This window comes from Pseudophryne corroboree, chromosome 11, assembly GCF_028390025.1.
Source record: "Pseudophryne corroboree isolate aPseCor3 chromosome 11, aPseCor3.hap2, whole genome shotgun sequence".
In the NCBI taxonomy this organism is placed as follows: domain Eukaryota; kingdom Metazoa; phylum Chordata; class Amphibia; order Anura; family Myobatrachidae; genus Pseudophryne; species Pseudophryne corroboree.
In genome coordinates this window covers 351285105-351357193 of record NC_086454.1, presented here as the reverse complement: position 1 = coordinate 351357193, position 72089 = coordinate 351285105, and the positions used below count along the sequence as shown (strand labels likewise).

The 72089-nt window shown below is 45.9% G+C and overlaps 3 pseudogenes; 2 read left to right on the top strand and 1 right to left on the bottom strand.

Moving 5' to 3' along the window:
* Window positions 1-50881: 50881 nt before the first annotated feature.
* On the bottom strand, window positions 50882-51000 carry LOC134971340 (5S ribosomal RNA; annotated as a pseudogene).
* Window positions 51001-58649: 7649 nt separating this feature from the next.
* LOC134971495 (5S ribosomal RNA) lies at window positions 58650-58768 on the top strand (annotated as a pseudogene).
* Window positions 58769-68728: 9960 nt separating this feature from the next.
* LOC134971409 (5S ribosomal RNA) lies at window positions 68729-68847 on the top strand (annotated as a pseudogene).
* The last annotated feature ends 3242 nt before the right edge of the window (window positions 68848-72089 follow it).

Genomic DNA, 72089 nt, shown 5'->3' with positions numbered 1-72089 from the left:
TACACATTTGCTGCACATTATTAGTGCCCCTATACACATTATGACACACATACAGTAGTACCCTGTTACACATATGCCGGACATTATTAATGCCCTTATACACATAATGACACACATAGTGCCCCTTACACATATGTTGCACATTATTAATGCATTTTTACATGACACACATAATGCTCCTTACACATATTCTGAACACTACTGCACAACCAACCCACTCACATGCACACAGCACTCACACTGCCACTAACACTGTGACCTCTGCCTCTGCTTGGATACAGATGTGTCCTCACAAATCTTGCATCAATACTAACGTCGGGCACCTTTTTTGTAAATGAAAATGCATCTTATTTGCATTGCTATGTGGCTAGGATGCACAAGCAGCTTCTGCTGATTAAACTGATATGCAGCATGCCTATATACTGTGTGAGACTGTGGCTGTATCTGCATATGAAATGCTACACACAGAATATAGGCATGCCGCATATCATTTTAATCAGCAGAAGCTGGTGATGCCCCTAGGCATATCAAATGCCCTAGGCAATTGCCTAGTTTGCCTATGCCTATGGCCGGCTCTTCCCACACTATACGTTAAGATGGACCCGCACTATACGTAAAGATGGACCTGCACTGTACGTTAAGATGGACCCGCACTATACATGAAGATGGACCCGCACTATACATGAAGATGGACCTGCACTATACATGAAGATGGACCCGCACTATACATAAAGATGGACCTGCACTATATATGAAGATGGACCTGCACTATACGTAAAGATGGACCCGCACTATACATAAAGATGGACCTGCACTATACATAAAGATGGACCTGCACTATACGTAAAGATGGACCCGCACTATACATGAAGATGGACCTGCACTATACGTAAAGATGGACCTGCACTATACATGAAGATGGACCTGCACTATACGTAAAGATGGACCCGCACTATACATGAAGATGGACCTGCACTTTACATGAAGATGGACCTGCACTATACATGAAGATGGACCTGCACTATGCATGAAGATGGACCTGCACTATACGTAAAGATGGACCTGCACTATACGTAAAGATGGACCTGCACTATGCATGAAGATGGACCTACACTTTACATGAAGATGGACCTGCACTATACGTAAAGATGGACCCGCACTATACATGAAGATGGACCTGCACTATACGTAAAGATGGACCTGCACTATGCATGAAGATGGACCTGCACTATACGTAAAGATGGACCTGCACTATGCATGAAGATGGACCTGCACTATACGTGAAGATGGACCTGCACTATGCATGAAGATGGACCTGCACTATGCATGAAGATGGACCTGCACTATACGTAAAGATGGACCCGCACTATACATGAAGATGGACCTGCACTATACGTAAAGATGGACCTGCACTATACATGAAGATGGACCTGCACTATGCATGAAGATGGACCTGCACTATACGTAAAGATGGACCAGCACTATACATGAAGATGGACCTGCACTATACGTAAAGATGGACCTGCACTATGCATGAAGATGGACCTGCACTATGCATGAAGATGGACCTGCACTATACGTAAAGATGGACCCGCACTATACATGAAGATGGACCTGCACTATACATAAAGATGGACCTGCACTATACATAAAGATGGACCTGCACTATACGTAAAGATGGACCTGCACTATACATGAAGATGGACCTGCACTATACATGAAGATGGACCTGCACTATATATGAAGATGGACCTGCACTATACATGAAGATGGACCTGCACTATACATGAAGATGGACCCGCAGTATACATGAAGATGGACCTGCACTATACATGAAGATGGACCTGCACTATACATGAAGATGGACCTGCACTATACATGAAGATGGACCTGCACTATATGTAAAGATGGACCTGCACTATACATGAAGATGGACCTGCACTATACATGAAGATGGACCCGCACTATACATGAAGATGGACCTGCACTATACGTAAAGATGGACCTGCACTATACATGAAGATGGACCTGCACTATACGTAAAGATGGACCTGCACTATACATGAAGATAGACCCGCACTATACATGAAGATGGACCTGCACTATACGTAAAGATGGACCTGCACTATACATGAAGATGGACCTGCACTATACGTAAAGATGGACCCGCACTATACATGAAGATGGACCTGCACTGTACATAAAGATGAACCCACACTATACATGAAGATGGACCTGCACTATACGTAAAGATGGACCTGCACTATACGTAAAGATGGACCTGCACTATACGTAAAGATGGACCTGCACTATACGTAAAGATGGACTTGCACTAGACATGAAGATGGATCCGCACTATACGTAAAGATGGACCTGCACTATACATGAAGATGGACCCGCAGTATACATGAAGATGGACCTGCACTATACGTAAAGATGGACCTGCACTATACTTAAAGATGGACCCGCACTATACGTAAAGATGGACCTGCACTATACATGAAGATAGACCCGCACTATACATGAAGATGGACCTGCACTGTACGTAAAGATGGACCTGCACTATGGGGGTTATTCCGAGTTGATCGCTAGCTGCCGTTGTCCGCTGCGTAGCGATCAGTGAAAAAAACGGCTAATCTGCGCATGTTTATGCACCGCAATGCGCACGCGCCTCGTTTGGATACGAAGTCCATTGTGGTTTTGCACTGGATCTAGCGACGATTCCAATCGCACAGCTGAACGCAAGGAGATTGACAGGAAGTGGGAGTTTCTGGGTGTCAACTGACCATTTTCTGGGAGTGTTCGGAAAAACGCAGGCGTGTCCGGGCGTTTGCTGGGCGGGTATCTGACGTCATTACCGTGTCACTCGTTGCAGCAATCATCGCACAGGATAAGTAACTACAGGGCTGGTCATGTTTTGCACAAAATGTGTTGCACAGGCGTTCGCACTCCTGCGAAACGAAAATACACTCCCCCGAGGGCGGCGACTATGCATTTGCACAGCTGCTAAAAACTGCTAGCGAGCGATCAACTCGGAATGACCCCCTATACGTGAAAATCGAGCTGCTTTCATCTGTAAAGCTATCTGACGAAGCCGCATCGGGGCCCCCATGTGCTGACTCTATCTAGTATTCTCTGGTTAGCCATTAATGTTCCTGGGGAAGAGTTTCATTTCCACTTTATATTATGCAACAAGCATCTTCTGAGCACCAGACTTTTCAATAGTAAATGGGAAATATGTCCCTCTCTCACATTAGTAACATTAGAGGAATCTTCCACCAAGACCTCTGGTTACATCGTTACAATTCTCTTTCCTTATCGTTTACAGGAATCTGAAGGAAGAATCCCTCTGCTGTGAAAGTGATAGGCGATAATTACCCCTGAGGCAGAATGCGCTCTCTGTCTATCTATTCAGTGTCCTGGACGCGAATGGTAATGAAAAGTATTGAATAGTCCTCTTGATTAGCCAAACAAGGTCAGGGGAAAGAAATCCTGCGCGTTTCATATATCTATTGGCCCGCAGTCACAGCCAGCGGTAATTGGAGAAACCGTGTGTAGTGATAATGGCTGTGCCTCCCTTTAGCCGAGTAACAACCTCAACTGTCTCCAGTATTTATGGTCAGATTTATCAAAGGGCAAAAAGCCCTATTGCTGGGGAAAATCTCTCTTGTACTGCCGCATCACTTCTTCTGTTGTCCTGATATGGAGAAACCAGATCCCAATCATTTAAATTAAAGCTTAATTCTATGGCTGAAGCAATTTTTATCATGTTTCATTTTTTTGTTTTTGTTTTATATCATTGAAACTTTTTGTATTTTTTTTTTTTTAAAGCACATATAGTACCTGGGCTTTTAGTTTAATTGCGCATACGTAGACGAGAGATTTATTCAGAAATGTTTTGAAGGGTGGAAATCTCTTTTAGAAGCTGCCATTGAGGGAGTTTTTTCCCTAAGAGATCCCTTGGTCAGCGACTAAGGGCCAAATTCAGACCTGATTGCTCCTCTGCGTTTTTGCAGCGGTCTGCGATCAGATAGCCGCCGCACATAGAGAGTGAAAACCCGCCCCGTGCAATGTGCGAATGCACGCGTACGCCGTGCGAAAACTTCGTCAGACAGCGGATATCTGCAAATCCGTTCGCAACTCACCATCGAACTATTTTTCCAATCTGTGCAGTGTGTACGTAGCCCAGGACTTACTCCTACAGTGCGATAGAATCTGACCGGGGCCGGAGCTGACGTCATACACCCTCCCTGAAAACCCTTGGGAACGCCTGCGTTTTCCCAGACACTCCCAGAAAACGGGTAGTTACCAACTCCCCCCCCCCCCCAAAAACATCCGCTTCCTGTCAATCAGCCTGCGTATGCCTAGCGATAAAAAAAGGTGCCGGGATTACGGCACACCAGGGTAGCCGAAACTATTGGCGCACTGCCTGTGCTGTTATGCAAACAAAACGTCACTGTATGATGTATTACCATTAGTACTCTTACATCCAGGGTGGTATTGGGAATTTGGGACTTTGGCCCAGCCTTGTATACATTGTATCTGTGTGTGCGCCACAATAAGTCAATAAAATTATTTACATATGACGGTGTCATACGGGGCTCATTCGCTGAGTGTCTCACATCCGTGTCCCTTGCTTCTTGGTGGCTGGTAACAAACAATTATTTGTAACATGTTTATGAACAGTCATTTCCCCCCAGATTCTCTCAGGAACTCCAGCATAAGTGGCAAACGCAGGAACGCACAGCCTGGACCTGTACTGTACCGCACAGTATCGCACACTGTCTGAGAGATCATCATGGCAGGCTCCAATCAGCAACTGGCGTGGGTAAGATTTATTACCTTCCCATGTATGACTTATTACATCTAACATCGTATTTAAATGTCTTTCTATATTTTCAGTGTCTGATGTCACAGAGAGGTCGGGCTTAAGTCTAGCAGGGGGTGGAGTCTAAATCCGGGAAGGGGCTTAAGTCCGGATCTGCCAGTTGGGCCAGGCTAGCTTCTCGGACCTGCATCGGCTGCAGCCCCTGGAAGCCAATAGGGCTAATGTACTATCAGGGGAGTGGCTTAACATGGGAAGCGCACTCTCTGCTATCGCTGTATAGACTGGCAGCCTCCTGGTACTGTATGTCTGACTGTTATAAGCAAGGAGTGCTTCCAGTGGGAATTCTGATGCGTCTCTGTGCAAGATTTTTGCACACGCACAGATGCAAAAGATCACTCAACTCTCTGAACATTGTGATTGCTTACGACAGAGAATCAGGCCTTGTAAAGATTGTAGGTGGCGAAGTACAAGCCAAAACAGTATGGAGTGATGTGAAAGTGAAACTCATTTTAATGAGCTCAGGTCCTCAGCAGCAGTTTCCATTACAATGGTGGAACTGAACAAGTACACGCAGGTGTAACCCATTGGAAATGCACAGAATATGGTATTTTTTATTGCACTAAACTTCATAATGTTTAATAATTGCACGTCTGCTCCGGAGACCGGTCTGTATTGCACACAGGACGCATACAGCAGCAAAGGCCGTGATATCATCTTGTATAAAACAAAACATAACCAGACCAGACATACGTGTTGTAGCAACATCTCCTTAGGCGGACGCAAATCATTCTGAAGTCACACAATACAGCCCTAAAAAATATTTCACTCCAAGGGCCTAATTACAATGCGCAGAAATGGCTGCTTGAGTTATTAGCCATGTAAGCATTGATTCACTGGTAGCACTTGGAGTTTATTTATTGCTCTCAGGATTACAATGCTGGGATAAAACAAGAGAGACGGGTACAGAGATGCGCCCGCCACTTCAAGCAACGGATATAAAACTCTAAGGGGGGATTTACATCATGCTCAATAAAATATAAATAAATATGTTAAGGCATGCAGCTTTAATGCATCAAAGGGTTTGCCACCAGTTGGCGGTACCTTATTGCATTGAGACACAGAGACATTTATTACACAATCAAAGGAATTGGGGGACGGAATGCACATTGCAGTTTATTAATGCAACAATTCATGTATTCCTCAGATATCTTCTCTTCCCACCAGTAAACGGCTGTGCCCAAGTCTTGTCTCAGATGAGCGCCTCCAGCCTTAGATATTGATTGTGGATCTGCATAGGACCTCTGCCGGATACATATACCCCCCATGGGACCCATCCTCACAATCCCCTTTAAATCCGTAGTGTTATTTTAAGATTTAAGGAATTATTTATTACAGTGAGACAAAGAGTGATGTAATTCTTCTAACCCTTACCAGGTTCTGGCTGAGCAGTCTGTAAGCCAGTCTGACACGGCTCCATCATTTTTATCTATGGGTCAAAAGACTGAGTTTAAAATGTTAAGCTCAAAGTCTAGGAAACATCTTTCATATTTGGTCTTTGATGTAGGTTCACAGGGAAGTATGTGCTTGTGAATTGTCAATATTAGAAACTGGAAAAAGCAGATGCTATATATTTATCCGACATCAAGCTGCTATGATGTCCGGAATAGGTTGGCGTTCAACCACTAGGCAAACCGGGCATCTGCCTAGGACTGCATTGTCCACGGGGCCACCGAGAAACTGTTTCTTTTATATTAAGTTTTTTTTCTAGTAAGATTTTTATTTTGATTTATGCATCATGGGGTTTGCCTGTTACCTGTAATTCCCAGTAAAAATAATAGGGAGCGGAGTGTTTGGACGAGGGAGTGTCAGCAGGCATGGACATATGGGGCCTGTGGACATATGGGGCCTGGCATTCTTCATTTAAGGCCTATTCAAACAGTCCTGTTCATTCTCGCAGGAATAATAAATGAAGTACCACCTGGATGCATTAATGATGCGCTGGCAGGGGTCAACCTTAATTCAATGCGTCCGTAATTAAATTGCGGACGCATCGTGAGGTGGCGTAACACATGCTGGCTGGTCTTGCCCTGTGCTGGCCGGCCCCCAGCATGTGAGCAGATGGACGCAGATCTTACTGCTTATGCAGCGGTCTGCGTCCATCTCTGAATAACCCCCATAGTGCACAGACGCAAAACCATAGGCGAAGAAATGTTATTCTGTGTGGCGTGGTAAGGACACGACGCTGGCTGATGAGAAGTGGCACGGCCTTAAACAGGACTTTTTTGTTACCCTATCGAAATTTATTTATTGCATAAAGCACCACAAATATACATTATACAGTGCGCACAAAGATAATACATATATATTTTTAATATAAAAAGATTATTTCTCTGCTCTATTAATATCTTCTGAATATATTGCTTCCTAGCATTAAAATAATAAAGAATTAATTTTATTGCAGTACTGTTTGAATTATTTTACCTGTTTTCTAAAAATGGAAGATATACAGATGGAGCCATCTTTATCTTGGCCTTTAATGGGATTAATTGAGCCAGGGCAGTCAGACTTAATCCCCTGCTGTAATGACTTAATCCCCTGCTGTATTGTTCTCTGTATTGTATTGCAGCTGAGAACAAAAGATGAAGGTTTTATGCTAATAAACCATGGTGCACCTAGGCGCAGCAGAGAGGCCAAGATAAGCGTGGCTCCATCTGTATGATAATTGTACAGGGACCACTGTATCTCATCAGCATCCCTTCTTCCTGTTGAACCAATGTTTAAATACTACCTTAATGCAAAGTATTGAGGAAAATCTGAGGACCTTTGGGTGACCATGGAAACAGTGGAGAAGGAGATTCTGCTGAGGTGATCTACAGACCACCAGGCCTGGGGGAGGAACCAGACAGGAACCTATTGCAGGACATCACTGATACCACTTTCAGACATAATTATCCGGAACGGACCAGGGACACAGAGCACGGGATAAAGCCGGGGGTTACACCTTTCACACATGGGTGAGTACCCGGGTTATTCCTGGGACATCACCCTTCACACCAGACCCAGTATTATTGAGTATTAAGGAGCATGAGACTGGGTACATGAAGTTTTCCTGGCTGCATTCCAGTTACATTGAGGTAGCCCAAAACTGAGAGGCACTGGATGACGTGAATGGGGTTTTTGAGACGGCCATGTCTGTTTTATACATGATGCATACTACACCCAAAGTAACCCCCCCCCCCTCCACCATAAAATAAGCCCCTCCCCCTGCCTGAAATTATACTATAAGTAAGTAGGACTACCGGGTCATAAATCCGGAAATCCTCACTGTGCGGAGTGCAGCTCTTATTGGAATGCATGCAATAAATGACGGGATGTAACGCATGCAATATGCAATGCATTATACACCCACCCTGCCACCGTGAAAAAAAACCTTGTGCCACTGTGTACTATAACCCCTGGGAACACCCACATTACCTGAAGCCGCCCACTTGACCTGTGTATTTACCATATAAATGGGGGGAGGAAGGGGGGTGGAGATACTCTGTACTCTGTAAATTGGGGAACCCTTGTGGCGCCATATAAATAAAGGATAATAATAATAATAATATTATTCCAATGGTGAAATCATACATCCCAAAAAATTCTAATGCAAAAATTGTTGCCCTTTTGACTATTTCCTAATCCATTCAGAACATGGCACCGACCCATCCAACCATTGCCCCAGTTGGGTGCACCCTGTCACCTCCCCCAGATGTTCCCTGGCTGTCATCGCTTTGCACAGTTATATCTCTGACCAATCTAACAAACGCAAACCGCATCTGCCTGACCGCTTCCACATTCTAACAAAAACACACCCACTTTCCCAAGAGGCCACACCCCTTTCTCAGATCAGACTCTGGGCAGACCCACCAAAATAGGGACTATTGTGTATCTGGCATGATATTGATGGGACTTGTAGTGCTTTCAAAAGTATCTTGATAGTAACTTGCTTTAAAGATGAAACAAAAACTGCCGTACAGCAGCCAAATGTCCCTCTAATGTACTTAAAAGAAAAAAAAAAAGCAATATTAAAATATATATTTATTTTTCCCATTTCATTCTTGTTTTTATTTTCCCCTTACCTGCAAAGGCCAATTAAGGACAGAAAGAAAAACTTCTGCTCTCTCCAATTAACACAGAGACCTCGTGATCCGTCAATCCCATCCGCGCAAAACTCGATGGAAATACAATTACAATGATAGACGATCTGCAAACACTACTTGCATGAATTATACAACACTCATGCTATAAGAAGCTTATACATCATAAAGCTGAAGTATTGTACTGTACATTTCCATGCTTCGCCAGCGTTATATTTACTATGGTGACAACGTTGCTAATTACCAAACGCCCCGTTACTCATTCTCTGTCTCACAACATTACTGATTATGTCATTCAATTAACATTGGGATATGGAAAAACAAGCATTTGTTGCTTTAATAGGTTGTTGCGTTCAATAATGATCCAAGACTCGACCATAATTTATCTGCCGCCTGTCAGTGAGAGCAAGGCCGATCGTGTCACTCAGTCAGTTCTGCGCTATGGCGGATACGTAAAACCGCACTGTTTACTTCTAATTGGCTTTTTGTCCCTAGTGGTGGAGAGGGGGCCTTTGTTGTTTGATGTAAGTAAGCGTGACGGAACACAAGAGTAATTCTGACATCTAGCAGCTTTTATTTAGCCTGTTTTCCTGTGCAGAAGCAGCTGTTGTAGAATGTAGACGGGCAGGTCCTATGGTATAATGCCATACAACCTTCCGGGGATAAAACACTCTTAAGCCGCGAAAAGTTGTAAAGAGCGTAAACGTCCTCTACAGTTATTAATACAGAAAAAGTATTGGAAACGCTATCTAGACGTTATAGCGGGAGATTTATCAACGTTTGGAAAGATAAAGGGGGGCATGTACTAAGCAGTGATAAACGTGGAGAAGAGAGCCAGTTGAGCAGTTGTCCATGGCCACCAATCAGCTGCTCTGTATACTTTTATAGTATGCAAATTATAAATGTTACGTCAATGCTGATTGGTTGCCATGGGCAACTTCTCCACTGGCTCACTTCTCTTCTTTTATCACTGCTTAGTAAATGTCCCCCAAAAGTACCAACCAATCAGCTCTTAAATTCCATTTTTCAAACACAGCCTGTGACATGGTAGTTAGGAGCTGTACTTTATCTCCGTCCAAGACTTAGTAAATAGACCCCAGAGGCTCTATTTGAAAAATGACAATAGCTGATTGGTTGGTTCTTTATCTCTCATCAAAGGCTTAAGTGTCTATTCATGAAGCAGTGAAAACTGTGGAGAAGTGAGCCTGTGGAGAAGAACCAATCAGCATTGAAGTAACATTTATAATTTGCATACTATAAAATCATACAGAGCAGCTGATTGGTTGCCAAGGGATCAGCCCAGAGCCGGATTAAGCCTTGGGGGTGCCCGCGGCACTTAAGACAGGATGGCCCCAGTGGAAGGTGGGGGGTGTATATTAGATTGTGCACACCTCCCAACATGTCCCATTTCAGGAGGGACAAAATGCTCTCTATCTGGGCTTCCCACTTAATATATGATCGGCGTCACCTGTGTTGAACTATTTAATTGATAAGAAAGGTATTTCATCACAGGTGAAGCCATCATAAATTAAGAAGTAAGTTCAGGTAGAGAGCATTTTGTTCCTCCTAGAATGGGTCATGGTGGGAGGTAAAGATTGTGTATATTAAATTTAAACCAATGGTGTGTATTGGTTTTAAACCAGGGCCGGTTCTAGCCCTTGTGGCGCCCAAAAAGGGCGTGGCTTCATACAGGGGCATGGTCAGTTTTTGTGCCCCCTGTAGAGCTGTGCCCCCATTTGTGCCCCCTGTAGAGTTGTGCCCCTATGTGTGCCCCTTGTAGAGTAGCGCCACTTAAAAAAAACATAAAATAATAAAAAAAAATTTTAATACTTACTATCCCCGCTCCTGATTCCCGACCGCTGCTGACCTCCGCTGCGCCGCTTCTTGGATCTATGGGAGAGACGTCATGACGTCTCTCCCATAGCACAACATAGACACTAAAGGTCAATTATGACCCCTAGCGTCTGTGTGCCAGTCCCATAATGCTGTGCGGTGCGCGATGATGTCATCGTGCACCGCACAGCAAAGGTCCTCTACATGAAGGGAAACTAGACGGGTAGCGTCTTCCCATCTAGCTTCCTTCACAACGCCGCACAGCACCGGGGGGCACTGACCAACAGTAGCAGATCTTGCCATGGCGTGGCGCCCTACGGACGGCGACGGCACCCTCCGGAAGGCGGCACCCCGGGCAAAAATCCCATATGCCCATAGCAAGATCCGCTACTGTTTTAAACTAATAGTTTAAAAATGCCTGGGTACTGTTTATGCAGTAGCTCCACCTAATTGAAAGACAATTATTTTATAAACTTTTCTTGTAGTGGAATAAAGAAAACTTAAATGACCTTAAAATACACATAGAAAATTTTTATAATTTATCTTGTCACATGCAAGAATAGCAGTAGCCTCTGTACTACTTACACACTGGGAAAGGACTCAGGAGGACTCTGTGTGTCACTATCTCTAGACCCAAATGGTTTAGTTGCATAACAGTTTAGACAGGACTCAGACACCCAGGTGGTAGGAAGAGAAGCTGGGATTCTTGTGTCACTTACAGCTCTCAACCCCCCTCCTATCTCTCCTCTGGTCAGAATGCTCTATCAGTAGCTCATGATACCTCTGATACTCCTGGCTCTCGCATTTAGAGGGAAAGCTAGTGATATCAGTGTGCTTTGGCCGGGGGGCCCCTGACACAGGGGGGCCTGGGGTACAGTATGCCCTGCATTCCCCACCCCCCCCAACCTAGCTATGGATCAGCCAATGGTATATCACTTTATCATAGGTTACTGAAACAGATGTAGACACCCCTCTTCCCAAGTGACCCCAACATTGTCCACCAGGTGGCACAGCTGACATTAAACAGAATAGGGGAAGATGGACAAGAGACCAGGCAATACAGTAGGATAAAATACCTAAATAAATACCTTTTACTGTAAGGGTGGCACTAAAGGGGCTGTGATGCAGCCAATATACAGAATGAATGGGAAAACGCTAGGGTCCATTTTTAAGTTGAAAATTGCGCCACACACGAGACGGGAATCCTTCAGCTTTATCAAGTCTAATGTATGGCACTAGAAGTATGGTGGGGTAAATATGTCAAATAGCAAAATAGGAACCATATTGGGAAAATGGGGATACAGGTAAAATGATGGTACATGGAGGACCTAAAATTTTCTTAAACTGGCTACTGTTATTTATTAACAGTGATGTATATAGTGCACACATATTCCGCAGTGCTGTACAGAGAGTATTTCGGTCATCCACATCAGTCCCTGCCCCAGTGGAGTTTACAATCTATGGTGGTGATTTGATTAGTTTAGCAGGGATGTAACTTCTGTGCTAAGTGGCCGGAGTTATTCAATTGCTCCTGCGGTAAGATCGCGACTAGCGGAGTTCTGCTCATACCCTCCTGACGGTGCGAGCAGAAATCCGCAACAAGTGCCTCGGGGCTTGTCGTTGGATTCCCCTGTGCGGTAACAGCATAGCGTCCGGCACTTAACTCAGGAGACGCACTTTACCGTGACTCCCGGGAATTAGCCGTGGTAAGTTGCACATACCGGGATATGTGCCAGGCACGACTGAACAGCTCCGGGCCCTTCCTCCGGGAGCTATATTCCTGCAATGCTCACTGAATCGCCCCCTATATTCCCCAACACATACACACCAGAGCTAATTATTTGTCAGAAGCCAAATAATCTCCCAGCATGCTACTGGAGTGTAGGTGGAAACTGAAGCCCCCAGAGAAAACCCACACAAGCACATGGATAACATACAAACTCCACACAGATGCTGTCTTGGCCAGGGATTGAACTCATGACCTAGGCATTGTGAGACAGCAATGCTAACCACTGTTATCAGTTTGTGCAGTCATCTGACCTCACTATCGGGCCGGAGGACACCCTGCTGCTTGGCTCATGCTGACTTCCAATATGGCCACTTACATGCATGACCAAATTAGAGACTGATCCTGTTGCACGGTACACGTGAGATCACGCACAGACCGTATGTATGTATGTATGTATGTATGTATGATGCTGCATTCTATAACACATACACTAAGAGGAAAGGGATCAGCCCCATAAGCCCTCCAGCTGCTGTGGAACTACACATCCCAGCATGCCCTGCCTCAGTGTTAGCATACCTTAGTAACAAAACTGTGGCAGGGCATGCTGGGATGTGTAGTTTCACAGCAGCTGGAGGGCCACAGGTTGGAGACCCATGATATACCGTACTGTATGTGGTGCATCCCCCACACCAGATGATAATTGGCTACATATGAGGGTAGAGAATGCATCTGAGTGGATTAGATGGTCTCTGTCATCACTATGCCTGTCAGGCGCCGCTGTTATTCCCGCCATACACTGCAGTGGCCTCGGGCAACGTCAGTATATGGCGTGTGATTGCTGCTGCTGGACCTGACTGGACACGAGTGATGCGACTGTCACACTCACACTAGACAGCTGGGAGATGTCCCTGAGACGGGTGCTGACACCACCTATGGCTGCGAGAGGACAACATGGCCCAGAGCTGGTCCCCGGAGACCAGGGTGGTCTGACACACACAGTATATAGCAGTCACCGTGGCTACTGGGAGAGATCTCACCTCCAGGTCAGGAGAGACAGCGCATGACTCACATTAGGGGGAGAGAGAGCTTAGCAATAGGAGAGACAGACATGGATATAATGTATAGATGTTACATCAGACAGAGGAAGAGATCGCACCGAGACCAGAAGAGACAGACATGGATACACTCCATGGCTGTCCATTAGACAGAGGGAAAGACTGCCCTAGACCAGTAGAGACAGATATGGACACCCTGTATGGCTGTCACATTAGACAGAGGGAGAGATCATCCTGAGACCAGGAGAGACAGACATGGATGCACTGTATGGCTGTCACATTAGACAGAGGGACAGATCGTCCTGAGACCATGAGAAACAGACATGGATGCACTGTATGGCTGTCACAGTAGACAGAGGGAGAGATCGTCCTGAGACCAGGAGAGACAGACATGGATACATTGTATGGCTATCACATTAGACAGAGGGAGAGATCCCCGGAGACCAGGAGAGACAGACATGGATGCACTGTATGGTTGTCACATTAGACAGAGGGAGAGATCACCCCGAGACCAAAAGAGACAGACATGGATACACTGTACGGCTGTCACATTAGACAGAGGGAAAGATCGCACTGAGATCACAAGAGACAGACTTGAATATACTATACAGCTATCATTTTAGACAGAGGGGGAGACCACCCAAGACCAGGAGAGACAGACATGATTATACTGTACGGCTGTCACATTAGACAGAGGGGGATATCGCCTTGAGATCACGAGAAACAGATATGGATATACTGTACGACTGTCACATTAGACAGAGATCGCCCTAAGAGCATCAGAGACAGACATGAATTTACTGTACGGCTGTCACATTAGACAGAGGGAGAGATCACCCAGAGGTCAGGATAGTCTGACACTAATACAGTACTCTATATGGCAGTCACCTTAGTTACTGGAGAGATCTCACCTTGAGATAAGTGTCAGTATAGATGTCACATTTAATAGAGTGAGAAGGACACAATTCATATGAGACAGACACGGATACAATGTATAGCTGTCACATTAGTGGGAGAGAGACACCCGGAGATCATATGAGACAGACACAGATACAATGTATAGCTGTCACATTAGTGGCAGAGAGACACCCGGAAATCATATGAGACAGACACGGATACAATGAATAGGTGTAATGGGAGAGAGACACCCGGATATCATATGAGACAGACACGGATACAATGTATAGCTATCACATTAGTGGGAGACAGACACCCGGAGATCATATGAGACAGACACGGATACAATGAATAGGTGTAATGGGAGAGAGACACCTGGAGATCATATGAGACAGACACGGATACAATGTATAGCTGTCACATTAGTGGGAGAGAGACATTCTGAGATCAGGAGAGACAGACACCGGATATAATGTATAGCTGTAGTGGGAGAGAGACACCCGGAGATCAGGAGAGACAGGCAAGGATACAATGTATAGCTGTCACATTAGTGGAAGAGAGACACCCGCAGATCAGGAGAGACAGCCACGGATACAAAGTATAGCTGTAGTGGAAGAGAGACACCCGGAGATCAGGAGAGACAGACACGGATACAATGTATAGCTGTCACATTAGTGGAAGAGAGACACCCACAGATCGGGAGAGACAGCCACGGATACAATGTATAGCTGTAGTAGGAGAGAGACACCCGGAGATCAGGAGAGACAGACAAGGATACAATGTATAGCTGTCACATTAGTGGAAGAGAGACACCTGCAGATCGGGAGAGACAGCCACGGATACAATGTATAGCTGTAGTAGGAGAGAAACACCCGGAGATCAGGAGAGACAGACAAGCATACAATGTATAGCTGTCACATTAGTGGAAGAGAGACACCCGCAGATCAGGAGAGACAGCCACGGATACAATGTATAGCTGTAGTAGGAGAGAGACACCCGGAGATCAGGAGAGACAGACAAGGATACAATGTATAGCTGTCACATTAGTGGAAGAGAGACACCCGCAGATCAGGAGAGACAGCCACGGATACAATGTATAGCTGTAGTAGGAGAGAGACACCCGGAGATCAGGAGAGACAGACAAGGATACAATGTATAGCTGTCACATTAGTGGAAGAGAGACACCCGCAGATCGGAAGAGACAGCCACGGATACAATGTATAGCTGTAGTAGGAGAGAAACACCCGGAGATCAGGAGAGACAGACAAGGATACAATGTATAGCTGTCACATAGTGGAAGAGAGACACCTGCAGATCGGGAGAGACAGCCACAGATACAATGTATAGCTGTAGTAGGAGAGAGACACCCGGAGATCAGGAGAGACAGACAAGGATACAATGTATAGCTGTCACATTAGTGGAAGAGAGACACCCGCAGATCGGGAGAGACAGCCACGGATACAATGTATAGCTGTAGTGGAAGAGAGACACCTGGAGATCGGGAGAGACAGCCACAGTATACTGCAGCCTGAGATGATGTACAGTATATTAATAAGCTGTCTCCATTCTCACAATGTGACTGCAGGGTTAAGTCTCCGCTCAGGAAGGAAGAAGTGAGTCTCGCTCTGTCTGCAGGGGGTTAATTAGGACCGGCAGGCACAGGGATAATCAATTATAAAGCTGATATCTGACGTTGAGCTCAATATTTCACAATGATAAGTTAAATAGAGAAAATAAGAATTATGTTTGTAATTTGCTGTAACAGAGATTAGTCATCATGAACAATGCACTTTTGTTGCAGCTCACTTATAAAAAGATTCTGAATAATGAAAGAGATTTGAAAGGTACTAATTATTTTTATTCTCTCCTGTTATTTGGGGATTTATAAATTATGTTCTACTATTTTTTTTTTTTATGGATTTTTGAAGATTAACATAAACCCCCTTATTTAGTCCTCTGTATTATTTTATTCCGTTCAATTCATTTCATTCAGTGCAACGTACAATAAAACGTCTTTAAGGCAGCCCCGCCGCTGTCTGCCGCGCGTCTCAGACATACACGCTAATTCTACGGCATGATAACAGACACTATTGTGCAGCGGAGAAAGGCTACTGTAGTTATTACACGTCTCCCGAGCAGGATAATTCAGTAATAGAGTTGTCATAATATTTTGCCCCAGATTTGGTAGGCTGACGTGTTAGGAAATGAGGCCTATCATTTCACCAGGCACTCGCCAATAATGGTGAAAGACACAAGGAGTTTTGTTTTCACATTTTCTCTCTGCATATGTGTAATATAACTTCTATAAAGTCTTATTTACTTGACTAAGAGTATCTCCCTTCACAATGTAGCTGACAGGCCCCAGGACCGGGGCATGCGCACGAGTGGTGGCGGGACTGCACTTGCGCAAAATCCCAGCCTTTATGGACTGCATTGGCTACAGCCCATAGAATCTGGCTAGGGCTGCCCTAAAGGCAGGGAGTGGCTTCCTACTGGAAGGCAGATCTCTGCTAATTACAGCCTGGTCTGGCAGTCCCGGAGGGAGAACACACCTCCCGTTCGAACTGGCTGTGCTCTGGGTGACTGGAGATCCAGTAGGAAGTCACTGCCAGTCACAGTGAAGCGGACTGCATCTGGCTCACTGACACTGAGCTGGGTGGCGTATTTTACCTGGGGATGGGGCTGCAGTCCTGCAGTCCGCCACTGCGTGTGAGTATTCTCACCTGGGCTAGATTAAGGGCCACGTGGACCTGTGGTGGGAAAAAATGGGAAGCTCAGGACCTGTGGCCAGTGCTGTGCGGGTGTGACAGGTGTGTGTTGGTGTGGCTTGTGCCACCTGGATATGTAGACACCCCCCCCCCCCCCAACACACACACACACACACACACACACACACACACACACACACATGCACACACACACACACACACACACACACACACACACACACACACACACACACACACACACACACACTATTTGGCACAATGTTTCCCTAAATGCATAAAAGTAGAAGTATTGCATCATTTTGTGAGAATTGTGATATTGTGTGTTAATGTACCAGGACGTGTGGTGAGGTAAATGGCTGAGGAGGCACTGGCTAGCACCAGAGCTGTGGTATGATGTCACTGTTGGTATAGGAGAGCGCTACTGCGCATACACCAGCATGGTTCCTCCCAGGGCCGTCTTAACAGCAGTGTAGGCCCCTGGGCACAGCAATGCACTGGGCCCCCTACCCATCCTCCAGCGGTAGGGGAGAGGGGGCGCTATCAGCGGCAGCTTTGATGTCCCGTGGGCGGTAGGGGGGTGATCTATCTTCCGCTCAGCATGTAGGACCTGGAACAGTAATTTTTGATAATTACTCCTTTACTGCACAGATGGGGCTAAACTGTAGAAGGGGGTATTAGGCTGAATGAAGAAGCCCTGGTACATGACTTCCAGGGTGGTAGGGGATGTTTAATACGTAGGGGAGGAGTGGATTGTGGAGTGGGCTTAATATTTATAATTTTCTGGTGGGAGGGCAGCTTGCTTGACTGCAGATATCTCAAGTTCCGGAAAATATATTTCTTAGCTTTGAATGGGATAAAAAAACTAGAGTGTCCACCTTTCAGGAGGTACTGGGGACTTAGGGATCAGAGTTCAGGAGCCAGATCAATCCACCAATGAAAATCTAAAACTGCATATTAGGCGTGTGGAGCTGGAGCAGGGACCAGCTGCTGGAAGGCTGATATCTCTGGTTCTGGGCATAGTAGAGACAAGCTGCCAGTGTCCACCGAAAGGGGAGAGTCCCAGCTTTTGGAGTATATCCTCAGAAAAACTCTAAGTCAGACAGAATCAAAGCTATCTGGCTGGGAAGAGCAATTAACAGGCTTGGATGGGGACCACTGCTTTCAAGTCAGATATCTCCGGTTCCCCAGGGCCGATTTTTAAAAATCTGGTACCCCTGGAAAGAGGAGACCCTCTGCTATCAGCCTAGGGCCCTTATACTCCTGGGGCCCTTGGGCAAGAGCCCATTGAGCCCATACGAAAAGACAGCCCTGGTTCCTCCAGGGATGCTTCATTTCCTAACCAAGATGGCTGTCAGAGACAGTACTGCGCATGGGCGGTGCCAATACATTTAAATATAAATAATTCCATTTCCATATAAAACATGATTACAAACACAATCACAAAATTAAAAAATATAATAAACTACAAACATCAGGTGTTTTCACCTTGGAAATCCAATGAGAATCTAATTTTCTACAGTAAATCAAATAGAAATGGCAATGAAATAATATGATGTCATTGCCAATAAATAAAGACTCATCAGTGGGAGGGATCAGTGTACAATCTTAGCCAATCAGAAATGGATGCTGATTTGCATAATCATTAATGCGTGTCCCTATCCCCGCCTCCAGCCCCTGGCTCCACCTCACAAGTTTATCTTCACATTAGAGACAATGTTTGGTCGGATTAGAGTCATTAAATTATTCTTTGTACAAATTTACATCAGACCTAAAAGGTAGATTTTATTATTTTTTAATGTCTCACGTCATCATCATTTTCGTTGTTCTTTTTTTACCCCATTTAATCAGTCTGCTTTTACCCCTGTTGTTTTATTATATTTTTAGGCCATCGTGATAAACTATACCCTGCCCCCTGTCTACTGCTTCTACCGAAAGGCATCGTTATCATCGCAAGGGCAGTTAGAAGTTAGAGGCTGATCTCTGAGGTGCATCGTGGGACAAGATAATATTTCTGTATTACTAGTGTCCCTGAGGAAACTGGGGATTAAATAACTAATTGCACGCAGCATGGGATTTTTTTTTAAATATTATGATTTAATGTCTTGAATGGAACTCGCCCCGTTCGCCACTCTCCAGCACCGTCCCTGTAACTGGAGCCTTTTTGTCTTTGCAAGACAGATGTTTCCCAAGTGAGTGCAGATAAATCTAAAGATTGTTGTACTGCAGAACTTAATGAAGCTGATCCACGTTATACCTAATAATAGCTGAACATGGGTAAGTCGTGTTCCTGATTTTTTTTTAAATAAAGGTAATGAATGAGAGAACTTGTAAGTGCCGGGTACTTCGATGGGAAATATCCTCTCGTACTGGAAATAGTTTGAGCATGCCTGTATACAAAGGCTTAGACGCTAGTACACCAGGGGCCTGTAAATCCAATTGTTATGTAACTGACTACATTTATCTACAATCACAGTAATATACAATGGAAGCCCACGTGCTACAATTTGTCATCTTTTAATCCAATCAGTTTTAATAAGATTGTAAATCAGAACATGAGAGATTGATTCAGACGCTTAATAGTTTTCATATGACAGAGCAAAAAGTAATGTTCAATACATGCGTAATATAGGAGCATTACATGTAACACCCTCCACGTATCAGGATAAGAAAGCTGCGGCTCAGAACAGGCTGTCTGAAGAGTGGTGTTACACGTCGGGGTCCCTACTGGCCGCCGTCAGCTTCCCTAAGACTTGTGGTCACTCATCTGTAATATGCAATTCCTGCTGTTTTGCATCATGGGCGCTGCCATTTTGTATAGTATCACATGATCTGCTCTGGACACATGATCCATCCAGCCTATCGGATCTAAGGGTGTCCAATTTAAACCAGGAACTGCTGACTGCTCATCGTCGCTGTGTCTGAAATGCCGGTACGACACAAAATTGAACGCTAAAGATTGTACGCTATTCTTCCCAGAGCGGCTGTCGCGCTGGTTATCTTGCGCAGTATGGCGGATGAATGCTTAATGTAGGAGCACATACCTGTAACGCATGTACATGACAAAATAAAACAAATGTAACTACTCCCAGATTATTGTCTCAAATAATTTACTCCAAATTTCAGTGTTCGTTGTCTAAAATAGCAGATAATATAAATCGCTCTTAGCTCATTTTATAATGTGATTTACTACACTTGTGCATCCTAGCTTCTAGCTGTCTCTGGGTCTCGGGGCTTGTCTTAATGTCTAGGTGCTGGAATATGTACAAAGTAATAGTGAACCTACACAGAAGTGTCGTTTGTACTTACAGACGCAAATCCCCAAAGTTATTAGCCCTATCTCACATTTCTGCAGGTAACTCTGCCCGCACACACATCACCCATGCCGATTGCACAGAAATCCATATATTATTGCTCTGTGTGCTCCGGTAGCCTGATATTTAGTTTTTGCCTCGGGCCCCACTTCTGTGCAGACTTTCCTGCCCAGCAGACTGAGCTACATGCATACATAATGTGAACATATGCTGACAACTGCAACCAGCATATAGAACTACAAAAGCTGTAGCAGAATAAGACCTAGAGGGTCATTCCGAGTTGTTCGCTCGGTAAAAATCTTCGCATCGCAGCGATTTTCCGCTTAATGCGCATACGCAATGTCCGCACTGTGACTGCGCCAAGTAAATTTGCTATGCAGTTAGGAATTTTACTCACAGCTTTTTCATCGTTCTGGCGATCGTAATGTGATTGACAGGAAATGGGTGTTACTGGGCGGAAACAGGCCGTTTTATGGGTGTGCGGGAAAAAACGCTACCGTTTCCGGAAAAAACGCAGGAGTGGCCGGGGAAACGGGGGAGTGTCTGGGCGAACGCTGGGTGTGTTTGTGACGTCAAACCAGGAACGACAAGCACTGAAATGATCGCAGATGCCGAGTAAGTCTGGAGCTACTCAGAAACTGCTAAGAGGTGTGTAATCGCAATATTGCGAATACATCGTTCGCAATTTTAAGATGCTAAGATTCACTCCCAGTAGGCGGCGGCTTAGCATGAGCAAATCTGCTAAAATCCGCTTGCGAGCGAACAACTCGGAATGACCTCCCTAGTGTAGAGAATTACAGGAAACCCAGCATACCAGAGAGAACTGGTGCTGTGCTGCTGTTGATATATACAAGTGTCCCTTCACTGTTAAGGACAAGTCGGACTCATCCTAAGTGGTATCCGGACTCCAGGTCGACAGCACAAAGGTCGACACACCTTAGGTCGACGCCAATTGGTCGACACACCTTAAGTCGACATGGACAAAAGGTCGACATGGACAAAAGGTCGACAGGAACAAGGTCGACGTGGAAAAAGGTCGACATGAGTTTTTCACGAATTTTTTTTCTTTTTTTGAACCTTTTCATACTTAACGAGCGAAGCGAGCCATGCGAGGGGACGCGGTGCACTAATTGGGGTTCCCGGTCACTCTACGAAGAAGACGACACCAAAAAAACATAAAAAACTCATGTCGACCTTTTTCCATGTCGACCTTGTTCCTGTCGACCTCAGGTGTGTCGACCAAGTGGCGTCGACCTAAGGTGTGTCGACCTTTGTGCCTTCGACCCTCAGTCCCAGACCCATCCTAAGCAGGGTTACAGTTTGGGGGATTTACTTCTAAAAGTCCAACTTTGTTCTTGCTGTCAGTACGTGTGTGTGTGTGTGTGTGTGGGGGGGGGGGGGGGGGGGGTAGGGGTGGTGATATCATTGCACAAAGCACATAACACTGTGGTGCTCAAGCACAGTGGCAAGATGGTGCCACACAGTGCCAGATTACCAAATAGACAGAGTAGGCACCGGCCTAGGTGCCCCGCAACAAAATAATATTGATTTACTCTTGGAAGGAAATTGCAATCAATCTTTCTTTAATTGTTTCCAAAAGACATAAAAAATGAATCAACTCAAAGAAACAAAAATCTTACATTAAAGAATTCTATACAGAGAATACTGCATTAATGTAATGTATCCATTAACAAAATAAAGTACATAAACCATAGACATCAGATTCACATTACAGTTTCCAGATCATAGAGTGCTGGTGTTATGAACCACAAGTAGTGGTTCATTCCTGTTTGCTTTCCGTTTATGTATTTTGTACTGTAGTTCTGTTCGCATGCCAGGATTTCCATTACACTGGTTTAGAAGACTCTTGTTGGCCGCCGGTGGTGAGTCTGTGTAATTGCAGCCTGTTTCTATGTGTTTAGTCTCACCTGTCTGATAGTTGATCATTGGGGGTCATTCCGAGTTGTTCGCAACGGAGCGATTAAGGCGAAAATGCGCATGTGCATGGTACGCAGTGCACATGCGCTAAGTATTTTAGCTCAAAACTTAGTAGATTTACTCACGTCCGAACGAAGAATTTTCATTGTTGAAGTGATCGGAGTGTGATTGACAGGAAGTGGGTATTTCTGGGCGGAAACTGACCGTTTTCTGGGAGTGTGCGGAAAAACGCAGGCATGCCAGGATAAAACGCGGGAGTGTCTGGAGAAACGGGGGAGTGGCTGGCCGAACGCAGGGCATGTTTGTGACGTCAAACCAGGAACGAAACTGACTGAGCTGATCGCAGTGTAGGAGTAAGTCTCGAGCTACTCAGAAACTGCTAAGAATTTTCTATTCGCAATTCTGCTAAGCTAAGATACACTCCCAGAGGGCGGCGGCCTAGCGTGTGCAATGCTGCTAAAATCTGCTAGCCAGCGAACAACTCGGAATGAGGGCCATTATGTGGTGAGTCTCTGTACTGCAATCTGGCTCTTGTCGGTTACTCTCACCTGTAGCTATTCTGGTTATTATCTTGTTCCTGGCTTCCAGCCATCCTGATTGGGGCGTGTTCCCTTATTACCCAGATAGCTCTGCAGTTCTGAGCTGGTGATAGATGTTCTGTTAAGATACCTGTATGTTCCTGAATAGAGTCTTGTCCAGTATAGCATCTGTGTCCAGACCCTGTCTGATACACCCTTTCACGGAAAGGGTAGTGGACAAGTGGAATAGCCTCCCATCAGAGGTGGTATAGGCTAAGACTGTAGAGCAATGTAAACATGCTTGGGATAGGCATATGAATATCCTTACAAAGAATTAAGGTTCAAAAAGGGTTGAGATTACCTAAAGGATAAAAAAGGGGCAGACTAGATGGGCCAAGCGGTTCTTATCAGCCGTCACATTGTATGTTTCTATGTTTCTATGATACTGGAATCCTGTGTACTCAAGCTCTGTCAGAATCCAGAGCTTCTTGTGAGCTGCTTCCTGCCCTGGAGCGTTCCTGTCCTGGAATCCTGAGTTACAGTCTACCTTTGATCCTGGAATCCTGAGTCCTGGTGTTTGGTGGCCTGCTGTTGGAATCCTTCCAGCTTTCCATTCCTGTGAGCCTGTGTCTGCGGCCTCGGGGTTCCCGTTCACCTGTCTGTATTAGCACCGGTGTTGTGAGTAGCGGCTTTGCAGCACCTTACGGCCTTGGCTGTATCTGTCCGTTATATTTGCATTGGATTTTCTGCAGAGGGTTCTGCGTATGCTGTCATCGCCGGTACACAGTAGTATTGTGCCGGCATGTGGACAGCATTTACTTTGTTGTTGTTTGTCTTGGCGGCTGAGCCGCACATACTTTTGTTTGAGTTCTGTAGTTGCCCCTAATTCGGGTTTCTGTTTAGTTAGAGGTTCCCCTTGTTCTCGCCCCGTCTCAGTTTACGCCTTGTCTCCAACTAAGACCGGGGGGCATCGGAGTTGGGCAGACATAATCCGCCCTTCAAACGCGGCTGCCGTGGGCCCAAGCAAACATAGTCTCGCAGGCGTAGACTGACCACGCGGGTGGAACAACGGACTCAGGGGTTCTGTAGGGGTTGCTGCTGAACTCAATTCCCACTCCCGCATTACGTTCCTGTACTTGGGGCTCATCCGCCAAGTTCCAGGAGTACCAAGTACAGTGAACGTAACAGCTGGTTGGTAAAATTAAAACATATTAGGTGATAATAGGCGAGGGATGGACCAAAGATTTAGACTGCCTAGGGGCCTCCACAGGGTTTAGACTAAAGAACGGCGGCCATCTTGGTAATAGATCAGATGCTTCAGTTATGGAACATCTTGGAGGAACTGCAGTAGCGTGCTCCACATACCAACAGGATAGAGTATTAAAAGTGCCATGACTTTTCTAATCTGGGCACCCACAGACTCAGAGGTATCCTCATTTTAAAGACAACTTGAACTGTAAGTAGGGGTTAGTAGGGGTTTAAGGCATCAAAGTTGGTAGCCTACATACAACAGCAGAGTTCCGGAACTCTATGAAAGCACTAGGATGACTGCCTCTATGCAGCTCACAAAAACTGACTTCTACTAATGCACAGCAAGGGGTACTTTATTACTTAAATATTCGCCCCCTCTGTTTTAAAACAAACAGCTTTTATTATACTTGGCCGATGAGAAACAATGAAGACTTCATTCCCAGTTTTAAGTGCAAAATTTTGGCAGTAAAACTCATGTTTTTAGTTAATACACTGAATAAAACAATCCAGGATTCTGAACATGCAACACTAGACTTGTTACTTCTTTGTTGGGTTGTCCCGGTGGACTCTAACATTCGGCTAAGACCTCCAGACCCTAAAGATTGGACAATGCAAACATTTGTTAGATACAGGCCGACCCTTGTTGGGTGGTGGTTGGGTGTTTCTAACCACAAAACAGAGAGAGGTGAGACCTACGCCCACCCCCCACCAGCTAGTCCAAGACCTCCAAACAGCTGGAACATTTTAACGAAGCAGTTATCATGAGTCAGGAGAATGAAGGAACGAACATGGAGGCTTTCTCAATGAGTTAATTAACAAGTCACCAAAAGCAATTACCTAAATTAAGTGTGAAAGGTCTATAGCAGTAATAAATTATCCAATACATTAATCTAAAAAGATCAATACAATAGTTATAGATCACGGCATCATCTAGTCCAAACAATCAATAGGATGTTAATATATTACCCTATAAATTAGGCAGACTTTTGGTCAAGAGAAAAATAAGACTGATTGCTGATATCTCAACAATTCTGGAAATCGCAATGAGTCATTTTATTACCCTTCCAAGTAAATATTTGAATACTGAATATTTAATTAGTCACTAGGATGAAATATACTACTTCTTATTTAAACCCGGCCCACTTTTAGTACAAAGCTAGTTTGCGCATTCCACGGTTCCTTTCCAGCAATGTTGTGAAGTAGCTTTAAAGGTAATAACCCTAACTCCATAGGTTAGCATCTAGATGTATTTAATGGTCTGTTACTCTATATCACTCTGGGCCCTGCCTAGCTTTTCACTTGAAAATGAATTAGTGAGCCATTTATCACTCGAAACAGCACTTGCTAAGGGCGGCAAAGCAGCCTGCCACCAATCCCAACCCCCATTGGTGCAAGTAGAATTTTTTTCGTAGTGGTACTGATAGTAAAAATGGGCGAGGTCAAGTGTCATGAGGGTGCGTGGTCACACGAAACTAGGGGAGTGGCTACATGACAATAAATACATGGCCACATTATGCCACACACCGTAATGCCCCTTACACAAGATGCCAAACGTTGTAATGCCCATTACACATTATGCCACAAACCGAATGCTTATTACACATTTTGCCACACACTGTAATGCCCATTACACATTATGCCACACACCATAATGCTTATTACACATTATGCCACACACCGCAATTCCTATTACACATTATGCCACACACTGTAATGCTTATTACACATTATGCCACACACCATAATGTTTATTACACATTATGCCACACACCGTAATGCCCATTACACATTATGCCACACACCGTAATTCCCATTACACATTATGCCACACACCGTAATGCTTATTACACATTATAACACACACCGTAATGTTTATTACACATTATGCCACACACCGTAATGCCCATTACACATTTTGCCACACACTGTAATGCCCATTACACATTATGCCAAACACTGTAACACCCATTACACATTATGCCACACACCGTAATGTTTATTACACATTATGCCACACACCATAATGCCCATTACACATTATGTCACACACTGTAGTGCCCCTTACACATTATGCCACACACTGTAATGCCTATTACATATTATGACACACACAGTTATGCCACTGACACCATTTTATGTCCCACACACAAAAATGCCCCTTATAAATTGTGGCCCAGCTGAGTACCACCATCATATTTCTTAATGGTACTCCGTACCACCCTACTTTCAGCACTGCCAATCCCCCTTTCCCCACATCAGAGCAGCTGGCCCCTTATCTTATTTAGCATTGCTGGGAGGTGGGGGGCCGTGGACGGAGATTTGCAATGTGGGGAGTGGGGTTGCAATATGCTTTGCATTACCAATATTAGGAAATCTGGCAGCATCACATTCCCCATAGAAACCTATGGGGAACAGAGGCGGAACTACCGCCAGTGCAACCAGTGCGTTGCACTGGGGCCCGCCTCTGTCCAGGGGCCCAAAGCATGTAATGAGTCAAACTGACTCTGTCACGCACCTCGGGCAGCGGCGACCGCGCTTGTCCCTGCGGGTGGCCTGGTCTGCCCGGCGCCTCTCTTCTCCTGGCGGTCTCGGGCTTCGGCGGCGGGTCGGCGCGTCCCTCCGGCGGCTTCCCGGAAGCAAGGACGCCGCCATCATAAGCGAGGGCAAGGAGGCGGAGCAGGTCTGACGTCACCTGCCTGCTCCGCCAATCAGGCTAGGGCGGGGGATTTAAAACCAGACACCAGGCAGAGATCCGGTGCCTGAGTATCTTCGTTTCTCCTGCGGAAGCTGTGATTCCAGAGCTCCCTCGTCCCTGTGATCTCCTGTGCCTACAAGCATCCTGTGCCTCCAAGCATCCCGTGCCTCCAAGCTTCCTGTGCCTCCAAGCATCCTGTACCTCCAAGCATTCCGTGCCTCCAAGCACCTCGTGCCTCCAAGTACCTCCGTGCCTCCAAGCACCCCCGTGCCTCCAAGCACCTCCGTGCCTCCAATTACCTCGTGCCTCCAAGTACCTCCGTGCCTCCAAGCACCCTCGTGCCTCCGAGTGCCTCCCAGTACTCCCTGTACTTCCAGCACCTCAGTGCCTCCAACACCACAGTGTCTCCAACACCACAGTGCCTTCAATATCTCAGTACCTCAGCCTTCAGTATTTCTACAAGTCTTGTCTTTCAGGAGACCTTCAAGAATTCCTCTGTGCTTCCTGCCTGCCGTCTTAATCCTGCATGAGGAAGACCTACATCCGGCCATCTCTACTGCGACCCAGTAGCGGGTCCTCTTCCCGGTCATCGGAAGAAGCCCAGAGTCCACAACACTCCCAAACCAGGTCAGTGATAGTATACTCAGGCACCAATGGACCCGGGGAATCGGAACACGGACTCAAGTGCCATCCAGAACCTGGCTTCTCGAGTACAAAGTCAGGAAGCGGCACAAGGCCAGGTGATGCAGTACCTCCAGCAGTTGTCCGGGCGTCTGGATCAGATTCAGGCGTCTCTAGCCTCAGTAATTCCGGCACCTGTTCCAGTAGTCGCACCAGTCGCCGTTGCCAGCAATGTTCAACCATCGGCCGGTATCACTCCACGCCTTCAGCTGCCTACTCCGTCCCGCTATAATGGGAATCCTAAAAATTGTCGTGGTTTCTTGAACCAATGCGAGGTACATTTCGAGCTACTTGCACACAACTTTCCTACAGACCGGTCCAAGGTAGCATATATTATTTCTCTGTTGGAAGGTTCTGCTTTGGATTGGGTGTCTCCATTATGGGAACGATCTGATCCCATGGTTTCCAACTATACCAACTTCATCTCGTCCTTTCAAAGGATTTTCGACGAACCCGGCAGAATGACCACTGCTTCTTCCGACTTGCTCCGTGTTCGACAGGGCGCCCGTTCCGTGGGTCAGTACGTGGTTCATTTCCAGACCATTGCTTCCGAACTACGCTGGAATAATGACGCCTTCTGGAACGGTCTTTCCGACCGGCTGAAAGATGAGCTGGTTACCAGAGATCTGCCGGATCCATTAGAAGATCTGATTTCCCTTTGCGTCAAGGTGGATCTTCGGATGCAGGAGCGTGGAAGAGAACGTAGCCGTCCGGATCGTTCCAGGTTCCGGAATCCTACTCCTAGACCGGTGGCCTCACCTAGCTCAGATGAGCCCATGCAAATTAACCGATCCCGACTGTCTCCGGAAGAACGACAGCCTTTACTGTGGAGCCGCGGGAAACGGGCAGGCCTAGCTTGTTCCGGAGGAGTCAAGCTGGGGGTTACGACAAAAGCTTCTCCAACTTCGGACTGTTTGCTTCCAGTAACTCTAGTCTCCGATTCAGTCTCCAAGTCTTGTGAAGCCCTATTGGATTCCGGAGCTGCAGGGAACTTCATTTCTTCCTTCTGTGCCCAAAGCTTGGGTTTAAAGTTACGGCCTATCGAGCGGCCAATTTCACTGACGGCTATCAACGGGACTAGAATTTCCAAAGGTCTTATAATGTGGCGCACGGGGCCAGTTAAGCTGCAGGTCGGGGCTCTACATCAGGAAGATTTGGAACTCTTGGTAATCCCAGAAATGCCCCATGATCTGGTTCTTGGAATGCCTTGGCTAAAAAGTCATAATCCCCACATCGACTGGAAGTCGTCACAAATTCTGTCCTGGAGTTCCTTTTGTCACACTAATTGTCTTACTCCTGTTTGTCCGCTCCGTGTCACCTCCAAAACGGATGAAGAGCACATTCCGGAGGCATATCAAGGGTACAAGGACGTATTTTCGGAACAAGCTGCTGACCTGTTACCACCTCACAGGCCTTGGGACTGCCCTATTGACCTTGTCCCAGGGAAGATGCCACCCCGTGGTCGCACATATCCTCTGTCTCTTCCCGAGACTCAAGCCATGTCGGAGTATATTAAGTCCAATATGCTCAAGGGATTTATTCGCCCCTCTTCCTCCCCTGCTGGTGCAGGCTTCTTTTTCGTGAAGAAAAAGGACGGGAGGTTGAGACCATGCATCGACTACCGCGGCTTAAACGACATTACTATTAAGAATAAATACCCCTTGCCACTAATCACAGAATTATTTGATAGGGTTCGTGGTGCCCGCATTTTTTCCAAACTCGACTTGAGGGGAGCTTATAATCTTATACGCATCCGAGAGGGGGATGAATGGAAGACTGCCTTTAATACCCGAGATGGGCATTACGAATACTTGGTGATGCCGTTTGGTCTTAGTAATGCTCCCGCGGTTTTCCAGGGATTCGTCAATGAAATCTTTCGTGACATGCTGTATCAGAGTGTTGTGGTATATTTGGACGACATACTGATCTTTTCCAAGAATTTTGTCGAACACAGGACTCAAGTCAAAGAGGTGCTCCACCGTTTACGAGAGAATCATCTCTATGCCAAACTTTCCAAATGTACCTTTGAAGTAACATCTATTCCGTTCCTCGGTTATATCATCTCGGGGACGGAGCTTCGCATGGATCCGGAAAAGCTGTCTGCCATTCGTGACTGGACTCAGCCTCTTTCTTTGAAAGCAATACAAAGGTTCCTGGGCTTTGCGAACTACTACAGGAAATTCATTAAGGGTTTCTCCACCATTGTTGCGCCCATTACCGCCCTGACGAGGAAGGGTTCTAATCCAAGTTTGTGGCCTCCGGAAGCCATTGTAGCTTTTTCTCACTTAAAGTTAGCTTTCATGACGGCTCCAGTTCTCCAACAACCAAATTTCGATGAACCCTTCTTCTTAGAAGTTGATGCATCTTCAGTCGGGGTTGGGGCTGTTCTCTCCCAGTACACCTCTGATAAGAAATTACATCCGTGTGGCTTCCATTCTCGTAAATTCTCTCCGGCCGAACGAAATTACACTATTGGAGACCAGGAACTCTTGGCTATCAAATCTGCCTTGGAAGAGTGGAGATATCTTCTGGAAGGGGCTAAACATGTGTTTACCATCTACACGGATCACAAGAATTTGCTGTACATCAAATCCGCACAATGCTTGAATCCTCGCCAGGCGAGATGGGCACTTTTCTTTTCCCGATTCTCGTTCATTATCAAGTACCGGGCCGGGACTCTCAATATTAAAGCAGATGCGCTTTCCCGTTCACAAGTTTCCACAGACGAGGATGAACCTCCTGAGCGGGGTTTAATTCTGAATCCAGTTTCTGTCTCTGCTGCTTTAACTACTCCAGCTCCTCCTCCTGGAAGAATGTCCGTACCAGCTAGATTCCGGCCAGGAATACTACTGTGGGTCCATAACTCCAAGTTTTCGGTCATCCCGGTGCCCAGAAGATGTACAAGTTTCTGCAAAGGTCTTACTGGTGGAACACCATGAGGAAGGATGTACAAGATTGCGTTAATTCTTGTCCCCAATGTACACAACATAAATCTCCTCGTCTGCCTCCTGCAGGGTTACTTCGTCCTCTGCCTATCCCTGTGAGACCCTGGACTCACATTTCCATGGACTTCATCACTGACTTGCCCTGTTCCAAGGGTTGCAACACCGTTTGGGTTATCGTTGACCGTTTTTTCGAAGATGGCACACTTTGTGCCTTTGACTGGTCTCCCGACAGCACCGAAACTGGCTCTACTGTTTATCCGAGAACATTTTCGTTTGCATGGGTTGCCACAAGAGATTGTTTCTGACCGTGGAGTACAGTTCACCGCCAGGTTTTGGAAAGCCCTCTGTTCAACCCTACAAATTAAACTTACGTTTTCGTCCGCTTATCATCCCCAAACAAATGGTCAAACGGAACGAGTCAATCAAGATCTAGAGACTTTTCTTCGTTTGTATCTCTCTCCTTCACAGGACAACTGGGTGGAGTTGTTGCCTTGGGCGGAGTTTGCCCATAACCATTTGTTTCATTCTTCCACTGGGGAATCACCATTCTTCGTCAACTACGGGTTCCATCCCCGTGTTCCAGAATTTCCAAGCCTTCCGATAGTAGAGGTTCCTGCTGTAGCGTCCACTCTACAACACTTTGGACAAATTTGGAGAAAGGTTCATGCTAATCTTAAGAAGGTTTCTGTCCGGTACAAGTTCTTCGCAGATAAGAAACGGCGAGCCGCACCTCAATATAAAGTTGGGGACAGGGTATGGCTGTCCACACGTAATCTCCGGTTGAAGGTGCCCACCATGAAATTCGCTCCAAGGTTCATCGGTCCTTACCCGGTGCTACAAGTCTTAAATCCTGTGGTCTGTAAACTGGGTTTGCCTGCCCATCTTCGAATACCTAACGCCTTTCATGTTTCTCTACTCCGTCCCCTCATTCTGAATCGGTTCCACTCAGCATTCCCTAGGCCAACGTCTGTAGTGGCAGAAGCTGGAGCGGAGTTTGAAATCAAAGCTATTCTTGACTCTCGTTATCTTCATAAAAAATTACAGTACTTGGTGGACTGGAAGGGTTATGGTCCTGAGGAGAGAAGTTGGATTGAGGCTACTGAAGTAACGGCTCCTCGTCTGGTTCGGATCTTCCACTCCAGACATCCGACTAAGCCCGGGAAGTGTCCAGGGGCCACTCCTGGAGGAGGGGGTACTGTCACGCACCTTGGGCAGCGGCGACCGCGCTTGTCCCTGCGGGTGGCCTGGTCTGCCCGGCGCCTCTCTTCTCCTGGCGGTCTCGGGCTTCGGCGGCGGGTCGGCGCGTCCCTCCGGCGGCTTCCCGGAAGCAAGGACGCCGCCATCATAAGCGAGGGCAAGGAGGCGGAGCAGGTCTGACGTCACCTGCCTGCTCCGCCAATCAGGCTAGGGCGGGGGATTTAAAACCAGACACCAGGCAGAGATCCGGTGCCTGAGTATCTTCGTTTCTCCTGCGGAAGCTGTGATTCCAGAGCTCCCTCGTCCCTGTGATCTCCTGTGCCTACAAGCATCCTGTGCCTACAAGCATCCTGTGCCTCCAAGCATCCTGTGCCTCCAAGCATCCCGTGCCTCCAAGCACCTCGTGCCTCCAAGTACCTCCGTGCCTCCAAGCACCTCCGTGCCTCCAAGCACCTCCGTGCCTCCAAGTACCTCCGTGCCTCCAAGCACCTCGTGCCTCCAAACACCTTGGTGTCTCCAAATACCTCCGTGCCTCCAAGCACTTCGTGCCTCCAAACACCTTGGTGCCTCCAAGCACCTCCGTGCCTCCAAGCACCTCGTGCCTCCAAGCACCTCGTGCCTCCAAGCACCTCCGTGCCTCCAATTACCTCGTGCCTCCAAGCACCTCCCTGCCTCCAAGCACCTCGTGCCTCCAAGCACCTCGTGCCTCCAAACACCTCGTGCCTTTAAACACCTCCGTGCCTCCAAGCACCTCGTGCCTCCAAGCACCTCGTGCCTCCAAGCACCCCCGTGCCTCCAAGCACCTCCGTGCCTCCAATTACCTCGTGCCTCCAAGTACCTCCGTGCCTCCAAGCACCCTCGTGCCTCCCAGTACTCCCTGTACTCCCAGCACCTCAGTGCCTCCAACACCACAGTGTCTCCAACACCACAGTGCCTTCAATATCTCAGTACCTCAGCCTTCAGTATTTCTACAAGTCTTGTCTTTCAGGAGACCTTCAAGAATTCCTCTGTGCTTCCTGCCTGCCGTCTTAATCCTGCATGAGGAAGACCTACATCCGGCCATCTCTACTGCGACCCAGTAGCGGTTCCTCTTCCCGGTCATCGGAAGAAGCCCCGAGTCCACAACACTCCCAAACCAGGTCAGTGATAGACTCATTACATGCCGCTGTGTGCTGCGGGCAACCGCTGCTCGCAGCACACAGCCGCCCGGACAGAGAGGAGAGGAGCAGCGGTACGGGGGAGAAGGAGGAGGAGGGAGGTTGAGGAGGGAGCCGCAGCAGCGCTTTGTTACTGGTGGAGGCGCTGCTGCTGCTGTCCCTCTGCTTCACTATAGGCTGTCTTCCGAGAACAGCCTATAGTGAAGCAGAGGGGCAGCAGCAGCAGTGCCTCCACCAATAACACAGCACTGCTGCGGCTCCTTCCTCCACCTCCCTCCTCCTCCTTCTCTCCTGCCCGGGAATCGTCAGAAGCTGCACCGAGGAGCCTGAGCCAGCAGAGAGGGTAAGTATAATTCTTTCTTTCTTTCTTTCTTTCTTTCTTTCTTTCTTTCTTTCTTTCTTTCTTTCTTTCTTTCTTTCTTTCTTTCCGTCTTTCTTGGGACTGTCTGCCGCAATGTGTAAAAAGGGGGAATCTGCCTGCCGCAATGTGTAAAAATGGGGAATCTGCCTGCCGCAATGTGTAAAAAGGGTGAATCTGCCTGCCGCAATGTGTAAAAAAGGGGAATCGGAATCTGCCTGCCGCAATGTGTAAAAAGGGGGACGCTGCCTGCCGCAATGTGTAAAAAGGGGGACGCTGTCTGCCGCAATGTGTAAAAAGGGGGACGCTGTCTGCCGCAATGTGTAAAAAGGGGGAATCTGCCTGCCGCAATGTGTAAAAAGGGGGAATCTGCCTGCCACAATGTGTAAAAATGGGGAATCTGCTTGCCGCAATGTGTAAAAAGGGGGAATCTGCCTGCCGCAATGTGTAAAAAGGGGGAATCGGAATCTGCCTGCCGCAATGTGTAAAAAGGGGGAATCTGCCTGATGTAATGTGTAAAAAGGGGGAATCTGTCTGCCGTAATGTGTAAAAAGGGGGAATCTGCCTGACGTGATGTGTAAAAAGGGGGAATCTGCCTGCCGCAATGTGTAAAAATGGGGAATCTGCCTGCCGTAATGTGTAAAAAGGGGGACGCTGTCTGCCGTAATGTGTAACAAGGGCACGCTGTCTGCCGTAATGTGTAAAAAGGGGACGCTGTCTGCCGTAATGTGTAAAAAGGGGACGCTGTCTGCCGTTATGTGTAAAAAGGGCACGCTGTCTGCCGTTATGTGTAAAAAGTGTACGCTGTCTGCCGCTATGTTTAACAAGGGCACGCCGTCTGCCGTTATGTGTAAAAGGTGTACGCTGTCTGCCGCTATGTGTAAAAAGGGCACGCTGTCTGCCGTTATGTGTAAAAAGGGGACGCTGTCTGCCGTTATGTGTAAAAAGTGCACGCTGTCTGCCGTTATGTGTAAAAAGGGCACGCTGTCTGCCGTTATGTGTAAAAAGGGGGACGCTGTCTGTCGTAATGTGTAAAAAGGGGACGCTGTCTGCCGTAATGTGTAAAAAGAGGAATCTGTCCGCCGTAAGGTGTAAAAGGGTCTCTACCTGGTGTAGTGGTGCTACTGTGCAGCGTAATTTGAATAATGGAGACTACTGTGCACCGTTTTATGAATTGGTATTATTTTTGGCCACACCCCTTCCCCACGAAGCCACGCCACTATGTATTTTTGCGCGCGCCTACGACGCGCACTGCCCCTGTTTTGCATGCAGGGGTGGGGCTCCGATGCCGTTTCTTGCACACAGTGCTAAAATGTCTAGTTATGGCACTGTTGCCAGGTATCCATTTCTCTGGCCCTGAGCAGGTCCCCCTCACCAGATCCTCTCCAGGGGTGAGGGGGTGGACTTGGATGGGATGGGGGGGGGGGGGGGGCAAAGCATTTTGTTGCACCTGGGCCCACCGCTCGCTAGTTCCGCCACTGATGGGGAATGTAGCTGTGGGCGGCAGTGGAGAGATCGCAGCATGTATTAGTTATACCTACTGTAATCCCTCCTTTATACCTTGCAGAGATATATATTGTATTTGTGCTAGTCCCCGAAAACACATAGCAGCAAATACTGTTTGATAAATGGGCTCGTATGCCCTTAGTTTCCCTTATCAGATATGGGGCAGCTGTGTACAGCTTGTCAGACCTGTCTCCCATTGCTCCCCTATTACCCCCAATTGGGACAATCCTACCATTCCTCCAGGGAAATCTCCAACCTGCGTTATTCTCTGGATTAATAAAGGTGTCAGGCAGCTGATGAATGTGTTGGAGAATGGCTTTTGTGTATTATTAAGTGACCTTCAACATAAATTCACATTTCCAGAGGCTAATCCCTTTATGTATCTCCAGCTGAAACATTTTATCACCTCCTTAACGAGACCAGCAACCACTAACAACTTCCATTTCAGTCATTGTGCCGTGGCAGCCTCATCTCTTCTTCAGGAACACCGGGGCGGCTTAGTGCCGCTAATGGGAGGACCCTAAAATGTTCTCTTTTACAATAAAAAAATCTGTTTTATGGCTGATATGAGGTATACAGTATATTGATAAACACAGTATGCCCTCTATTGCCCCCTGGCAAATATCTGTTCCTCCCTATGCCCTCTATTGCCCCCTGGCAAATATCTGTTTTCCCCCTCTGTTTTCTCTCCCTCTGGGTGAGATGTATCAAGCCTTGGAGAGTGAGAAAGGTACCAACCAATCAGCTTCTGTCATTTTCCCAAAACAGCCTGTAACATGACAGGAGTTGATCGGTTAGTACTTTATCTCTCTCCAATGGGTCTATTCATGAAGCAGTGAAAAGTGTGGAGAAGTGAGAGGGTGGAGAAGTTGCCCATGGCGACCAATCAGCTTTGATGTAACATTTATAATTTGCATATTATAAAATCATACAGAGCAGCTGATTGGTTGCCGGGAGCAACTTCTCCACTGATTCACTTCTCCACACTTTTCACTGCTTCATGAATAGACCCCTTGGAGAGAGATAAAGTACTAACCAATCAACTCCTAACTGTCATGTTACAGGCTGTTTTGGGAAAATGACAGAAGCTGATTGGTTGGTACCTTTCTCACTCTCCAAGGCTTGATACATCTCACCCTGGGCCGGATGTATCATTGTACATCGCCGCCCACTGCAGTGATGCTAATCGCATATATACTAATATATGCAATTAACATTGCAATGTGGTGACGGAGGCCCCCGCGATACCTGTGAGGTGGTGTGCCGGGGGTCTCCGTCACCTCCCTGGCTGTCCCCGGTGCCTCTTCCTCCTCTCTGCAGCCGGAAGGATCTCCAGCTGTGTTGCTAGGGGTAGCAGGAGTTTAGCTTCTGGGACCAGGGCTGCCTGGAAGAAGGTGTGCTGGGGGGGGAGGTGGGGGGGGGGGCGGTGTCTGCGGTGGGATGCGGCGGCCGGCAATAAGAAGCCCGTAGGCTTCTATAAGGTATCGCCAACCAAAGATACCCTCAGGGGCAAAAGCGCGGTGGCCGGGGGCAAATACATATAAAAATGCGATAAAACCCCCAAAATGGGGGTTTTATCGCATTTTCCTTTTAGTACATCTCACCCCCTCTGTTCTGTCTCCTCCCTGCTGGTCTCAGTTTCTCCCCTCTGTGCTCCTTTATCAGCCCTCTGCTCCTTCTCTCTCTCTTTCTCTCTCTCCCTCTCTCTCTCCCTCTCTCTCTCTCTCCCTCTCCCTCTCTCTCTCTCTCTCTCCTTTTAACTCTCTCCAGTTAGCTCAGACTCCCCCCCCCCCCCCCCCCCCCATCTTCCTCTCTGCATCTCTAGAAACTGGCGTCTCCTTCTCTTGGCAGCGCCAGCTCCTCAGTGACTTGCTGTAATTGCTCTGCAGATTTTTAGTCATTGGTGGAATCAATATGAGCTGCGGGTGCCTCGTTAGTGATCATCAGTTATTATTAAGAGTACCCCACTTAGACAGGAAGTTATTCGGGTACAGTGGGTGCTGCAGTGATAGCGCTGTATGTACGTGCACCAGGAGGTGTCTATTACACGCAGATGACTCCTGCTGCACTAGTGATCTGAGCTACGTCATGGGATGCAGCATTGGATCAAACCAGCCACCATCGGGCGGCTTACGGCACACATGGTGCCGCGCAAGCCGCCCGTAGCAGAGGCCAGGAAATCGCCATCCCACAACGGAGATCCCTGGCCTCTTACCAGCCCTAAAACGGCGACACGTCTCCATTTTCACAACAGGAGGCCACTACTACCCACTCCCCACCCCCGAAACGGCATCAGACTGTCAATCAAAGACAGTCTGATGCCGGCCTGCATCCTATCCCGCGTAACAGGTCCTGCGCATGCCCAAAGTACCGATAATCAGTACTGTGCACCGATGGTTGCAGGAGCAGCTGCACCTGAATGACCCCTGTGGACGGCTGGCATGCAACTTCGGCGGCATTCTGGCGGCAGGGATCCCAGCGTCGGTATGCCAACCGCCGAGATCCCGGCCGCCGCTAACCCGTACCCAACGTGTCTGCAAACGTTGTCACATGACAAGAATAACAGCAGCCGTGGAATGGAATAGGTCGTTTTAGATGAAAGCGGAGATGATGGAAGATACAGAGAAATAAAACTTTCCGAAAGTCTATTGGATTTCTACACAGAAAACACTTCCCAGCTCGGGGATCTAATTTATACTGATTTTACATCATTTGCAGCTAAATAAAAGCCTTCCTCTCAGGCCTCTGACGATCAGCGCCCTGTTACCATGTACTGCTTTATAAGCCATTATGTTTTTCCTATTGTTATAGGAGTTTTATAGTTATTTTTAATCATTTTTATTCTTAAACATTAGTTCTGTCTCCGCCTGGAGAATCCCTTCAGTCAGATGAATGCCGCAGGGACCGGCTTATGGCTATCGCGCAGAGCTGCTGTAAACAGTGATTCTGTGATAAAGCCGATAAGGCTGATTCGATCTTGGCCAATTAGTTAAGACGAAAGAGGGCGCTCGCCCTGACTGGTGACATGACGAAGAAGAAGGACGATTCCACCACTTACAGTCCTACGGAAATCGTTAAAAGAAAATGTCAAATTATTTTAAACCCCTGTATAACTTTCCCAGGTTTCCAAGTATCTGTGTCGTCGGAAGGAGCGACTGATTCCTCGTTAACACCCAAACGTCTTCGATGACCGACGCTTCATTTTGAATGTGGATATTGCATTAGAGGAGACTCAATCGAAGCTTTGACGTTATTGTAAACTTCGCAGCCTGAAGGCTTAACAGCCCAGCATTACCGGACGTTTGCAGATGCGCTATCCCCGTTTCTTACAGACAACGGGGGCGTGTCCAGACCGCTGGGGTGGCAGGCCACTGTGGCTGCATGATGTGCACGCAGCCGCTGCGACACGGGACGCGGCCAGTAGCTCCTTGCCAGCACGCAGGAGCTGCGCAGGTAGGGAGCTACTCACCAGGTACGAAGGGGGTAATTCAAAGTTGATCGTAGATGTGCTAAATTTAGCACATCTATGATCAACTCTGAATTCCCCCCTAAATCCACTCATCCCGTCTGATACATCTTATACCAGCCAACAGGCAACCGATAACACCAGACATACCATCAACGCCATACATGTGCAAAACTGCCCCTCTCTGGCTTTGGCGCTAGATGGCATATGGACGTTTGATAGAATATGTTGGCCATTCATGGTTAGAGTGCTCAGGTTGAGTGAGTTTGATGAGAACCTTCTTGACAGGATCTCAGCACTATACCACTCCCCGAACACCTACCCCCATTCGGTAAGTACAACATATCACGTTCTGGGTGTATAGGATGCTGTCAGACTAGGATTTGCACACGCAGGCTGAGGCAGAGTCTGCCAAACACCACCGCAAGACAGGATGTGCTTCACTGCCAGCAGTCCAAATGTTGTGGCCTTCTAGCTGCCCCTGGAGGTAACGGTGTAAGAGTGTAACAGAAGCAGGGTCCAAAAACAGCAGGCTAAAATGTAGTCCATAAGTCTGAGGTCGGACTCACAGGCAAAGTAGCTTCACATCGCACAAATAACCCGGTACCGACACGGCATATTGCCGTGTCGAACCGGGTCAGTGTGCGATGTGAAAGCACACTGGCCGATTTAGCGGGTCGCCTGACCCGGTAAATCAACCCAGTAAAAAAGAAGGGTTTTACCCGGGTTGATTACCGGGTCAGGTGCGGTGTGAATGGGAGCCGTGTCGATGCGACACGGTTCCCATTCACAAGATAGGGAGAGGCGGCGCTTGAGATGAGCTCATCTCCCGACGCCGCCTCCACCCCCGCCCCTGCTGCTGCTGCGCGCTCCGTTGTTATGGCAACCGACCCGGTATATTGCCGGGTCGGAAAGCCAGCAGCGGAGTGCAAATGCCGGATCCCACCCGGTAAGTACACGTTTGTCTTACCGGGTAGGATCCGGCATTTGCAGTCTGAATGCAGCATAAGAGAAGCTGAGGTAGGGGGCACAGGCAGGCAGCAGAACGGTGAGGGAAGCCAAGGTCCGGGGCACAGGCAGGTAACAGAACAGTAAGACAAGCTGAGGCAGGAGCACAGGAACGTAGCAGAATGGTGAGGCAAGCTGAGGCAGGGGCACAGGCATGCAGCAGAACGGTGAGGTAAGCCAAGGTCAGGAGCATAGGCAGGCAGCAGAACAGTGAGGCAAGCCATGGTCAGGGGCACAGGCAGGTAGCAGAACAGTGAGACAAGCCATGGTCAGGGGCACAGGCAGGTAGCAGAACAGTGAGACAAGCCATGGTCAGGGGCACAGGCAGGTAGCAGAACAGTGAGGCAAGCCATGGTTAGGGGCACAGGCAGGTAGCAGAACAGTGAGACAAGCCATGGTCAGGGGCACAGGCAGGTAGCAAAACAGTGAGACAAGCCGAGGTCAGGGGCACAGGCTGGCAGCAGAACAGTGAGACAAGCCGAGGTCAGGGGTACAGGCAGGTAGCAGAACAGTGAGGCAAGCCAAGGTCAGGGGCACAAGCAGGTAGCAGAACAGTGAGGCAAGCCGAGGACAGGGGCACAGGCACGTAGCAGAACAGTGAGACAAGCCAAGGTCAGTGGCACAGGCAGGTAGCAGAACAGTGAGACAAGCCGTGGTCAGAGGCACAGGCAGACAGTAGAACGGCGAGACAAGCTGAGGTCAGGGGCACAGGCAGGTAGCAGAATGGTGAGGCAAGCCGAGGTCAGGGGTACAGGCAGGTAGCAGAACAGTGAGACAAGCCGAGGTCAGGAGCACAGGCACATAGCAGAACGGTGAGGCAAGCCGAGGTCAGGAGCATAGGCAGGAAGCAGAACGGTGAGACAAGCCGAGGTCAGGGGCACAGGCAGGCAGTAGAGCGGCGAGACAAGCTGAGGTCAGGGGCACAGGCAGGCAGCAGAACGGTGAGACAAGCCGAGGTCAGGGGCACAGGCAGGCAGTAGAACGGCGAGACAAGCTGAGGTCAGGGGCACAGGCAGGTAGCAGAACGGTGAGACAGGCCGAGGTCAGGGGCACAGGCAGGTAGCAGAACGGTGAGGCAAGTTGAGGTCAGGGGCACAGGCAGGTAGCAGAATGGTGAGGCAAGTTGGGGCCAGGGGCACAGGCACGTAGCAGAACGGTGAGACAAGCCGAGGTCAGGGGCACAGGCAGGTAGCAGAACGGTGAGACAAGCCGAGATCAGGGGCACAGGCAGGTAGCAGAACGGTGAGACAAGCCGAGGTCAGGGGCACAGGCAGGTAGCAGAATGGTGAGACAAGCCGAGGTCAGGGGCGCAGGCAGGTAGCAGAACGATGAGGCAAGCCGAGGTCAGGGGCGCAGGCAGGTAGCAGAACGATGAGGCAAGTTGAGGTCAGGGGTATAGGCAGGCAGCAGAATAGTTTGACAAGCCGAGGTCAGGACCACGAGAAATTTGTCTTTAGGGGAAAATCGCCTGTAGGACATTCCCTTGCCTGCAGCAGATCCAGAGAGAGAAACTGGGAGAAACTGAAACTAATAGTTGCCACACAGGATACAAAATACCCCTGCTCCCCCTCCCCAAAAAAAGCAAAGTTTTAGGGGGAGATTTACAAAAAAATTATTTTGCCATAAAGCGGGTTTTTTTCATTCAAAAGGATTTTCTATGAATCGGTTTGCAGGGTGATTCTCAGGCTATTAGTGATGTGGAGCAGTGTTCAAGTACCGACCGGAGGGATAGAGGAATTTGCAAGAACAACCCCAGAACCATCGCCAGACAGGTTTGGAAGGTTTTGCCATCTTATAACTGCGGAGGTGATTACCTGTACCTGTTTGTTGGGAGGAATAGCCAGCCAAGCTTTGGTGGAATAAACGACGTGCACGTCCACAGTGAATACGGAATCTAGGGCCTGATGCAAAGAGGGACACTATGCCAACATGTACGCAGCTGACTGATGTTTTGTTGCACGGTGTATATTGTCCTGATTGTGCTCAGACATGCTGCAAAGAATTGGACACATGGGGCAGGATGTACTAAAGGAAAAATTTGTTAAAACTCCGTTTTCGGGGGTTTTACCGCATTTTCAAATGTACTATCACCCGACCGCCGCGTTTTCGCTGATGAGGGTATCACCATCTCTGGATGGTGATACCCTATAGAATCCTATGGGCTTGTTTTGGCCAGTCGCCGCAACCCGCCACAGACTCCGACCCCCGCCGCAGACGCCTCCCCCCGGCGCACCTCCGGCTGCGTTGCTAGGGGGAGGAGGAGATTACCTTCTGGGGAGGGAGGGAGGGGGGAGGAGGAGGCACCGGGGACAGCCTGCTGCCTGCTTCCCGGCAGAGGAGCAGGGTGGAGATCCCGGGGAGGTGACGGAGACCCCCAGCACACCACCTTAGTACATATGCGATCAACATCGCTGCGATGCGTGGCGAGGGACGGCGATGTATCTTAATACATCCCGCCCATTGACTGAGAACTTTAGTGGGTGTTCTTAGGAGATAACAGGAGGGTGGCAAAACCAACATTGGCGTGTCGCTGATAGCGCCTTCATTCAAATATGCGTGGCCGCTCTCACAGCGGACCATGCACAAACTGCACCTGTCATAGGCCCTCATTCCGAGTTGATCGCTAGCTGCCGTTGTTTGCAGCGCAGCGATCAGGCTAAAAATCGGCATTTCTGTGCATGCATATGGGGCGCACTGCGCATGCGCAACGTACTTTCACAACGGCCGATGCAGGTTCACACAAGGTCTAGCAACGCTTTTCAGTCGCACTGCTGGCCGCAGAGTGATTGACAGGAACTGGGTGTTTCTGGGAGGTAACTGACCGTTTTCAGGGAGTGTGTATAAAAATGCAGGCATGTCAGATACAAACGCGGGCGTACCTGGAAAAACGCAGGCATGGCTGGCCGAAGGCAGGGTGTGTTTGTGATGTAAAAACAGAAACTAAATACTCTGAAGTGATCGCAAGCTAGGAGTAAGTCTCGAGCTACTCAGAAACTGCACAATCTTTTTTTGTAGCCGCACTGCGATCCTTTCGGTCGCACTTCTGCTAAGCTAAGATACACTCCCAGAGGGCGGAGGCTTAGCGTTTGCACGGCTGCTAAAAGCAGCTAGCGAGCGAGCAACTCGGAATGAGGGCCATAGCACGGTTGGGTCTGTGTCCGCCACTGAAGCAGACCCCAGTCTCGTGCTGGGTTTGCTGGTAAGGAGATATCAGTGCTAATGTAATAAGACAGTGACCTTACTGGCCACACTCCCCCGGCTGCATTGAGCGGCTCTGCGCTGCAGACGGTATGAAAAGTTGCTCCCTCCCTCCTCCAAAGAAACAATTGCATTTAAAATTTCACAAATGACATTTTTCCTATTGCCGTGACATTGATCCTCAGCGACTGTAACCCAATTATCAAGCAGCAGAGATTTCTTCCTATCTATCTTGCATGATCCGGTGTCAGAAGCAAAAGTTAATTTCCAGAGTAATTGATTTATGCATTCTGCCTCATAGAATGTACACATTATAAATATTCAGGCTTCTCATTATTTAATAATGAGCCCAGAAATAACTAGTCTTCCTTACGTCAACATTCATTGCAGGCATACACTTGGATACTGTTATGCGGGCGCACTGCACGCACAAACGTTAAGCAAATTAAGGACTTTTAGCCGCCATTGGTGCCTATCCGCCAGGAAAGGAATACAACAAGAGATCATTTCATTATACAAAGTCATCAGTTTTGCAGGACGGTTTCCGCTCTCTCTCAGGGAGGTACATGCAGGAGTCAGTCCATACCACAGAGACCGGGATGATGTTGTACACGGCACGTGGGCTTTATAAGGGGGTCATTGGGCCAAGGGCACGACTGTGATTTAAATTCCGAGCTTGCTGGAAAATACTTAACCTCTTAGTTTCCGCAAAGACTTCAATTTAAAAAAAAAAAACATTTATATCAATGGGTAAGAACATTGCTGATACCAATTGCACTGGAAATGTGTCCTGAGTGAAAGTGTTCTATGGGCCTAATTCAGCATGGATCGTTAGTCTGAGGCGCCACCCCAACAGGAAGAAAAAATTCCCCGTGCAAAACTGCGAATGCATGGTAGATCGCTATCCACTCGCAGATGCATACGCAATTCCCTGAACATCGAAGAACTTTTGCCGTCTGCGCAAATGCGAGTAGGTCTGAGGCTGCTATTAATCTCTGACTGAGACGGCCTGGAAGTGGTCTGAGCTGACGTCAGAGCCCTCCATAAAAACGTCTGGGCACGCCTGCGTTTTTTCTGACACACCCAGAAAACGGCAGGTTTCCGCCCAGAAACGCCGACTTCCTGTCAGTCAAACAGCGGCTACATTGCGATTACAATCTGTAGGCAATTGTCGCTATTATCCCTCATGTGCAGTCATTCGATAATCGCTCAATTTGCGAATTCTCTGAATAGCGATGCATGCTGAATTTTGGCTAATTTTGGCTCTTCGACGCATAACTAGACCCTCAACTCATCTGTAGATGATTAAAGAAATCCGCAAAACATGACATGTTGGAGAAGTGTGACATTCCATTAGAACGGATCATTGGTCAGCTGGTACCTCCATCGGGCTTTCTTTGACCCCACTGGGCTATGCTTCCCCGGAGTGGTCCCAACACAGTGGTCCCTAAGATTACTGCTCATTATTGCAAAGGAGAAAAAAGGGCAAGAAGCAGTGGCGTAAGTTCGCCCCAGTCGCCCGGAGGCAAAATAAATATTAGTGCCCCCCCCATATATAGATAAATGTATGTATGTATGTACTGTATATATTTTGTGTGTGTGTGTGTGTGTAGTATTCTGAAAAAGAAGACATATCTCCTATATAATAGCCCAGATCTGTGACTTTGTGCTTCATTTGCTAATGCTGGGCGGAGTCAAAACACTGGGCGGAGTTAGTCAAATGAGTCACAGATCTGGGCAAATCTATAGGAGACTTGGAGCACGAGCAGATGGTATGGGCATGGCACAAGCAGGGGTGCATACCTCCCAGCTTTCTTCAGGCAGGAAGTGGAGGGATACACGTACAGCAAAAAGGGGGCATGGCCAACGGGAAAGGGGGCGTGGCTTCGCGGGTGTACCCGCGATCGCGAGCCACGCCCCTGTTTTCGTCAGTGAGGGGGCATGCCCAGCGCTCTGTGAGCTGCTGGCATGCCCCCAGCGGCGGATTATGAGTCCGGGGGGGCCAAGGCACTTGAGACAGGAACTCTATCTCATTGCTGTGCCTGCTGTGGGTTTGGGGGCGTGGCCTAATTGTGCCCTCGTGGCCACGCCCCTTATGTAAATTCTGTATTTTATTTTATTTTTTATGGGATTTTGGCTAGGGGTAAATCCAGAGGGGGTGGTTGCTCCCCCCTACACACCCGCACAGGCAGAAGAAAGCAGGGAGGCTGCTGCCTCCCTGCTACACCACAGACCTGCCAATATGCAGCAGCGTGTGCTGACTGTAGCACAATGCTGCTGCTGTTACTGGCAGGACGGGGGAGCTTCAGAGCTGGGACAGCTACTTCAGCCGGGGGGCCCCCTAAAACTGTGAGGCCCGGGGTACGTACCCCCTGGGCCCACCCTTAATCCGTACCCCCTGATGCCCCCTCTCCCTCTTTCTCCACTAAATAGACGCTGTGTGCATGCTAAGCAGAACAGCGAGTACAGGAGCTTCCCAACTGCCCCCCCCCCACCGCGGGACACTGCGCCCGCGGGTGGGACAGCGGGACAGACCCGAAAAAATGGGACTGTTCCGCGAAAATCGGGACTGTTGGGAGGTATGGGGGTGTGTGAGGGGGTACGCCATACAGACAGACGGGTGCTTGACCCCCCACATCGGCATACTCAGCAGGGTCTCTCTGGCGCGGAGGAGCGTCACTTTCTGGCTCATTCCACGCTTCTTAGCTGCAGTTTTGTGGGGCACCTGCCGCTGTGCAGGTTCCGTACTGCCTCTGTTATCTCCAGCCCCGGCAACCCCACCGCTAGCTGCAGCGCTGCCACCCGCAGTGAGGTGCGCCCAGCTCCTTCACACACTTTAGCCGGCGGGCAGCGCTGCAGAAGTCCGCGCTGCTTGCAGGCTCCGACCCCCTCCTCCCTCCAGCCGCAGCGTCTCCTGGTGGCTAACCAGTCACTCCCAGTCTCCCCTTATCACAGTGCCCGGCAGCCGCGAGGTCCACGCCGCGTGCATGCTATGACCCCCTCCTCCCTCCAGCCGCAGCGTCTCCTGGGGGCTAACCAGTCACTCCCAGTCTCCCCTTACCACAGTGCCCGGCAGCCGCGCGAGGTCCGCGGTGTGTGACTGAGGAGTGGGGGGAGGGATGCGGGCAGGCAGAGGAAGCAGGACTCCAGCCTGAGAGAGTCAGCCATGCCAGGTCTCCACCAGCAGCAGATCCCAACAGGTTGGAGTGGAACAGCAGCAGCCAGCAGCAGTGACTCCGGTAAGACGCATCTGTCTGTCACCACTGATTTGTCCCTAATACCAATCTCTCCCGTGCCCTGTGTTCTGTCATGTCCCTGTCACCCCTGGCCTTGCCCTGTCACCCTTATCCTGGCCCTGTCACCCTTATCCTGGCCCTGTCACCCCTATCCTGGCCCTGTCACCCCTATCCTGGTCCTGCCGCCACTACCATGGCCCTGTCACCCCTATCCTGTCCCTGTCATTTCTGTCCTGGCCCCGTCACCCCTGTTCTGACCCTGTCACCCCTGTCCTGGCCCTGTTACTGCATACCTTCCAACTACCTTTTTGGCAGGCACAGTACCTGCAGCGCCTCCACACCTCCGCACCACACCTCCGCACCTTCCCCTCCACCACATGCGACACTCCACCCCTCCCCCACACGCTGTGCCTCCAGAGCCCCTACACCACCAGCGGCTCCCACTCCCCCACCACCCACAGCACCTCCAGAACCCCTCCAACATCCATCCCCCATATATGTCTCCCCCCACACCTGCCCCCCTCCACCCACAGCATCTGCAGACACCCTCCTCCATTTGCGGTCCCCCCCTCACCCACCCACGGCACCTCCGCACCTGCCCCTCCACCACCTGCAGCGCCTCCGGACCCCCTTCCCCGTCCGCCGCACCACCCGCACCTGCCTCTCACCCACCGCGGTGCCTCCGGACCCCCTACCCCACCCCCGCCCCTTCCCATCCCACAGCACCTCCGGAACCCTTTACCCATCCGCAACATCCCTGCACTTGCCCCTCCCCCGTGACACCCCTTCCCTCCCCCACCTGCAGTGCCTCCGGACCCCTCCCCCATCTACAGCCCCCACTCTTCTGTCTCTACCCCACCCGCAGCACCTCCCAACCCTTCCCCATCCGGCCCCCCCGCATCTGTCCCCCCTCCACCTGCAGCATCTACAGACACCCTCCCCCATCCGCAGTCCCCCCCGCACCCGCTACATTCTGTACATTGTGGCCTGCAGGTGCTGTTCACGCCATCGCAAGGGGCTGCGCCTCCTTAACCATCGCACGCCCTTTCATTGTGCAATATTTACCCACTAACAAAGGAATGCAGGTAATACTCCATATAATACAAATATTGAACCCCATATAGGCATGCAAGGGTTAAAGGGGCGTAGCCCCTTGCGACGGTGTGAAGAGCGCCCGTAGGGCGCGATGAAGCACCTAGTATATTATATTTAGATTTCATTGTCATTTATTTTAAATGACACATTTCTTAGCAGTCATACAGACCACAGGAATAGAACCCATGACCTGTTACACAGAAGACAGACACCTTACTGATCTAGCTTTCTGCTCCTGTGCAGAAAAGCTGCAGATTCTAATGATATGAACCTACTTAGAATTGTCAATTCCAAATCATTGCAACGAGGCAGATCTATGTAGTGTGCAGCTACACACTGCATAGATCTGCTCAGTCACTCACAAAGCTGATTATTTCTCTGACAATTATTTATAATATATATAATATACCCAGGATTAGAACCCACAACCTATTATACTGGAAGCATCATCCGGGGTCCATATGGTAGTACCCAGGGGTCTATTTACTAAGCCTTGGAGAGAGATAAAGTCCCAACCAAGCAAATCCTAACTGTCATTTTTCAAACACAGCCTGTAACGTGACAGTTAGGAGCTGATTGGCTGGTACTTTATCTCCGTCCACTTTATCCTTCTCCAGGCTTAGTAAATAAACCCCTTGATTACAGATATAGGGCCTGAGCCAGATGCTTGTGGAAAAGGGGACAGACCTCGTGAACATCCGCACTTGGAGGAACCCGGATCCTTTCGGATCCAAGTTCCTCCGTTGGTCAGGCCCTGTCGCCTTCCCGCCACCTGCCGCACCCCGACGCCAGCCGCCCGCCTTACACGTGTGCCAGACAATGCGCTCGCGCATGGGCGGGGGTGGCAATTGAGGACACACTGATCCGTCCATTGATGGATCACTCTTTTCGTGACATGGGCGTTACTGGTGATCACGTCGATGCAGGAAAATGTTCCGTCTCGTGGACACGTCAGATAATTTCACAGCATGCGGACGGCAGAGCCGGATTAAGGGGGGGGTCCCGGGGATACGTACCCCGGGCCCCCCTTTCCAAAAGGGCCCCCTGCCACACCACAGATCGGATCTTTCTTCAATCCGATCTGCGGTGCAGCGCTCACGAGCCCCGGCTCCCCGCTGCCCTGTCCCTCCTCCTCCTTCAGTACAGCGTGCGGCCAGTGACTACTTATCTCCTCCCTCTCTCTCCCCCCGAGCGCCCCTGCTCGGGGGGCAGGGCTTCGTGGAATGACGCGTTTGCGTCGTGACGTCACGACGCAAACGCGTCATTCCGCGAAGCCCCGCCCCCCGAGCAGGAGCGCTCGGGGGGAGAGAGAGGGAGGAGAGGAGATAAGCATCGAAGGAGGAGGCGGCCGGCGCGAGGGACGTGAGTCAGCGGGACCCGAAGAGCGGGAAGATGTAAGTATTTTTTTTTCTCTCTTTCTCTTCCTCCCTTCCTCCCCCCCACTTGACACCTGCCTGCCGCACTATGTAAAATGGGGATACCTTCCGCACTGTGTAAAATGGGGATACCTGCCGCACTGTGTAAAATGGGGATACCTGCTGCACTGTGTAAAATGGGGGCATCTGCCGCACTGTGTAAAATGGGGATACCTTCCGCACTGTGTAAAATGGGGATACCTGCCGCACTGCGTAAAATGGGGATACCTGCCGCACTGTGTAAAATGGGGACACCTGCCTGCGTACTGTGTAAAATGGGGACACCTGCCTGCGTACTGTGTAAAATGGGGACACCTGCCTCACTGTGTAAAATGGGGACACCTGCCGCACTGTGTAAAATGGGGACACCTGCCGCACTGTGTAAAATGGGGACACCTGCCGCACTGTGTAAAATGGGGACACCTGCCGCACTGTGTAAAATGGGGACACCTGCCTGCGTACTGTGTAAAATGGGGACACCTGCCGCACTGTGTAAAATGGGGACACCTGCCGCACTGTGTAAAATGGGGACACCTGCCGCACTGTGTAAAATGGGGACACCTGCCGCACTGTGTAAAATGGGGACACCTGCCTGCGTACTGTGTAAAATGGGGACACCTGCCTGCGTACTGTGTAAAATGGGGATATCTGCCTGCGTACTGTGTAAAATGGGGATATCTGCCTGCGTACTGTGTAAAATGGGGATATCTGCCTGCGTACTGTGTAAAATGGGAACACCTGCCTGCGTACTGTGTAACATGGGGACACTTGCCTGGTGTAATGTGTAAAAAGGGGACTTTTTTATTTTTATTTTTCCCCCCTGTGGTAGGTGTGATGATATCAGACGAGGCCACGCCCACTTTAATGAGACCACGCCCATTTTAATCAGGCCACACACCCTTGTCGGGAGCGCGCGCGCATGCTTTTTCTTTTTCTGGCTATATGGGGGGGGGGGGGGGGGGGGCACGCAATTTTTTTTTATAGCAAGGGGGGGGGGGGCGCATTTTGAAATCTCGCACTGGGAGCCAAATTGTCTAGAAACGGCCCTGCGTGCGGCGCACTAATGACGGAGCCGCAGGCTTGCTGTGCCGGACAGCAATTGGACAACTGAGCCGTCGCTCAGCTGCACTGACTACAGCTCTAAGAAGGGTGCTCTAACAGCTGTAGTCAGGGCAGCTGAGCGACGGCTCAGCTGTCCAATTGCTGTCCGGCTCAGCAAGCCTGCGGCTCAGTCATTGGCGTGCCGCACGCTAAACTGAAGGAGGAGGGATTCTTAGATAAATTATTTATATATATATATATATATATATATATATATATGGAAAACAAGAATTAATATTGCGCCACTTGTGATATACACAGATATGCTAAAAGACAGGTTTTTTTTGGCAATGTCGGACACTCCCCTCTATATCTTAATGGGGCGTCAAGCTGGTTCCTTCAAATAGAATCAGGGGGGGTGAATCCCTGGATAAAATTTGTTGAAAGCGGGGGAAATGAAGGATATAGCGACCTAGGTGTCAATATAAAAGGTATATAGTTGCCAAATAGATGTAAAATAGATATTTATTCACATGAATATTACAGGATAGATGTAAAATAATTAAAAGAAAAACATTCTAAAAAATGGGACAATAATAAAACACAATATGAACTAAAAGCACTTAGATGAATTAAAACTACAATAAAAGTAAATAAGAGCAAGTATAAGAATTTCTTTCTTATCTTAGTTTGAGGTAGGTGTATGTTCCCAACGCGTTTCGTCTATTGAGACTTCTTCAAAGGGTGAGGGTACAATGAACCTGTGAGACTATTTATAGCTGTTATAGCATGGTGGGAGGATCATATTCTAGCAGGGAGTCATGTGATGCAATTAAATATATAATGCAGTTGGTACATGTTTAAATACAATATAAACACAATATAAACATTAGCAGTCAATTAGGGATCCGAAATAAGGGAAAACGAGTGATTCTGATCGTTTTTTGCATGGTTAAAACATGAGAAATGTCCGTTTTTGTTGTAATTGCGGCACTTCCGCCACACTTCCGGGGACGGAGGTCGCGACACGTCATTTCCGCCCCACTTCCGCTATCGTCTGCGCATGCGCCCGCGGCGCTGCGACGTCATTCTTTCAGTTCACTTGGTAGCTCTGGGTATTGAGGATTGAGGAGTATTCTTTAAAAAACGTCCTCTCCCGGCGGCCATATTTGATGAGATTTTAGTTATTCAGTAAAGGTATTCTTGGCCATTTTCTAGTGGATTATCTGGGCCAGCATCCGTCAGGTTGTCATGGGGATCGTTCCATATAGAAGAAAACCGGAGAAAGTAGTATCAGAAATAGTGTTCAAATCGTAGATTATATCTTCCACAGTACAATGATTTATATTAATGGACTGGTGCAAGTGATGTTTTTAACAGTATTTTAATAAAGTGCTGGTGCATTAATTATGCTATATTTATATAGATGGCTCTAGATAATTGTGCACAGGAGTTAAAGTGACAGTGTTAATAAAGTGTACAGCAGTATTCTAATAAATATAATAAATAGACATTAAATATAAATAAAAAAATATATATAAATATAAATAATAAAAATAGTGATAAATAATTGTATGTATATATATATATATACATATACATATATATATGTATGTAGAGTGTTTTACCTTTCTCAGGCCTCTATGAGTTACTATTTCGTACAGTACCTGATCTTCCCAGTTGGTCTCCCTTACTGGTACTGATCGGGCCCAACGCTGCTTGGCTTCCAAGATCAGGCGTGTTTGGGCATTTCCAGCGTGGTATGACTGTAACTTCGTATGTGCCTTATGGATAAACACTCTACTAAAGTTATTTATCAACGGAATTAAATGTGCCTATGGGATGAGGGTGGTGGAGGATGGGTGGGGTGGAGGGATGGGGGGGGGGTGGGGGGGGTGGGGGTGTGATGGGGGGGTTGTGGGGTTTTGGGAAGGATAGGATAGGGAACCTTAGGGGGGTGGGATTACTGTATAAATGAAGGTTCTAATCACATGGATGAGAGATAATAACGTATTTTACAGGAATGGTGCAATTTCATAGTTGTCGTTGAATCCTTTTGGTTGTAGTGTTTGAAGTTGGAATATCCAGAACATCTCTCTGCGTGATAATTTATTGGCAAGGTCTCCTCCTCTCTCCCCCAGTTTAACCAGTTCAATAGCTTTAAAAGTTAGAGCTTCTGGGTTAGAGTTGTGTGTTGTAAGAAAATGTTGGGAGACAGCGTGAGATTCCACTTTGTTCTTAATATTTCTTACGTGCTCCTGTATCCTTAGTTTCAGGGGTCTCTTGGTTTTTCCTATGTATTGTTTACCACAGTCACATTCTAGAAGGTATATGACCGACTGGGTATTGCAGTTCATATATTCCTTAATCCTGTATTCTTTTTTCTTCTCCATGTCCATAAAAGTTCTCCTATTAGGGTGTAGATATCGACATACATTACATCGCCCACATTTATATGAGCCCTTGCATTTGGGCCAAGTGTGGTCCTTGTCTTGGTCATTCCTCAACATGCTTGGGGCTATAATATCCTTCAAGTTTCTTGATTTTTTAAAAACTATCTCAGGCTGGGGAGGGAGGATTTCCTTGAGGATGGGATCCATGAGCAATATCCGCCAATGGTTCCTGAAAGACTCTCTGATGGATTTTTCGTGTCGGTTATAAGTAGTTATGAAAGCCGTAGAGTCTTTCTTGGTTTCTCTTGTTTTATATTCCAGCAGTTGTGGTCTCTCAACCAGGTTAGTTCTGGTGATGGCTTTCTTTATAATTGTGTCCGGGTATTTCTTCTGCTTGAATCTGTCGGTATACAGTTCCAATTGTGTCTGACAGTCCTCTGGATTGCTGCAATTTCTTTTAATTCTACTAAATTGGGAAAGAGGAATATTGTTCTTCCAGCTTCTCAGATGATTACTTTTGTAGTGGAGGTAGCTGTTGGTGTCCACATGTTTAATGTAATTCTTAGTGGTAATTTTTCCATTTTCCCCTGTGAGAATCAAATCCAGAAACTCAATATGTTCTTTATTCACATTGGATGTAAATACCAGATTCATGTCATTAGTACAAATGTGTTTAAAAAATTGATTAAAAAGATCCATGTCACCATCCCAGATTATCAGAATGTCATCTATATATCTTCGATAAAAGATTAAATGGTTCTTAAAATCCTGGTGGTCATATATAAAAACTTTTTCCCAACATCCCATAAAAAGATTAGCGAAACTCGGCGCAAAAATAGTGCCCATTGCGGTGCCGCACAGCTGTAGATAAAACTGATCCAGGAATTTAAAATAATTGTGTTGAAGAATAAAACGCATGATGTCACAAATAAAATTTTTATGTTCAGTTGTAAGTGTGTCATCTTTATCCAGGTAGTCTTTACAGGCTGTAATTCCCTTGTTGTGGTCGATACATGTATATAAAGATTGTACGTCTATTGTTATCCACATGTACGAGTCCTTCCATTCTATATCCTTCAGAAGACCCAGTACTGATGTGGTATCCTTGAGGTACGATGGAAGGTTCTTTACATAAGTTTTTAAAAAGACATCAGCGTATTCGGATAAATTAGAGGTAAGTGAGTCTATACCCGCCACTATCGGTCTTCCTGGCGGGTTTTCCAAATCTTTATGAATTTTTGGCGAAAAGTAGAAGATGGGGGTAGTGGGGTCCGACCTCAATAAAAACTGATATTCATCTTTGGTAATAGTCCCTGTTCTAAAACCATGTAATAAAATTGTCCTTAGTTCTTCAATGTAGTCATCCTTCGGATCCTTTGGGAGTTTTTTATATGATTTTTCATCTGATAAAAGTCTTTCAGCTTCTGCGACATATTTTATCCGATCCATGATGACCAGCCCCCCCCCTTTGTCAGCTTGTTTTATTACAATGCCTTTGTTCTTCTGTAAGTTCTTTAGGGCCTCACTTTCTCTGTTGGTAAGATTCTTCTCTTTGATTGTTTCCTGGTCAGTGTCACACAGGTCCTTTTTTACTAGTTCGTAAAACATACTTATATTACTACCTTTAGATTCTAAAGGGTAGAACTTCGAGATTGGTTTTAGGCCTGATTTGGAGCGGCTTTCATAATTCGCTATAACAGCATCCTCTTTTCTTAGAAAATGTCTTTTCAATGTTAGTTTTCTGACATATTTATTTAGGTCTATGAACGTGTTAAATTTGTTCAGGCCTTCTGTGGGTGCGAATGATAATCCTTTCTCTAAGATCGATACTTCTGGTTCCGTTAGTACATGTTGGGAAAGGTTGAATATACCCTTATCTTTTGGATTTGTTGTTAGATTGTTCTTTTTTTGTTTTCCCTCCCTCCTGCCTCCTCGAGATCCTCTTCTTCTGTAAGTCTTCTTTTGAGGGGCGATGCATGATGTATGTCTTCTCTCATTGGATTCTTTAGGTTGTACTTTGGTCTTGCTCCTGTTCTTTTGGATAAAAAATCCTGATCACTGCTTGAGCCATGTCGTTGTAGTGCAGAGAATCTATTAGATGTTTTTGTACTGCTGTTTGGAGTATTTCTATTTTGTGTTGTATTAGTTCTTGAAGTGACAGTTTTCCAATCTCCTCTGTCCATCCTTTGGTTTGGCTGTTTATTGGAGTTGAATCTGCTCCAATTCTTCACCTTCCCTTGTTCATAGTCGTTCTTGTCCCTTTGGAACTTTTTTTCCTTTCCTTTAATCACCTCCTCCTCTATGTGCTCCATTTTCTTGTTCAAAACTGATTCGTTGATTTTGTAGTCCTCCTTGTCTTTAAAAGGTTCAAGATCCCTCTCTTTCAATTTAATGTCAGTCTCTAGAGATGAGAGGGATTGTTTCTTTTCGTCAATTAGGAGTTTCATTAAGTTTATAGAACATGTGTGTAATATTTTGTCCCATTTTTCCATGAATGTTCCCTCTTGGTTGCCAAATGTGGGTTGTTTGCGTAGTCTAAGGCCCCTTGGTATTCTATCCATAGATATATAGTGCTCAAGGCCTTTGATATCCCACCATGTTTTGACTTCTTTTGTAAGAAGTCTTTCAATGCCCCAAAATAAGTCATCTAAATTCGCAGATTGGGTTGGTTCATTAACTATAGTACTTTCATTAAATATCTTTTGGCACCAAACATTTCTCTTACTAGTACGGTCTGTGTTTCTCCACATTCTGTAGGGTGTGACCCTCCACCAGGCCGCAATAAAAAAATTTCACCGGGAATAGTTTGGAAAACAAGAATTAATATTGCGCCACTTGTGATATACACAGATATGCTAAAAGACAGGTTTTTTTTGGCAATGTCGGACACTCCCCTCTATATCTTAATGGGGCGTCAAGCTGGTTCCTTCAAATAGAATCAGGGGGGGTGAATCCCTGGATAAAATTTGTTGAAAGCGGGGGAAATGAAGGATATAGCGACCTAGGTGTCAATATAAAAGGTATATAGTTGCCAAATAGATGTAAAATAGATATTTATTCACATGAATATTACAGGATAGATGTAAAATAATTAAAAGAAAAACATTCTAAAAAATGGGACAATAATAAAACACAATATGAACTAAAAGCACTTAGATGAATTAAAACTACAATAAAAGTAAATAAGAGCAAGTATAAGAATTTCTTTCTTATCTTAGTTTGAGGTAGGTGTATGTTCCCAACGCGTTTCGTCTATTGAGACTTCTTCAAAGGGTGAGGGTACAATGAACCTGTGAGACTATTTATAGCTGTTATAGCATGGTGGGAGGATCATATTCTAGCAGGGAGTCATGTGATGCAATTAAATATATAATGCAGTTGGTACATGTTTAAATACAATATAAACACAATATAAACATTAGCAGTCAATTAGGGATCCGAAATAAGGGAAAACGAGTGATTCTGATCGTTTTTTGCATGGTTAAAACATGAGAAATGTCCGTTTTTGTTGTAATTGCGGCAGTGTCCGACATTGCCAAAAAAAACCTGTCTTTTAGCATATCTGTGTATATCACAAGTGGCGCAATATTAATTCTTGTTTTCCAAACTATTCCCGGTGAAATTTTTTTATTGCGGCCTGGTGGAGGGTCACACCCTACAGAATGTGGAGAAACACAGACCGTACTAGTAAGAGAAATGTTTGGTGCCAAAAGATATTTAATGAAAGTACTATAGTTAATGAACCAACCCAATCTGCGAATTTAGATGACTTATTTTGGGGCATTGAAAGACTTCTTACAAAAGAAGTCAAAACATGGTGGGATATCAAAGGCCTTGAGCACTATATATCTATGGATAGAATACCAAGGGGCCTTAGACTACTCAAACAACCCACATTTGGCAACCAAGAGGGAACATTCATGGAAAAATGGGACAAAATATTACACACATGTTCTATAAACTTAATGAAACTCCTAATTGACGAAAAGAAACAATCCCTCTCATCTCTAGAGACTGACATTAAATTGAAAGAGAGGGATCTTGAACCTTTTAAAGACAAGGAGGACTACAAAATCAACGAATCAGTTTTGAACAAGAAAATGGAGCACATAGAGGAGGAGGTGATTAAAGGAAAGGAAAAAAAGTTCCAAAGGGACAAGAACGACTATGAACAAGGGAAGGTGAAGAATTGGAGCAGATTCAACTCCAATAAACAGCCAAACCAAAGGATGGACAGAGGAGATTGGAAAACTGTCACTTCAAGAACTAATACAACACAAAATAGAAATACTCCAAACAGCAGTACAAAAACATCTAATAGATTCTCTGCACTACAACGACATGGCTCAAGCAGTGATCAGGATTTTTTATCCAAAAGAACAGGAGCAAGACCAAAGTACAACCTAAAGAATCCAATGAGAGAAGACATACATCATGCATCGCCCCTCAAAAGAAGACTTACAGAAGAAGAGGATCTCGAGGAGGCAGGAGGGAGGGAAAACAAAAAAAGAACAATCTAACAACAAATCCAAAAGATAAGGGTATATTCAACCTTTCCCAACATGTACTAACGGAACCAGAAGTATCGATCTTAGAGAAAGGATTATCATTCGCACCCACAGAAGGCCTGAACAAATTTAACACGTTCATAGACCTAAATAAATATGTCAGAAAACTAACATTGAAAAGACATTTTCTAAGAAAAGAGGATGCTGTTATAGCGAATTATGAAAGCCGCTCCAAATCAGGCCTAAAACCAATCTCGAAGTTCTACCCTTTAGAATCTAAAGGTAGTAATATAAGTATGTTTTACGAACTAGTAAAAAAGGACCTGTGTGACACTGACCAGGAAACAATCAAAGAGAAGAATCTTACCAACAGAGAAAGTGAGGCCCTAAAGAACTTACAGAAGAACAAAGGCATTGTAATAAAACAAGCTGACAAAGGGGGGGGGCTGGTCATCATGGATCGGATAAAATATGTCGCAGAAGCTGAAAGACTTTTATCAGATGAAAAATCATATAAAAAACTCCCAAAGGATCCGAAGGATGACTACATTGAAGAACTAAGGACAATTTTATTACATGGTTTTAGAACAGGGACTATTACCAAAGATGAATATCAGTTTTTATTGAGGTCGGACCCCACTACCCCCATCTTCTACTTTTTGCCAAAAATTCATAAAGATTTGGAAAACCCGCCAGGAAGACCGATAGTGGCGGGTATAGACTCACTTACCTCTAATTTATCCGAATACGCTGATGTCTTTTTAAAAACTTATGTAAAGAACCTTCCATCGTACCTCAAGGATACCACATCAGTACTGGGTCTTCTGAAGGATATAGAATGGAAGGACTCGTACATGTGGATAACAATAGACGTACAATCTTTATATACATGTATCGACCACAACAAGGGAATTACAGCCTGTAAAGACTACCTGGATAAAGATGACACACTTACAACTGAACATAAAAATTTTATTTGTGACATCATGCGTTTTATTCTTCAACACAATTATTTTAAATTCCTGGATCAGTTTTATCTACAGCTGTGCGGCACCGCAATGGGCACTATTTTTGCGCCGAGTTTCGCTAATCTTTTTATGGGATGTTGGGAAAAAGTTTTTATATATGACCACCAGGATTTTAAGAACCATTTAATCTTTTATCGAAGATATATAGATGACATTCTGATAATCTGGGATGGTGACATGGATCTTTTTAATCAATTTTTTAAACACATTTGTACTAATGACATGAATCTGGTATTTACATCCAATGTGAATAAAGAACATATTGAGTTTCTGGATTTGATTCTCACAGGGGAAAATGGAAAAATTACCACTAAGAATTACATTAAACATGTGGACACCAACAGCTACCTCCACTACAAAAGTAATCATCTGAGAAGCTGGAAGAACAATATTCCTCTTTCCCAATTTAGTAGAATTAAAAGAAATTGCAGCAATCCAGAGGACTGTCAGACACAATTGGAACTGTATACCGACAGATTCAAGCAGAAGAAATACCCGGACACAATTATAAAGAAAGCCATCACCAGAACTAACCTGGTTGAGAGACCACAACTGCTGGAATATAAAACAAGAGAAACCAAGAAAGACTCTACGGCTTTCATAACTACTTATAACCGACACGAAAAATCCATCAGAGAGTCTTTCAGGAACCATTGGCGGATATTGCTCATGGATCCCATCCTCAAGGAAATCCTCCCTCCCCAGCCTGAGATAGTTTTTAAAAAATCAAGAAACTTGAAGGATATTATAGCCCCAAGCATGTTGAGGAATGACCAAGACAAGGACCACACTTGGCCCAAATGCAAGGGCTCATATAAATGTGGGCGATGTAATGTATGTCGATATCTACACCCTAATAGGAGAACTTTTATGGACATGGAGAAGAAAAAAGAATACAGGATTAAGGAATATATGAACTGCAATACCCAGTCGGTCATATACCTTCTAGAATGTGACTGTGGTAAACAATACATAGGAAAAACCAAGAGACCCCTGAAACTAAGGATACAGGAGCACGTAAGAAATATTAAGAACAAAGTGGAATCTCACGCTGTCTCCCAACATTTTCTTACAACACACAACTCTAACCCAGAAGCTCTAACTTTTAAAGCTATTGAACTGGTTAAACTGGGGGAGAGAGGAGGAGACCTTGCCAATAAATTATCACGCAGAGAGATGTTCTGGATATTCCAACTTCAAACACTACAACCAAAAGGATTCAACGACAACTATGAAATTGCACCATTCCTGTAAAATACGTTATTATCTCTCATCCATGTGATTAGAACCTTCATTTATACAGTAATCCCACCCCCCTAAGGTTCCCTATCCTATCCTTCCCAAAACCCCACAACCCCCCCATCACACCCCCACCCCCCCACCCCCCCCCCATCCCTCCACCCCACCCATCCTCCACCACCCTCATCCCATAGGCACATTTAATTCCGTTGATAAATAACTTTAGTAGAGTGTTTATCCATAAGGCACATACGAAGTTACAGTCATACCACGCTGGAAATGCACAAACACGCCTGATCTTGGAAGCCAAGCAGCGTTGGGCCCGATCAGTACCAGTAAGGGAGACCAACTGGGAAGATCAGGTACTGTACGAAATAGTAACTCATAGAGGCCTGAGAAAGGTAAAACACTCTACATACATATATATATGTATATGTATATATACAAACAAATATAGAAAACCACAGCACTCGCCACCCCAGAAGCGGGGTGCAGTGTCTGCACTCACCACTCATAGGGTGGGGTGCATGCAGCCCATGGCCACCTACCCAAATACATACAAATAGAGAATTCAGCACTCACCATAGCAAGCTCACTTGTCCTCACAACATCAGTAAATAAATGATGGGGGTTTAGTTAGTGAATTGGCCAATGCACGGAAGCCTGCATACCGCTCCACGGTACCCCACCTACATGCAAGTCCTACACTATCACAAAGCCTTAAGAATTAAAACCTGGCAACTGTATCACATAATATAACTGCAAATATGCCCACTAAGTTTAATGTATGCCTGCCACATATCTAGTGGCTTTTAAAGGCATACTAGTCACCTGACACAGCCGGTAAATTACTAAGGAGCAGCTGACACAGGTTTAGAACAATTGAGATTACACAGGGGTGCATGAAAAGGCCTGTGACCATGGTTAATAAGAGTTAACCAAAGATTAACCCCATAATATACAAACAAATATAGAAAACCACAGCACTCGCCACCCCAGAAGCGGGGTGCAGTGTCTGCACTCACCACTCATAGGGTGGGGTGCATGCAGCCCATGGCCACCTACCCAAATACATACAAATAGAGAATTCAGCACTCACCATAGCAAGCTCACTTGTCCTCACAACATCAGTAAATAAATGATGGGGGTTTAGTTAGTGAATTGGCCAATGCACGGAAGCCTGCATACCGCTCCACGGTACCCCACCTACATGCAAGTCCTACACTATCACAAAGCCTTAAGAATTAAAACCTGGCAACTGTATCACATAATATAACTGCAAATATGCCCACTAAGTTTAATGTATGCCTGCCACATATCTAGTGGCTTTTAAAGGCATACTAGTCACCTGACACAGCCGGTAAATTACTAAGGAGCAGCTGACACAGGTTTAGAACAATTGAGATTACACAGGGGTGCATGAAAAGGCCTGTGACCATGGTTAATAAGAGTTAACCAAAGATTAACCCCATAATATACAAACAAATATAGAAAACCACAGCACTCGCCACCCCAGAAGCGGGGTGCAGTGTCTGCACTCACCACTCATAGGGTGGGGTGCATGCAGCCCATGGCCACCTACCCAAATACATACAAATAGAGAATTCAGCACTCACCATAGCAAGCTCACTTGTCCTCACAACATCAGTAAATAAATGATGGGGGTTTAGTTAGTGAATTGGCCAATGCACGGAAGCCTGCATACCGCTCCACGGTACCCCACCTACATGCAAGTCCTACACTATCACAAAGCCTTAAGAATTAAAACCTGGCAACTGTATCACATAATATAACTGCAAATATGCCCACTAAGTTTAATGTATGCCTGCCACATATCTAGTGGCTTTTAAAGGCATACTAGTCACCTGACACAGCCGGTAAATTACTAAGGAGCAGCTGACACAGGTTTAGAACAATTGAGATTACACAGGGGTGCATGAAAAGGCCTGTGACCATGGTTAATAAGAGTTAACCAAAGATTAACCCCATAATATACAAACAAATATAGAAAACCACAGCACTCGCCACCCCAGAAGCGGGGTGCAGTGTCTGCACTCACCACTCATAGGGTGGGGTGCATGCAGCCCATGGCCACCTACCCAAATACATACAAATAGAGAATTCAGCACTCACCATAGCAAGCTCACTTGTCCTCACAACATCAGTAAATAAATGATGGGGGTTTAGTTAGTGAATTGGCCAATGCACGGAAGCCTGCATACCGCTCCACGGTACCCCACCTACATGCAAGTCCTACACTATCACAAAGCCTTAAGAATTAAAACCTGGCAACTGTATCACATAATATAACTGCAAATATGCCCACTAAGTTTAATGTATGCCTGCCACATATCTAGTGGCTTTTAAAGGCATACTAGTCACCTGACACAGCCGGTAAATTACTAAGGAGCAGCTGACACAGGTTTAGAACAATTGAGATTACACAGGGGTGCATGAAAAGGCCTGTGACCATGGTTAATAAGAGTTAACCAAAGATTAACCCCATAATATACAAACAAATATAGAAAACCACAGCACTCGCCACCCCAGAAGCGGGGTGCAGTGTCTGCACTCACCACTCATAGGGTGGGGTGCATGCAGCCCATGGCCACCTACCCAAATACATACAAATAGAGAATTCAGCACTCACCATAGCAAGCTCACTTGTCCTCACAACATCAGTAAATAAATGATGGGGGTTTAGTTAGTGAATTGGCCAATGCACGGAAGCCTGCATACCGCTCCACGGTACCCCACCTACATGCAAGTCCTACACTATCACAAAGCCTTAAGAATTAAAACCTGGCAACTGTATCACATAATATAACTGCAAATATGCCCACTAAGTTTAATGTATGCCTGCCACATATCTAGTGGCTTTTAAAGGCATACTAGTCACCTGACACAGCCGGTAAATTACTAAGGAGCAGCTGACACAGGTTTAGAACAATTGAGATTACACAGGGGTGCATGAAAAGGCCTGTGACCATGGTTAATAAGAGTTAACCAAAGATTAACCCCATAATATACAAACAAATATAGAAAACCACAGCACTCGCCACCCCAGAAGCGGGGTGCAGTGTCTGCACTCACCACTCATAGGGTGGGGTGCATGCAGCCCATGGCCACCTACCCAAATACATACAAATAGAGAATTCAGCACTCACCATAGCAAGCTCACTTGTCCTCACAACATCAGTAAATAAATGATGGGGGTTTAGTTAGTGAATTGGCCAATGCACGGAAGCCTGCATACCGCTCCACGGTACCCCACCTACATGCAAGTCCTACACTATCACAAAGCCTTAAGAATTAAAACCTGGCAACTGTATCACATAATATAACTGCAAATATGCCCACTAAGTTTAATGTATGCCTGCCACATATCTAGTGGCTTTTAAAGGCATACTAGTCACCTGACACAGCCGGTAAATTACTAAGGAGCAGCTGACACAGGTTTAGAACAATTGAGATTACACAGGGGTGCATGAAAAGGCCTGTGACCATGGTTAATAAGAGTTAACCAAAGATTAACCCCATAATATACAAACAAATATAGAAAACCACAGCACTCGCCACCCCAGAAGCGGGGTGCAGTGTCTGCACTCACCACTCATAGGGTGGGGTGCATGCAGCCCATGGCCACCTACCCAAATACATACAAATAGAGAATTCAGCACTCACCATAGCAAGCTCACTTGTCCTCACAACATCAGTAAATAAATGATGGGGGTTTAGTTAGTGAATTGGCCAATGCACGGAAGCCTGCATACCGCTCCACGGTACCCCACCTACATGCAAGTCCTACACTATCACAAAGCCTTAAGAATTAAAACCTGGCAACTGTATCACATGTGATACAGTTGCCAGGTTTTAATTCTTAAGGCTTTGTGATAGTGTAGGACTTGCATGTAGGTGGGGTACCGTGGAGCGGTATGCAGGCTTCCGTGCATTGGCCAATTCACTAACTATTTATTATTTACTGATGTTGTGAGGACAAGTGAGCTTGCTATGGTGAGTGCTGAATTCTCTATTTGTATGTATTTGGGTAGGTGGCCATGGGCTGCATGCACCCACCCTATGAGTGGTGAGTGCAGACACTGCACCCCGCTTCTGGGGTGGCGAGTGCTGTGGTTTTCTATATTTGTTTGTATATTATGGGGTTAATCTTTGGTTAACTCTTATTAACCATGGTCACAGGCCTTTTCATGCACCCCTGTGTAATCTCAATTGTTCTAACCTGTGTCAGCTGCTCCTTAGTAATTTACCGGCTGTGTCAGGTGACTAGTATGCCTTTAAAAGCCACTAGATATGTGGCAGGCATACATTAAACTTAGTGGGCATATTTGCAGTTATATTATGTGATACAGTTGCCAGGTTTTAATTCTTAAGGCTTTGTGATAGTGTAGGACTTGCATGTAGGTGGGGTACCGTGGAGCGGTATGCAGGCTTCCGTGCATTGGCCAATTCACTAACTAAACCCCCATCATTTATTTACTGATGTTGTGAGGACAAGTGAGCTTGCTATGGTGAGTGCTGAATTCTCTATTTGTATGTATTTGGGTAGGTGGCCATGGGCTGCATGCACCCCACCCTATGAGTGGTGAGTGCAGACACTGCACCCCGCTTCTGGGGTGGCGAGTGCTGTGGTTTTCTATATTTGTTTGTATATTATGGGGTTAATCTTTGGTTAACTCTTATTAACCATGGTCACAGGCCTTTCATGCACCCCTGTGTAATCTCAATTGTTCTAAACCTGTGTCAGCTGCTCCTTAGTAATTTACCGGCTGTGTCAGGTGACTAGTATGCCTTTAAAAGCCACTAGATATGTGGCAGGCATACATTAAACTTAGTGGGCATATTTGCAGTTATATTATGTGATACAGTTGCCAGGTTTTAATTCTTAAGGCTTTGTGATAGTGTAGGACTTGCATGTAGGTGGGGTACCGTGGAGCGGTATGCAGGCTTCCGTGCATTGGCCAATTCACTAACTAAACCCCCATCATTTATTTACTGATGTTGTGAGGACAAGTGAGCTTGCTATGGTGAGTGCTGAATTCTCTATTTGTATGTATTTGGGTAGGTGGCCATGGGCTGCATGCACCCCACCCTATGAGTGGTGAGTGCAGACACTGCACCCCGCTTCTGGGGTGGCGAGTGCTGTGGTTTTCTATATTTGTTTGTATATTATGGGGTTAATCTTTGGTTAACTCTTATTAACCATGGTCACAGGCCTTTTCATGCACCCCTGTGTAATCTCAATTGTTCTAAACCTGTGTCAGCTGCTCCTTAGTAATTTACCGGCTGTGTCAGGTGACTAGTATGCCTTTAAAAGCCACTAGATATGTGGCAGGCATACATTAAACTTAGTGGGCATATTTGCAGTTATATTATGTGATACAGTTGCCAGGTTTTAATTCTTAAGGCTTTGTGATAGTGTAGGACTTGCATGTAGGTGGGGTACCGTGGAGCGGTATGCAGGCTTCCGTGCATTGGCCAATTCACTAACTAAACCCCCATCATTTATTTACTGATGTTGTGAGGACAAGTGAGCTTGCTATGGTGAGTGCTGAATTCTCTATTTGTATATATGTATATATATATATATACATACAATTATTTATCACTATTTTTATTATTTATATTTATATATATTTTTTTATTTATATTTAATGTCTATTTATTATATTTATTAGAATACTGCTGTACACTTTATTAACACTGTCACTTTAACTCCTGTGCACAATTATCTAGAGCCATCTATATAAATATAGCATAATTAATGCACCAGCACTTTATTAAAATACTGTTAAAAACATCACTTGCACCAGTCCATTAATATAAATCATTGTACTGTGGAAGATATAATCTACGATTTGAACACTATTTCTGATACTACTTTCTCCGGTTTTCTTCTATATGGAACGATCCCCATGACAACCTGACGGATGCTGGCCCAGATAATCCACTAGAAAATGGCCAAGAATACCTTTACTGAATAACTAAAATCTCATCAAATATGGCCGCCGGGAGAGGACGTTTTTTAAAGAATACTCCTCAATCCTCAATACCCAGAGCTACCAAGTGAACTGAAAGAATGACGTCGCAGCGCCGCGGGCGCATGCGCAGACGATAGCGGAAGTGGGGCGGAAATGACGTGTCGCGACCTCCGTCCCCGGAAGTGTGGCGGAAGTGCCGCAATTACAACAAAAACGGACATTTCTCATGTTTTAACCATGCAAAAAACGATCAGAATCACTCGTTTTCCCTTATTTCGGATCCCTAATTGACTGCTAATGTTTATATTGTGTTTATATTGTATTTAAACATGTACCAACTGCATTATATATTTAATTGCATCACATGACTCCCTGCTAGAATATGATCCTCCCACCATGCTATAACAGCTATAAATAGTCTCACAGGTTCATTGTACCCTCACCCTTTGAAGAAGTCTCAATAGACGAAACGCGTTGGGAACATACACCTACCTCAAACTAAGATAAGAAAGAAATTCTTATACTTGCTCTTATTTACTTTTATTGTAGTTTTAATTCATCTAAGTGCTTTTAGTTCATATTGTGTTTTATTATTGTCCCATTTTTTAGAATGTTTTTCTTTTAATTATTTTACATCTATCCTGTAATATTCATGTGAATAAATATCTATTTTACATCTATTTGGCAACTATATACCTTTTATATTGACACCTAGGTCGCTATATCCTTCATTTCCCCCGCTTTCAACAAATTTTATCCAGGGATTCACCCCCCCTGATTCTATTTGAAGGAACCAGCTTGACGCCCCATTAAGATATAGAGGGGAGTGTCCGACATTGCCAAAAAAAACCTGTCTTTTAGCATATCTGTGTATATCACAAGTGGCGCAATATTAATTCTTGTTTTCCAAACTATTCCCGGTGAAATTTTTTTATTGCGGCCTGGTGGAGGGTCACACCCTACAGAATGTGGAGAAACACAGACCGTACTAGTAAGAGAAATGTTTGGTGCCAAAAGATATTTAATGAAAGTACTATAGTTAATGAACCAACCCAATCTGCGAATTTAGATGACTTATTTTGGGGCATTGAAAGACTTCTTACAAAAGAAGTCAAAACATGGTGGGATATCAAAGGCCTTGAGCACTATATATCTATGGATAGAATACCAAGGGGCCTTAGACTACTCAAACAACCCACATTTGGCAACCAAGAGGGAACATTCATGGAAAAATGGGACAAAATATTACACACATGTTCTATAAACTTAATGAAACTCCTAATTGACGAAAAGAAACAATCCCTCTCATCTCTAGAGACTGACATTAAATTGAAAGAGAGGGATCTTGAACCTTTTAAAGACAAGGAGGACTACAAAATCAACGAATCAGTTTTGAACAAGAAAATGGAGCACATAGAGGAGGAGGTGATTAAAGGAAAGGAAAAAAAGTTCCAAAGGGACAAGAACGACTATGAACAAGGGAAGGTGAAGAATTGGAGCAGATTCAACTCCAATAAACAGCCAAACCAAAGGATGGACAGAGGAGATTGGAAAACTGTCACTTCAAGAACTAATACAACACAAAATAGAAATACTCCAAACAGCAGTACAAAAACATCTAATAGATTCTCTGCACTACAACGACATGGCTCAAGCAGTGATCAGGATTTTTTATCCAAAAGAACAGGAGCAAGACCAAAGTACAACCTAAAGAATCCAATGAGAGAAGACATACATCATGCATCGCCCCTCAAAAGAAGACTTACAGAAGAAGAGGATCTCGAGGAGGCAGGAGGGAGGGAAAACAAAAAAAGAACAATCTAACAACAAATCCAAAAGATAAGGGTATATTCAACCTTTCCCAACATGTACTAACGGAACCAGAAGTATCGATCTTAGAGAAAGGATTATCATTCGCACCCACAGAAGGCCTGAACAAATTTAACACGTTCATAGACCTAAATAAATATGTCAGAAAACTAACATTGAAAAGACATTTTCTAAGAAAAGAGGATGCTGTTATAGCGAATTATGAAAGCCGCTCCAAATCAGGCCTAAAACCAATCTCGAAGTTCTACCCTTTAGAATCTAAAGGTAGTAATATAAGTATGTTTTACGAACTAGTAAAAAAGGACCTGTGTGACACTGACCAGGAAACAATCAAAGAGAAGAATCTTACCAACAGAGAAAGTGAGGCCCTAAAGAACTTACAGAAGAACAAAGGCATTGTAATAAAACAAGCTGACAAAGGGGGGGGGCTGGTCATCATGGATCGGATAAAATATGTCGCAGAAGCTGAAAGACTTTTATCAGATGAAAAATCATATAAAAAACTCCCAAAGGATCCGAAGGATGACTACATTGAAGAACTAAGGACAATTTTATTACATGGTTTTAGAACAGGGACTATTACCAAAGATGAATATCAGTTTTTATTGAGGTCGGACCCCACTACCCCCATCTTCTACTTTTTGCCAAAAATTCATAAAGATTTGGAAAACCCGCCAGGAAGACCGATAGTGGCGGGTATAGACTCACTTACCTCTAATTTATCCGAATACGCTGATGTCTTTTTAAAAACTTATGTAAAGAACCTTCCATCGTACCTCAAGGATACCACATCAGTACTGGGTCTTCTGAAGGATATAGAATGGAAGGACTCGTACATGTGGATAACAATAGACGTACAATCTTTATATACATGTATCGACCACAACAAGGGAATTACAGCCTGTAAAGACTACCTGGATAAAGATGACACACTTACAACTGAACATAAAAATTTTATTTGTGACATCATGCGTTTTATTCTTCAACACAATTATTTTAAATTCCTGGATCAGTTTTATCTACAGCTGTGCGGCACCGCAATGGGCACTATTTTTGCGCCGAGTTTCGCTAATCTTTTTATGGGATGTTGGGAAAAAGTTTTTATATATGACCACCAGGATTTTAAGAACCATTTAATCTTTTATCGAAGATATATAGATGACATTCTGATAATCTGGGATGGTGACATGGATCTTTTTAATCAATTTTTTAAACACATTTGTACTAATGACATGAATCTGGTATTTACATCCAATGTGAATAAAGAACATATTGAGTTTCTGGATTTGATTCTCACAGGGGAAAATGGAAAAATTACCACTAAGAATTACATTAAACATGTGGACACCAACAGCTACCTCCACTACAAAAGTAATCATCTGAGAAGCTGGAAGAACAATATTCCTCTTTCCCAATTTAGTAGAATTAAAAGAAATTGCAGCAATCCAGAGGACTGTCAGACACAATTGGAACTGTATACCGACAGATTCAAGCAGAAGAAATACCCGGACACAATTATAAAGAAAGCCATCACCAGAACTAACCTGGTTGAGAGACCACAACTGCTGGAATATAAAACAAGAGAAACCAAGAAAGACTCTACGGCTTTCATAACTACTTATAACCGACACGAAAAATCCATCAGAGAGTCTTTCAGGAACCATTGGCGGATATTGCTCATGGATCCCATCCTCAAGGAAATCCTCCCTCCCCAGCCTGAGATAGTTTTTAAAAAATCAAGAAACTTGAAGGATATTATAGCCCCAAGCATGTTGAGGAATGACCAAGACAAGGACCACACTTGGCCCAAATGCAAGGGCTCATATAAATGTGGGCGATGTAATGTATGTCGATATCTACACCCTAATAGGAGAACTTTTATGGACATGGAGAAGAAAAAAGAATACAGGATTAAGGAATATATGAACTGCAATACCCAGTCGGTCATATACCTTCTAGAATGTGACTGTGGTAAACAATACATAGGAAAAACCAAGAGACCCCTGAAACTAAGGATACAGGAGCACGTAAGAAATATTAAGAACAAAGTGGAATCTCACGCTGTCTCCCAACATTTTCTTACAACACACAACTCTAACCCAGAAGCTCTAACTTTTAAAGCTATTGAACTGGTTAAACTGGGGGAGAGAGGAGGAGACCTTGCCAATAAATTATCACGCAGAGAGATGTTCTGGATATTCCAACTTCAAACACTACAACCAAAAGGATTCAACGACAACTATGAAATTGCACCATTCCTGTAAAATACGTTATTATCTCTCATCCATGTGATTAGAACCTTCATTTATACAGTAATCCCACCCCCCTAAGGTTCCCTATCCTATCCTTCCCAAAACCCCACAACCCCCCCATCACACCCCCACCCCCCCACCCCCCCCCCCATCCCTCCACCCCACCCATCCTCCACCACCCTCATCCCATAGGCACATTTAATTCCGTTGATAAATAACTTTAGTAGAGTGTTTATCCATAAGGCACATACGAAGTTACAGTTATACCACGCTGGAAATGCCCAAACACGCCTGATCTTGGAAGCCAAGCAGCGTTGGGCCCGATCAGTACCAGTAAGGGAGACCAACTGGGAAGATCAGGTACTGTACGAAATAGTAACTCATAGAGGCCTGAGAAAGGTAAAACACTCTACATACATATATATATGTATATGTATATATATATATATACATACAATTATTTATCACTATTTTTATTATTTATATTTATATATATTTTTTTATTTATATTTAATGTCTATTTATTATATTTATTAGAATACTGCTGTACACTTTATTAACACTGTCACTTTAACTCCTGTGCACAATTATCTAGAGCCATCTATATAAATATAGCATAATTAATGCACCAGCACTTTATTAAAATACTGTTAAAAACATCACTTGCACCAGTCCATTAATATAAATCATTGTACTGTGGAAGATATAATCTACGATTTGAACACTATTTCTGATACTACTTTCTCCGGTTTTCTTCTATATGGAACGATCCCCATGACAACCTGACGGATGCTGGCCCAGATAATCCACTAGAAAATGGCCAAGAATACCTTTACTGAATAACTAAAATCTCATCAAATATGGCCGCCGGGAGAGGACGTTTTTTAAAGAATACTCCTCAATCCTCAATACCCAGAGCTACCAAGTGAACTGAAAGAATGACGTCGCAGCGCCGCGGGCGCATGCGCAGACGATAGCGGAAGTGGGGCGGAAATGACGTGTCGCGACCTCCGTCCCCGGAAGTGTGGCGGAAGTGCCGCAATTACAACAAAAACGGACATTTCTCATGTTTTAACCATGCAAAAAACGATCAGAATCACTCGTTTTCCCTTATTTCGGATCCCTAATTGACTGCTAATGTTTATATTGTGTTTATATTGTATTTAAACATGTACCAACTGCATTATATATTTAATTGCATCACATGACTCCCTGCTAGAATATGATCCTCCCACCATGCTATAACAGCTATAAATAGTCTCACAGGTTCATTGTACCCTCACCCTTTGAAGAAGTCTCAATAGACGAAACGCGTTGGGAACATACACCTACCTCAAACTAAGATAAGAAAGAAATTCTTATACTTGCTCTTATTTACTTTTATTGTAGTTTTAATTCATCTAAGTGCTTTTAGTTCATATTGTGTTTTATTATTGTCCCATTTTTTAGAATGTTTTTCTTTTAATTATTTTACATCTATCCTGTAATATTCATGTGAATAAATATCTATTTTACATCTATTTGGCAACTATATACCTTTTATATTGACACCTAGGTCGCTATATCCTTCATTTCCCCCGCTTTCAATATATATATATATGTATATATATAAATCCCTCCTCCTTCAGTGGACTAAAAAACTAATAAAAAATAAATAAATAAATAAATAATAATAATAATAATAATAATAATAAAAATATATATATATATATATATATTATTTTTTTTATTAGTTTTTTAGTCCATGGGGGCCCCCTGCAATTTAGTACCCCAGGCCTCCCGGGGCCTTAATCCGGCTCTGGCGGACGGAGGTGGGGCGCCTGTCTCAAACGGACCTTTTGCGGCCAGCGCGGGGCGGGTGCAAGTCCAAACACAAATGCGCTTGACCCACTGATCCCTATTCTGAAGCCTAATGACGCTGCGATCCCCAACTCGCTCCGGAGCAAGTTCCTAAGGGGTCGTGCAGCCCACGCACCAGATGCAGTCTGCTCCAATTCACTCTGCACAGATTGCAGATGGAGCTGAAACAATTGAGTCCTGTGTTAATGTCGATGGTCCATTTGTTACCTAAAGAAGAATATAGAAGAAAACATGTCGCTTACCAAAAATATAGAGGACTCTCTTCACCTGACATCGGCTGCCTGAGAGGGGTGACTGCACCGCAGAGCTATTAGCAAGCGGCTCAGAAAATTGCCCAGCGATCCAGAAACCTATATAAAACTGGAAAATGTCAACTTGTTACTTCTTGTGGGTTTAGTTTTTTTTTTTAACTGAGTGAATTGTAAAGTTTTTACTTAACCCCTTGGCTGCCACATACATCATCGATACATCTCTTGCTTCTCATTTTTGTTTTATCAAATTCAATCAGGGGCAGATTGCGGGGAATGCCGGTAGTGCGCCATTGCAATAGCATTGGAACGAGGGAGGCCAATCGCGGGATTGAGATCGGCGGGATCACGGCCTACAATTGGCAGGGATTCAATCCTGGGATTGGAGCTTCCAATCCCAGGGATTTCAGGATTGGCCAGCAACTTTATATGCCGGGCAGCGTTGAGCGTCCTCAGGGGGCACCAATGTAGTTTGCCACTCAGCTGTTACTCCGACTGCCCAGCTGAGCAGATATGGCAGCGTCCACTGCATATCATAATGACACACCCCTCTCTTCCCATTGGTGGACAGAGGGGCGTGTGTGATGATTTAAATGTCCTGTTGTCCCTCCTGCTTTTCTTATCTTACATAGAACAAAGACCCAGTTAGGCTGTCAGGCTGAGATCACGGTGCTGCTGTGGAAGCACACACTGACTCTGGACTTCTTCACTATGGTTTTATTTTTGTCAGGATGACCGCAGACCAGTAACCATTACAGCGTAAATGTTCACAGCCCCTCTCACTCACTAATGGACACCTACTCCCTAGTCACCGGACAGCTTTTCCTGCGTCGGCCATACAGATAAATGGCCCAGATAGGCTTTTATACCTTAAACTCCTCCTCCCTCACACAGACTGAGCAGCAAGTGACACACCGACCATGAAGGAAGTGAATCACAGCTGCTTCTGTTTTGATCAATCACATGCCTTCAGCTGTGCCAGACTGCAGGGGAAACACACTGAAATTAACAAGCAGGTAACACACACTTTATTATCCCCCAAATGCATGCTACAGCCACAATACATGTATTGTTTCCAGGAGCACACTTACGCTTACTGGACGATAGGAATATCCACTACACGAGCATAGTATTAGATGAGTTTGTCTAACAACACGGATGGGGGAGGGGTACTGTTTCCAGGCTACATTGCAACTTGTTACACTAATACTCGTAATGCTACATGAATGTCCAATATGTGACTTTATTACATTATATAATATGCAACTCTAGTATTACAGGTCTGCCATTCACCAGGTTGCTAGTTGTTGTGACCAGTTTTGCTGATCCCCCTCAGTTTTTATTCTCTCTCTCCCTCCATTTCATCCAGTCTCTTTTGCTCCTTACCCCCCCCCCCTCCCCACCCCTGCCCTTTCTGTCTCATTACCCATGTTCTCCCCATCTTATTTTGCCCCAGACTGTTTCTGATTCACCCCCAGTCTCTACACCTCCCCCCTATTTATTTTA